The 69,172-nt window shown below is 57.7% G+C and overlaps 3 protein-coding genes across 5 annotated transcripts in view; 2 read left to right on the forward strand and 1 right to left on the reverse strand.

Moving 5' to 3' along the window:
- The first annotated feature begins 11,619 nt into the window (after positions 1 to 11,619).
- On the forward strand, positions 11,620 to 44,584 carry UNC93A (unc-93 homolog A). 3 transcript variants are annotated; one of them, XM_032338481.1, is made up of 10 exons: positions 11,620 to 11,731; positions 11,971 to 12,122; positions 12,858 to 13,211; positions 28,456 to 28,637; positions 29,616 to 29,845; positions 31,402 to 31,527; positions 32,956 to 33,167; positions 34,700 to 34,835; positions 35,828 to 35,959; positions 43,828 to 44,584. In XM_032338481.1, the coding sequence occupies exons 3-10, from the start codon at positions 13,077 to 13,079 to the stop codon at positions 44,091 to 44,093; spliced, it is 1,419 nt and encodes a 472-aa protein (XP_032194372.1). In that variant the 5' UTR covers positions 11,620 to 11,731; positions 11,971 to 12,122; positions 12,858 to 13,076; the 3' UTR covers positions 44,094 to 44,584. The 3 variants fall into 3 exon arrangements, with proteins under 3 accessions (XP_032194372.1, XP_032194371.1, XP_032194373.1); XM_032338480.1 differs by lacking the exons at positions 11,620 to 11,731; positions 11,971 to 12,122 and adding exons at positions 24,925 to 25,158; positions 31,780 to 31,920 and having other exon boundaries at positions 13,124 to 13,211; XM_032338482.1 differs by lacking the exons at positions 11,620 to 11,731; positions 11,971 to 12,122; positions 12,858 to 13,211 and adding an exon at positions 25,064 to 25,158.
- Positions 44,585 to 61,899: 17,315 nt separating this feature from the next.
- TTLL2 (tubulin tyrosine ligase like 2) lies at positions 61,900 to 63,504 on the forward strand. Its single transcript, XM_032338401.1, is given in 4 exon segments — positions 61,900 to 62,596; positions 62,599 to 63,192; positions 63,195 to 63,314; positions 63,317 to 63,504. Coding segments are annotated over 4 exon segments (1,599 nt in total).
- A 60-nt stretch (positions 63,505 to 63,564) lies between these two features.
- The window catches only part of LOC116587951, a 16,512-nt gene continuing 10,904 nt past the window's right edge, over positions 63,565 to 69,172 (reverse strand). Inside the window, exon 3 of the mRNA XM_032338487.1 lies at positions 63,565 to 66,300. Coding sequence (XP_032194378.1) covers positions 65,082 to 66,083 — 1,002 coding nt within the window. The 5' untranslated portion in view covers positions 66,084 to 66,300 and the 3' untranslated portion in view covers positions 63,565 to 65,081. The remainder of the gene's footprint in view (positions 66,301 to 69,172) is intronic.

Genomic DNA, 69,172 nt, shown 5'->3' on the forward strand with positions numbered 1-69,172 from the left:
GCGGGCCTCGTCCGCCGGGGGATCCCACGCACACAAGACAGCCAGAGCCACCTCTGTTCCGTCTGGAGGAGGGGCCCGGGGACACGAGAGTGCACCCCACTGGCCGCCGTCGTGCGGCCCCACGACGGGTGCTCCTTCCAGCTCTTGCTCAGGACCCATCAGGGGCCACGTGCAACCCTTGGCCACGCGGGGAGGCCTCCTACCGCACACGGAGGGTGCAGAGCCGAGGCCAGGACGCATCACCCGACCTCCCAGACTTAGGCCCGAGTTAGAGAGGCTCATGGAGGCTGTGGGAGCTCAGAGGGGAAGGGGCTCCTTCTGGTTTGGGCATCAGAGAGGACTTCACACAAAGAGGGGTCGGGGTGAACTGTGTCCCCAAGAAAGTCATGTGGCAGGCCGCCCCAGTTGCTCTGCAGGTGACCTTAGCTGCAGACATTGCCTAGGAAGGTGGGGTTGTACCCAGGAGGGCGCCGCCTCCTCTGATAGGGCTGGGGTCCTTGTAAGGAGAGGGCGGGGACACAGAGCGAGACAGCCTTGCAGTGACACGGGCCGGGACCGCGGAGACACGTGGTGCGGCACCACCAAGGGCTGCAGGCCCCACCGGGAGCCAAGAGAAAGGTCAGGAGCAGACGTCCGTCCCTCGAGCCTGGGCAGGAGCGCCCCACCCCCACCCGGCCCTCCGTCAGACTGCAGCCCCAGGGCCGGGAGGCGGCCGGTTTCCGTTGGGACGATAAGTCACCGGTCCTTGTGCAAGGTGACAGCCGCCCCGGGAAGGTTTCGGGGGTGGGGGGGTGCTCTGCAGGAGTCGCGAGGGGCTGGTGTCCGGGCTGTGTCCCCACACCAGCAGGACCGTGTCACCTGGGCTGCGGGTGACTCTAGTGCTGGCTGGGGCGGGCCGGGCACGGGGAGAAGGGACGCCCACGGGACGGGGCCGCGTGTGAGGCTGGGTGGGGTGCCGGACCTGAGGATGTCGATACCCCCCACCCCAGGATATTAATGCTCCCAGGACGGGGACGGAGTGTCTGCACGGGGCTGGCTAGAGTGACGCGTGCGCCTCCCAGAAACAGCAGACTCGGGCAGGGAGCAGGATGTCTGGGGGGCACCTGGGGGGAGGGGCAGGGAAGGCGGGTCCTGCACCAGCCAAGGCAAGACGGGACGAGGTCTGCGCGTCCCCCCCCAGGACAGAGGTGACGATGGCCAGGCGGTCAGATGAAAGCATGCTAAGTCTGTAAGGAGAAATTGTGTGTGTGTGTGTGTGTGTGTGTGTGAATGTCCGTGTGTGTCTACGTATCAATGTGTCTGTGTGTGTGTGTCTGTGTGTGTCTATGTACCAACGTGTCTATGTGTGTGTCCATGTGTGTGCCTATGTCTGCATTTCCTCCCCCTGCCTCCCCAGGGGTGATGTCCTTGTGGTCCAGGACAGTCTTCCCGTCACCGCTGGCCCTCTGGGCACCAGGGAAGCAGCAGTGATGCAACCCTTCCTGGCCAACGCGGGGAGCAGCACAGCCTGTGTGGTGAAGCAGCCCTGCCCTGTCCAGGGTTGAGTCAGGGTTACACTCCTGCCGGGCTTCCTTGTCAGGCCCACTGCGGGGAGGACTTGGTTCTGGTCTTTGCACCTGGTCTAGACTCTTCTTACGATTCAAAATCTCCCTGCCCATCCTGGTCAGGGGAGGACAGACTCGTTCTGCGTCTGCCTCTCAGCTGTCTTCAGCTCGGAACCCAACTATGCCCGAGGGCTGTGGGGGGGGTGGTCCCTCTGACCCCCTGAATCTCACCAGGCTCAGCTGAGGGCCGTGGGGGTGAGCCCTTTCCAGCCCCTGACGGCTACAGAAGGAGCCGCGGAGAAGTCTGTAGGAATGTGGCCCCATGGCCCATGTTTAATATGTCCCGAATGGCCACAGGGAGTGGGCCTGGCTTCTGGAAGGCACGGAAGTGTGCAGACTTGCCAGACCAGTCAGTTTCCCTGGGGTGACACCTGCCCTCCGGCAGAGCCAGCCAGCACTCCCGCACCAAGTGACAGGGACATGTGGCCCCTGTGAGGCTCAGGGTCCCACTGGGGCTCCTGCTCCCTGCTGGACACACGCCACACTCCCCGGAACCACGGGCTCGGGCACCCAAGAAGGCAGCTGCTTTCAATTTGGATCTGAGCTCAGTCCTCTGGGATCAGGGCACAGAGGACAAGGATAGACTCCGGGAACATCGGGGTCGGAGGAATTTAAGAATATTGTCAGCTGCAGGGAAGATAAGACCTTTTTTCTCAAAAGCTAAGTTTCCTCTGACTCTCAGGAAGGAGACACTGCTGACAAATCCCTACTCCGCGTGGGGCCGCGCAGGGCGCCTGGGGGCCGTTTGCTCCAGAACACCCAGATGGGGTTGTGACTAGTGCCCCCCAGGCTGAGACCCTTCCCGAAAACTATCTTTCGGGCATAATACACAGACACAATGCCCAGAACGTGTTGTACTGTCTGGTCTCGTGATTTCGTTGCTAACGTTCTGCTCTACGTGCACGACCGTGCTGGGCTGTGGGCGTCCAGGAATCAGAAAACCTTCGCTTCTTGATTCTGTCCTTGGTGTGACCCTAACAACATGTCCAAGATTTATAGCATGTCTGCGGAAAATATTTGCACAGCTGGGCTCAGGCCGGGCATTCTACAAAACAGCAGGGGCTGAAGCATTTACTTAGCACCACCTGTATGCCCACAAGGGGCAGGAGAGCCAAGGAGAAAAAGGAGACTGTTTGAAAGAGCTCCCAAGACCCTGGCCTGAGGTGAGACCCCCGAGTCTCCTGGCTGAATCTGGGAAAACAGGACCACAGGAAACACCTCCAAGACATTACTGGATAATGAACCATTTTTTGTGAAGTAGCAGCATGAAGTGCGTTCTCAGAGAAGTCCACGAAAGCAAAGGTGTCGTGAGCTCAAGGAAGCATTTGCTGTGGGTGAACCCAGCGCCCGTCTCTTCAGCTCCCGCCACGGCCCTTGCTGGCCACCTGCTAGTTTGTGTTCCGCAAACCCAAGCTCACCTTGGAAGCTACCGTGTGTCCCATGTTCAGAAGCAGGAAGCCAGGTTCCACCACCAGCAGACGAGCCTCCTGGCTGGAGACCAGCCTCCTGGCCACCTGCCTCACGCCGGGCGGACGTGACCTCTCACACGTGTGTAGGGGACGGAGCGGGCTGGGTACAGACTCGTACTTGTTTATCAGAATAAAGGCTTTGTGCTTACGCAGAAGATGCTAAGGGGTGGCCAGCACATCCTCACAGCCCCTCAGAGGTGGCCGCGGGCACTCTCACCTCTCAGGGACACATGCTTTTCAAAGCTCCACTCAACTCCCTCCTGTGTCTCTTAAGCCGGCCCGGGGAGCTCCTCCAGGTTTGGTCCTGCTGTTTGGGACCACCATCACTCCGGTCTCGCGGAGATCCAAGAAAGCCTGACGCACGCTTGGTTTCGGGGGCCTGGGGCAGCTCCGCTGCGGGGCCGCCAGCTGGGCTCACAGGAGCTCGCGGTGAACACAGGTGAAGGTGCAGAGTGCCTGGGTGTCTGGATGGCCAGACCCGGAGTGTGTGGGACCACCCAGGCCTCAGCCTCTTTGTAGCAGGTGCATGGGGCTGGTGGGCCTCCTGTGCCGACGGTGAGTCTGAACCCCAAGTTCAGAGCTGGAGCTTGCAGGGGACATCGGTACCAGAGGTTCCCCAGAGAGGGACAGACGATGTCACCCTGAAAATGCTTGTTTGGCACAAGGTTTATTTTGAGAACCAGCAGACGCAGGCGAAGCTCTGAAACAGAGAAGTTTCCCTTTCATAGGGACAAGTGGATCCGTAAAGGACACCTCCGTCTGGGGGGGTCTCCCTCCTGCGTGGGGAGGAGGGGTGACTCAGCCACGAGGGAATCTGGTCAGTGCAGAAGCCACGGCCTTGCCGCGCCAACGGTGCTCCTGGCCCCACCTGCCACTGCTGTCCCCACCCGCCCTCCTCCTCAGCCGAAGACAAGTCAAGCTGCCAGGAGCCCCTTTCCCTGGGGGCCTCCCGGACGCGCATGTCAATAAGCTGACGTTTGTTTTCCTTGTAAACGTGTCTCTGGCTACAGGGTGTCCAGCTCAGCGCGCAGAAGCGCCGGAGAATTATTTCCTCCTCCCTGCAGGGGCGACTGAGCGAACCGTGAGCTCATTCTGTGCCGTAACTGGGAAACGTGTAGGAGGGGCAGTCGCCCGGCCCCTCCCCGATTCACCAGGCATCTGCCAGAGGTGGGGAGCTTGCGAGCGACGTGAGGAAGACACAAGGTAAACCGAGGCAGGGAGCCATTTCAGGAGTTGATGTGAGCAGCGCTGCTTTCCCCTGGGCGGCAACAACGCGAGTGCGAGAGCCGGGGGAGGAGCCGTACAGAGCCAAGGCCAAGGAAGGGAACGTCCGCCTGGCCCGGCGCACAGCCTGGCCGCTGATTCCGAGGGGTCGGCCCTCGCTGGGACACCTCGGCCTTGTGCGTTTCAGGCCCAGATCTTGTCTCGGTTCCTGGGCTCAGCCTCGCGGCCTCCCTGGTGCGATACGTGAGCAGCCCCTGCCCCGTGTCATCCTTCACCCGCGAGGGGCAGGCTGCGACTTTGGCGTCGGCACCACTCGGGGGCACATCCCCGGCGAGCGGCCCACGGTCCCCTGCAAGACTCGTGGCGGCGGACGCCAGGTCCGGGACGCACTGCCCGGGCTGCCGCTGGTTTCCGCTTCTCCACGTGCACGAGACCCGGGGCTGTCCTGCCGGCGGCCGGGACCACGCGCCGCAGACCGGGGAGTGAGGACACGGTGCACACGAGGCCGCGGCCATGGCCGAGGACAGTAAAGGCCAAGACCCGGTGTCAAGTAAGCAGGAGGACGTGCCTGAAGGGGCGTCAGCCCGGTTTCGCCAAGTGGCTCGTCTGTGCGTTCGTAGCGGCGCGGATCGGCGACAGCAGGACCGACTCGCTCTGCAACAGACTGGCTCAGCCAACACGTGCGCCAGAGCAACCCGTGACCCGAGGCCGCGTCGCAAGGGAGCCGCGCCCTGGCGGACACGCAGCGATGGGACCGACTTAGGGAGCGTTGTCGTCCCTGCATCAGGGGACACAGAAATCAAAGCACAAAAAGGCAAAAGTCAGAATAAAGGCCTCACACGGTGGGGGGGAGGGGTGAAGGTCGGGATCTGCGACCTTGGCAGAGCCACGACCAGGAGACGCCGTCTGCTTCGTGATCTCTCCGGTCAGTTTTAAGTTGAGGCCTGCAGCTGCGGTGAGTTCCCGGCCTCTCTAGGGCCCCTTCTAAGTGACACAGGTGGACCCTGGTGCGGCTGTCCCCAGGGTGGTGAGCCGGGCCTGGAGTGGCCCCTGCAGGGGGTCAAGGTCAGTCCTGTTCCAGGTCCGTGGGCTAATCCGAAAGTCATCCGAGACATGTTCCTGTCGGTGCCGCCACGAGCCCTTGTGAAGACGAGGGACCAGAGCATCAGAGCAAAGCAGTTCCTGCAAACAACAAAGGGCTGCGGTCACAGACCCGACCCGACGACGGCTCGTTTGACCAGGGAATGTCCTCCGTGCGGCAGTCAGCAATTTAGGGTCAGACGCGGACAAGGAGGGTATCGACAAAGTTCTGTGAAGTTCAGGCAATTCCTGGACACCTACCCTGGTAACGAGCTTTTGCACACACATGACCTGAGATGGGTCACATCAGTCACCTCCTGTGCGAGGACGCTTCCCACGCAGCGCATGGGCCACGTGAGCTTAGCTCGACGCCTCCTCAGCCACAGACCTTCGGGGAGACCTCCACGTTAGCCTGAGGTCAGCGAGACTCCGTTTAGAGCTCAATTGGGGGAAACTGTCAAAATGCCAGAAAATTTGAACATTTGGTCAAACAGGATCACGGATCAGTAGGAAATAATGCTTAACGATCTAGAGAACCAGCCCGAAAGTAGGAACTGAAAACGCTTCATCATCTGCAGGACAGACGCTCTGCTGAAGGCAAACACAGGAGGCCGCACGGTCATCAGACTCGACTCCTTCGGTGAGCGGACCCGTCAGCCCCCACGGTCGAAGGCTCCACGAGGACAAGAACGGGACAGTCTGCTGAGACACACAATCCTGCATTCCACGCAGATTACCGAGAAAGCAAAGAAAAACTTACCATGGCCTCTTATCAAGAACAGGCCAATCGGCCAACAAAACTGCCCTTTTAACAGGAGAAAAACAAATTCTCATCTTGTACCAATGTACGTTGACAGCCAAGTCTTTGACCTCAGCCAGCCTGGCCACGGACAAATTTCCTTTTCTACAACGTCTTTATCTCCATTCAGGTTTCGCTCATCATTCTGGAACAACTAGTCATTCTACCTTAGGACAAAACGACTCCCTTTTCTCCTTAACAACAGCCAAAACCAACCTGTCCTTCACACCTGTCTTCCCACAATAAACATGTCCACTTTCCTTAGACAGTGGTTTCCTTTCAGCTGTGTTATTTCTGGTGGATTTTAAATCCATGCAGTGATTTGAAGTTTTAACCCTTAAAAGCCCTCATTTTAGTAAAGGCCAAGAAAAACTCGTGGACTCTGTTACACCAGCATTCTGAGGACGGGCAAATTTGTAAGTACATCTCACAATTTCCACAAGTATATTCTTCCTCGTGGTAAATATTTCAACGTGGCACAAAAATGCTTACAAGGCTCAATTATCTTCAATTCCTCTTCAATAAGAAGCCAAAAATAGATGATCTACATTTCAGTATTTTATCTTATTTGGAAAAGATCAAGGTATTTAATAACCATATCATTTAATTCACTCAAAATTTAAGATTTCAAGTTACAAAAAAGATTTTGGGAAACATCTTTAAGTAGATAAACCATAAAACATAATTATTCTTGAAAAGTGTATTTATAAACCTTTATCTTACATCGACTTAATTTACTTGCTCTTAATGATTATATCTAGATTATTCATGAAAATTTTGTGAAACATGACGATACTCTCCGTCATCTTAATTTCTTTCCTGACAAGACGTAGCGTGAGCTCGCTTGACTTTCAGTGAACTCAGGTAGAATAAAAGTTGTACATCACAGCGTTTTGATTTTGATAACACGGAAGACACGCCTATTTTAATTAAAGCAACAAAACACAAAGAAGCCTTTATCTACCAAAGATTATCCTAGATCACAGATACCTGAGAAACATCTGGGTGACTTTCCATATTTGTAAAGAATACTTAATTTTTGTAAAAACTTCTTTTTCATCAAGTCCAAAGGAAGTCACACCAGACAAGGGGGCTTTGCCCGAGCCAGGGCTCCCGGGAAATGGCGGTTATCAGAAGCCGGTCGGCGGCTCGAGCCTTCACACTGAGGCTATCCACAGCCCAGGGGGGACCTCATAACCATGTGGGGGATGCCGTGAGCCAGAAAAGGAGAGGCTTTAAGCTAAGGGCACGTCCGAGCGCTCTGCCGCAGACCGCAGGAGCCGGGGTGCCCGCGCCCTCCGTGGGCTGGGCCTCGCAGAACCGACGCCAGAAAGCATTGGGCCGGAAGGAAAGCACGTGCGAGGCGAGCCTTGAGCCGACAAGGGCTTCTGCGTGGTCAGATGCTCAGGAAACCTGCCTTCGGGGTGGAGCACAGACCACGAGCCTCGGTCTACCGGCTAAAACCCCACACAGTGACCTCTCCAGCTTCCATTTTTAATTCCTTCAGAAATGGTTTTCATTTTGGAAAGTCATGGTGTTATCCAGTTTTCGCTGGCCAGAGAGCACGCTCCCCGTGCAAACGCCGCTTCCCTCGAGCCATGAGTCACCGACCGTGAATCTCTTCGGAGCAGTCGAGCTCTCCAGAGGGGAAGGGCCGCCGGCCAGCTGCGGGGCTCCGGGCAGACCCCGTACGGTCGCCGCACCTGGGCTGCCTCGTCGGCTGGCCGGGAAACGGCTCACAGCGTCGCCACGAGGACGGCCTTAGGTGAGATGTGTACACTGCCCGGCCTGCCAGTCGCCGTGGGAAAGCTTGCCTGGACTTAGCGGCGAGACAAAGCATCGATCCCGTGTCCTTTGCTCGGAACCCCAGGCCTGGGCCCGAGCCTCCGGGTGGTTCTAGAGGAGTCTGCTCCGTGGTTGGTTTTCTCCTGCCTGCGCCCGACCGTACGGCTCCACAGGGACAGTAAGCTCCCTCGCTGAGACAGGAGACGGACTGCTCACGAGTTATTTTGTCCGCGGTAACGCAAAACGAATTCTGTTCAACATGTATAAGGAGTAACCCCAGGCGCTACTTTCCTATTAGATATTTTAACCAATTTTGCACCTACTAGAAAAAGTACTTCAACATTCTTGATTCTGTTTCTGTACGTGTATTTGTGCTGGACACACACACACACACACACACGGCTGACCCTTGAACAACACAAGTCCTGCACGAATCCGCTGTTTTTTCAATACAGTACAGTGCTGTAAATATAGTTCCTCTTTTTTATGATTTTCTTAATGTTTTCTTCTAACTTTGCTGTAAGAAAAAGTATCCTATTTTGTATGAAATGTGTGAATCGACGGCTCATGTGATTGGCAAGGCTTCTGGTCAACAGCAGGCTATTAGGAAAGTTTTTGGGGGGTCAAAATTTACACCCACATTTCCTCCGGGGCAGAGAATTGGTGCCCCAAACCCACAGAATCCAGGGGCCGGCCGGGTGTGCTCTGCTCTTCCGACTCTCTCTCGGACTAGCTGCGCCAACCGTCTGCTTCTCTCACGGCTTAATGGTGCGAAAAAAATCTGGGATGTGTGTCTGTTGAACTTGCATGAGTCATGATTTTACCTTTCTGAAAATTATACTCTAACAATGCCCGGTGATGAGCGTGAGTACTGCCGAGCCGTGGGTCCCACACATGGGGAGCAGCGGGGCCGTGCCCCAGACCTGAGTCATCAAGCCGGGCAGGTCGTGGCGGGAGGAGGCCGTGAGGGAGGTGACTGTGGGAGGGGGAGGCCGTGACGGGAGAAGGCAGCAGGGCCTTCCAGGCAGACTCAGCCAGAGGCTGACGTGAGGCTCCTGCCCGGGAAGAGCCCCGATGAAGGTGCCTCAGACAGGCCTCCTGCGCTGGGGACGCCCGTGCCGCCCACTCAGATCACAGCAGGAAACAGCACCCCGGCTTCGGAGCCCCCACTGAGTAAAGCACTCCTCGCGCCCTGTCCTCTGAGCTCAGGGCCCTGGTCGGGGGTGGGGTGGGAACTCGGTGGCTCGGGGAACTGCCAGGGACAGGCGGGGCTGCTTCCACGTGTCCCTCAGCAGCCCAGTGCCCGTGGCCCTAACCCGGCAGGCCTGCCCCGGCTCCCCCTCCGTGCGGCACGGGGTGACATCTGGGGCGCGCGTCCTGAAGAAGAAGTGGTCGGAGGGTGGGGGGCGGTCCCACCCGCTCGCACACAGTGACGAGGAGGCCACACTGCCCTGCGTCCTCTGCCGCTGGGAACAACTTCCGGAAGCCGGGCCGGCGGGGCCTTCTTTGGGGTTGAAGCGTCTTTCTGTCTGATTCTCTAGAGAACGGGGAGCGTCCGGGTTGGTACGGCGTGAGCACATAGTCCCAATGGGACGGGCCACGCACCCGGCACTGAGGATTCAAACCTTAGAAGAAAAACGGGACTTGGGGGCCCATTATAATTTTGTCTGAGGCAAGGTTATTTTGCCAATAAGTTTATGTCGCATTAGTACTGCTTGGAAACGTACGGCAGCCCTGAAACGTGACTCCGGACTCAGGACCGCCGGTGGCCGCGTGACGAGGGAGGAGAGAACTTCTGTGATGAGCTGATCCTCCCACGGAGACCCTCGGGTGACCAAAGAGACACCTGCCAGCAGGGAAGACGTCCCGCCGGTCTCAACGGAGAGGCCGTAATTAGTTCTCCTGAAGCCCATTCGCAGGGGAAGCCAGGGGGGTCTGTCCTGAGCCCTGGGACCCTGCGTGCTCTCCCCGGGGGGTGGGGCTCGGTCCCAGCCACAGGGATGGGCTCACGCCAGGAGAGGACTCCCTAAACACCCTGCCACACCCATGGGTGCATCAGACCAGCAGTGGAAAGCTGCCCAAGCCCGGCCCCATCTGCCTCTTTCTGTCCCAAGACTTCTGCTTCGGACTTCTGCTTCGGACTTCTGCTTCTGCTTTGGAACTGCCAGACAGAGTAGAGCAGTGGCTGAGTCAAGTAACTGGTCTCATCCAGGCCCATCAAAGGGCCCTCACCTTGACCTCACTGTGGCAATGACAGAAGGCAACACAGACTTAGCTGCGACGGCCCAGTTCAGGGCACCAGTGAGCTCCGGGCCTGCGTGCTGTCCCTAGCAAACCCAGCCACTCTCCAGAAACTTCTACTGAAGCTCGTCACTGCCCTGGAGAACATCCCCAGTGGAGCCCCAGGAGGCTGCTTAGCGACCCATCCCAGCCACCAGAGCCGCGTGCGCACAGCTAGATCAGAAGGCGGTGCGTGTCCCTGACCGGGAGCTGGAGTGAGTGCCCGTGTAGGACAATACAAGGCAAAGGACTTCATTCTGAGGACGAGGCAATGGGAGATGCGGCAGCAGAGCCGGCCTCCAACACGTGCTCCCTCAACACTAGGGAACACAGAGGCAGGCGCATTAGGGACAGAGGTGGGGTGGACGGGGACACGTCAATGGTCAAGCCAGGCCGGGCAGCTAACACTCCAGAAAGTGTGCATTTTCCCAGCATGGTCTGTGGTGAGGGGGGATGCGTGGGAAGGCCCAGGGTCCCCTGTTGGAGGGGCATGCGGGAGCAGGGGCGGTCCTGGCCCCGTGGGTGGGCCTGTTGTCTGCCGCGTGCGGTGCGCGGCCTCCGGCGTGGCCTCATGAGGCTCGTCCACCTCCGCGTCTGTGGGGAGCCGAAGCCGGGCTGCTGCCCCTCATGGCGGAGCCCTCCGGCCCCGGCACACCTCCTGATACTCCGTTCTGAGGAGATCGGCATCCTAGCTCAGAGAGAAGGCTTAACCATGGTCCCGGGAGCAAACCGTTCACCTTCGGGTGATGATCACAGCCAGACGCCAGCCCTCCATGTCCTGGGAAGGAGCCATTCGATTCCGTCCAGTCTTTCCTTGGGACCCAAAGGAAAGCATGCTGGGGAGCGGGGTCCCCGTCAGGCAGCAGACAGGCCGGGAGACAGGCTGTGCCCTGCTGGCTGCGGTAGGGCTGTCCGTGGGCACATCTGAGTCGGCTTCGGACAGGCGTCCCACAGCGCGGCGTCCACACCAGAGCAGCCTCAGCTGTCGGCTGGTCAGGGGACGACCCCAGCTGGTTCCAGGGGCTCAGACAGCTCCTGGCTCCGCTGCTCAGCATGATGGGGACAGCTGGCCAGCCGCATCTGCCTCAGCACAGGTGCCACAGGGTCACCCATGAGTGTGATAGGGTCGCAAGAACATGCGGACTGGGGCCCACTCCCGGGCTAAGGACACCTGGAGGCAGCTCGGTGCGGAGGTTCTTGGCTTCCAGCCGCTGGGCTTCCTGCCTTGGGAATGTGGGTGCGTGGCCCCCATGGCCGAACCCAGGCCCACAAGGGCCAAGCTGCCCCACAGGCGAGAGCTGTCAGCACAGAACCTTACTCACCTGTGAGTCACAATCCCTCCCAGTTCTCAAAACACATCATCAGCCTGATTTCCCTCCCCCGGACCCAGGAGCCAAAGCGCACTTCTCCACCCCATGACAGCCCGAGGTCCGCGGCCTGTCCCCAGCACAAAGGGCCGGGAGGTCCTTCTGGACTGAACAGCACCAGCGGTACGTGGTCCCAGCCGGGGAGTGGCGAGCCCTCGGGGGCAGAGAACACCGTCCAGTCCTGCCGGCCGCCGCTGAGGGCCAGCCCCCGCCTGGGCCTCGGGCTGGGGGAGGGGGCATGTGTCTCTGCCGCCCGTGTGGAGCAGGACTCCGGGAACGGGAGCAGAACGTGGGGAGACCCCTGCACCGCTGGCCTCCGGGCTGCTTCCGGGGGCCCAACCGCACGTCTCGCTTCTTTCCAGCTCAGCACAGACAGGCCGGGCCACAGGGAGCTGCTGAGCTCGCGTGGATCCAGCCCCAGGCTAAGCGACCCCAGTGGCGCTGCTTCCAGGAACACTAACCCCATTGCAAAGGACCGCCTGCGGGGTGGCCGCGGGCCGGGGCGGGAGAGAGCGTGAGGCTCCCCCGGGGGCGCGGGAAGCCGGGCGCAGGAGGCAGACACTGGGGGCCTGTTTGCATTCACTTCGCAAACCCCTGGCTCTGGGCTCAGGGGGGCCGGGGAACGTTCAAGAGAAGAAAGAGGGCAACAGGTTAATGGTTAACTCAGGGCCTAAAAATAATGAGGAGTTTAGTTTAAGGCTCAGAGTTCTTCCTAACAAGGTTCTTTAGATAAATCCATTTTCCTTTAAAAACCATTACTGTTTATAGAATTAAATGCTTTTTCTAAAACCAGGGGACTAGAATACAGGTGCATCGAACAGAGGACAGATGCCCTGACTTCCACACTTCTGTCGTCCAGGGAAGGGCTTGCTGTCAGGCTGCCTGTGGACTCCCTGTGTGTGCGTGTGTGCACGTGAGTGTGTACTTGTGTTCACATATGCCCGTATGTGCGTGATTTTTGTTTTTTTTCACTTCTTCATGTTTTTATTAAGTATAATTGACACACAGTGTTGTCAGTTTCTGGTCTACAACAGAGCGAGCGAACACCTCTGCAGGCCACCCAGGGCCCGTCCCCCCGTGTGCGCCCCGAGTCCCGTTCCTTCCCGCCCCTCCCACGCCCCTCCCCCACAGTGACCGGTGTGTTCTCAGTTAAGAGTGTGCTTTTAAAATTTGTTTCTTTTTTCTTGATTTGTTGATCTGTTTTGTTTCTTAAATTCTACAAGATTATTATTATTTTTTTTAAATTAAGATGAGCTTCTGCCGTTTTGGTGCAAAAAGTAAGACCTCAGTAGCAGCGTTTCTAAAATGTTGTCAGCCACACCAGGCTCTCTCCCCGGCCGCCTCTCCACATCTCGCCGGCAAACCTCTCGCAGAGAGAGTCAAGTAGCTCCCAGATGAGCAGCCGCCCGGGGCTGGTCATCTGCAAACAGGTTGTACCACTTGCCGAAGCGAAGGAGGCATTGTGTGAATGATTTCCCAACGCTCTGAGAATTCAGTCATTCTCCTCGCCACCAAAAGCCAAGCAGGAAAGTGTCGGCGTCCTCCGAGACCTAGGAGGACATGTGCCACGGTAAGAACGGGAACTCAGGAGGCGCAGAACCAGGTAAAGCCCTCGCTGCTGTTCGGTCCGGGCGGATGTCACGCAGACTTCATGGGCGTCTGTGTGTCGTGGGATCAAAGGCCCACAGTTGTCTTTGGAGGTTCACCAAGGTCATTTACAGCCCTGCTGCTCTGCCCCTGTAGACTGGATAAGGGACTGAGAACTAACCAGAACATTCCGGTGTCATCACCACTTTGCCCTCATCGGAGGAACGTGGGCAAGCATGCGTTTGGTGCTTGGCTGTCCCCATGGCGGGTCCCGGTTTCTCAGCCGCTCCTAGGGCTCATGGGACCTGTTCAAGCAGAGGGACACGGGCTTTGGTCTGCTGGGCTCACAAGATGCGGGGCTGAAACGTTCCCTGTCTGTGGGGCGCAGACTGGCCAGGCTGAGCACCCGGGAGCTGGGTCGCTGCCCGAGTGGCGGGCTCTGTCACCATTGTGGAGGTGTGGGGCGCCGGCCAACGGCCTCACCCTCCAGTCCGGTCTATCACATCACCTGCTGGCTTTGGGTGATGTGGCAGTGTGTACCCCACCTGCACTGGTGTGATTTCTTGACCTGCTTCATGGTTTACTCCCTGTCTCCTTCAGTGGTGGGAAACCTCGGTGGGAACAGGGGCTCTTGCTGACCACTGGGGCAGTGGCCTCAGCACCCAGAGCCGTCTCTGGCCCAGGGCAGGCCCGGACAAGTAGCCTGACTGCAGCAGAAGGCGGCTGGGCTGTGCAGGCCACCGGAGGGCGAGGGACTGTGCACTTGGAAAAGCAAAGGAGTGTGTGAGCACGCGTGTGTGTTAGACAGGGAACCTCTGTCGTGCCCCCATATATGCACGTATGGCGTGAGGACTGTCCCCTCTCCGACTCCTTCATGTCGCCACGTAGGCTGGGCACACGACGGGCACCCAAGGGCTCAGCGAAGCCTGCCCGGCTCTGTGTCTCTGGGACAAAATGAGGGGGTGTGGCCTTTGCTGAGGCTGTGGCTGGGGGCGGGAGGGCGGGAGTCCTAAAGCCCTGCTGAGGATGTGGGCTGTGGGCGGGCGCCGCCGGTGGCCCAGCTGGACACACACGAGGGACCCGGGGGTGGGAAGACTCTGGTCTCTTGGATAAGGATGGGAAGGAGCTGAACAGGCCTTCTCTGTGGGGAGGACAGGATCCGGAAGGACCCCCCCCCCCCGCCCCCAGGAGGCTGCGGCCAGCTGGGTCCTCACACCCCCCACCCTCTCCCGCCGGCCAGCCGGCCAGCCTGCCTTCAGCGGCTTTGAAGACTTGCTCGGAGACGAACCGAATGTTTTCTGAGGCCAGAGTGGGGAGGGTATCAATTGGTCTTACTTTAAAAAAGAAAAAAAGCACCAAAGACATTTATTTCCGAAGTGTAAGAATTGCACACGTAAGCGATAGTTGGCTCCAATAGTTGGCTCCTTTCTCACCAGTGCGTTGCTCGTCTTTGACAGCAGAAAGTATGACTAATGAGTAGGACAAATATGAATTTGTTCGGTGCAAACGTATCAGGTCTAAATGTCAAGAAAATTGATGTTAATTTGCTTATATAAGTAACTTCTTCAAAAGAGCAAAGCGCTGATGAGACTTCCAGGAGCGGAGAGCTTCTCCGCAGGAGATCACGGACGGGAAATGAGGTCCCGCAGGACTCACACCCCTGAGGGGTCAGGGAGCTCAGGGTCGGCGAAGCGGTGACATCGAGTGGCTGGTAAAATCCACCGCCCTCAACCCCGAGAGTTTCTAGAACCTTCGTTCTCAGCCGGGTGCCAGACGGGGACTTTCACTGAATACCCAGTAAGGGATCATGAGGGACCAAGAAGATCCACAAACCATTTTGTTCCTCCCGGTGAAGAAGTGTGCGTGTGAATTGTAGGGAATGAAGTGATTATTGGTGTTTTGAGCTGTTTACACCTAAGTCTTCAGCCATCCGAGGCGCTCTCCAGCACAGGGTCCACAGCACCCGTTATGGGCTGCTAATAATGCTGACATGGCTGACCGGTCAGAACAGCTCTTGGGTTTCTGGAATCCCTCACTCTCGTCCCCGTCCCAACCATGTAGCTGCAGGAATGTATAAATTAGCGGAGGCCGGGGCCGTCTGATTATGAGGGAAGTATCGTGGCATCAGCTGAATCAGCTTGTCCTCGTCACAGGAGCAGCTCAGGCACGGTCCCAGGGGACATCTCCTAAGACACAGTTTGGGAGAGTCCCATCACTAGGGTGGCAACAGAGGTTGTCCCTGACTTGGCTCCCTCTCGCAAGAACCACAGCCAATACCTGGTAGAGAAAGAATACCCTGAGAGGATTCTAGAACACCGGCGTGAGGCTGAAGCACCAGCCCCACCTCAGAGACCAGGACGGATTGCGTGTGCCGGGGAAGGGAAGCCACCACACGGCCACATGGCCACACGGCCACAGGGCACCACACTGCCCCTCCCCCAGGTCAACAAAGCCCCATGCCGAGAGGTCTCCCCGAGCCTCTGGTTCATCCACTGGGAAAAGGGAACCTGGGGTAACAACGAGGCTCCCCAGCATTGTGGGTCCTTTTGTGGGATACCTGAATCTGCTTTCACATGGTGGGGATTATGGGGGAAAAGTGCAGGGCTTGACCACTGGGACCGTGACTGTGAGGGAGAAGTGGGGGAGGGGCTTGCCACAGCAGCCCTGGGACCTCGGCAGACCAAGTTCATATCTGCAGCGCTCAAGTAGTAATCCCCACAAGAGGTTTTGTTCACCAGCAAAACCAGGCCCGGGGTCCAATCTGACTGGGGAACTTAGTGGGCCACAGACCTGCCTGACTTGGCTCCTCAGACAAGGAGTTCTGCCGGCCCTAGAGCCCAGCTTGCCCGCGCCCAGGCAAGGTGCTGAGCCACAGCCCTGTGGAGAGCGCTTCCAGCCCCGTTTGAGCAGAAGGGCTGGCAGCGAATCCCGGAAGCTGTGCGGCCTGGCATGTTCCAGCCAAGAGCCAGGGGGGCTGAGCCGATGCCACCCAGAGCAATGCCAGTACCAAGCAGGGACGCTTCTTCTGCTTCACACAAGCAGGGAGATGAACACATGCCCAAGTCCCAGGGGCGCTCCCGGCCCCTCCCAGCTGCAGAGCTTGCTTGGGAAATTGAGAGGAGCTTTTCCCCTCCTTTCCAGGCACAGGGGCTGAGACATAGCCTCACCTGGGGTGCAGAGTGTCTTCTAGCCCAGCTGGCCAGAGGGCTTGGTGACAGCTCCTGGCAGCTGTGTGACCCAGCAGTGCTAGAGTGGAGAGAAGGGCAGGCACAGCTGACAGTTTTGACAGTTTGCAGAGAAAAGCTAGTGGCCCTGTTCTTCCAGGGAACTGGGCTGTGGGTTGGCCTGAGTTAAGACAAGAAAAAAAGAACTTTACCAGCTTTAGAGCCGCTTCCCCTGCTGTTCCTGGCCATCCCTGTCCATCTAACTCACAGCCCAGATCATCACTGAACATAGCCCTCAGCCTGTAAACAACCTAATCGAAGCACATGGGAAGCTGCATAGCCCATGCAGTAGTGCTACATACAGGGGCACCTGAACAGAGAGCCCAGACTGACTTCCCCCTCTGCAGAGCAAAAGCAGGGGCCTCCCCTGACCAGGGACTTCGGCTTATTTCAGGCCCCCAAACCATGAGCTATACAGGCTCTGGTAATGTGCCAAGGCAGGGAAACTAATTCATAGTCCTATGTAGTACTGAATGTAGTACCCAGTCCTGACCATCTAGGAAACCTGACCAGCAAATCCAGCCAATGGCTCCAGCTGTGGAGCCCATCCTACATCCTCATCTGGGGAGGGAACCAAACCAGCAGTCCTAATCAACTGTTCTCAGCCAATGGCACAATCCCAATTCCCATCCACAGTGCTAGAAAAGATGCCTTGCCAAAAATAAACCATAATATCAGGGCCCATCTGCCCAAGGACATGACCATCAGACACACACAGAAACCCAAACGGAGGTGACTGGTGAAGAGCTGTCATGCCAAAGCCAAACTGTAACATGTAAGAGGAGACGCACAGATACCAATGAAGTGAACAAAGGGTCACAAAGAACCAGGTACATATGACACTACCAAAGGCAACTAATAAAGCTCCAGTAACTGACCCTGAAGAAATGAAGATCTATGCACTGTCAGAGAGAGAACTGAGAACAATCCTCTTCAGGAAGTTGAGTGGTATATACGAAAACAGACAACGGGGCACCTGGGTGGCTTGGTTGGTTAAGCCTCTCAGGTCATTATCCCAGAGTCCCAGATTGAATCCCGAATTGGGCTTCCAGCTCCACAGGGAGTCTGCTTCTCCCTCTGACCTTCTCCCCTCACATGCTCTCTCTCTCTGTCTCTCAAAAAAATAAAATCTTTTAAAAAAATTTAAAAAAAAAACAGACAACTAAACAAAATTGTGAAAACAATGCATGAACAAAACAAGTTCAGCAAGGAATAGCAACCATCAAAACAAGCGAACAAATGAAATCCAGGAGTCACAGAAATGCAATAACTGAACTGATGAATTCAGTAGCATGTTTTAAAAGTAGAATCAACCATGGAGAATAAAGAATCAGTAACCTGGAAGACAGGATGTTAGAAATTATTCAGTCAGAGGAGCAAAAAGAAAAAAGAATGAAAGAGTGAAGGAAGACTACGGGAATCACAAAACACAATGGAAAGAAACAATATTCACATTATGGAAGTTAAAAAAGGACAAGAGAAAGACCAAGGAACAGAAAGCATATTTAAAGTAATACTGTCTGAGAACTTCCCACACCTAGGCAGAGAAAAGGACATCCAGATCCATGAGGTCCAAAGGACCGCAAATATGTTGAACCTAATTAGGGCTATACTGAGACACACTGTAACTAAATTATCAACAATCAAAGATAATAATAATAGTAAATTTAAGAGCAGCAAAAGAAAAGATATAAATAACATACAAAGGAAATCCCATGAGACTAGAAATGAATTTCTCAACAGAAACTTTTCTGGCCAGGAGAAAATGGAATGACATACACAAAATATTGAAATAACTGTCAACCAAGAATTCTACACCCAGTGAAGCCATCCTTTAGAAACGAAGGAGGAATAAAAACTTCAGTAAACAAACAAAAGCAAGAGGAGTTCATTACCACTAGACCTGCCTTACAAGAAATGTTAAAGGGATTCTCTGAGTGAAGGAAAGGAATGCGTATTAACATCAATTAACAACGATCAGACCTCACTGGCAATGGTAACTATATAGCCATGGTTAGATTCTGCAATATGGTAATAGTGTGCATAATTCACTTGCAACTATAGTTTAAAAGTAATAAAAAGGAAGTATTAAAAATAACTATAACTACAATAGTCTTTTATTAATTATACAATATAAAAGTGTAAATTACAATAGCAATAAGCTCAAATGTGAAGGGGAGGAGAAGTAAAAGTGTAAAGTTTATGAATTTTACTGGAGTTGAGTTATTTTCAGTTTAAAATAAGATGTTTCCAATTTAAAATATTTTATGTCAGCTTATGATGACCACAGGGGTAAATCCTATAGTAACTGTACAAAAGAACATGATAAAGAAGCCAAAGCAGACTGATGCCAAAAGACATGAAAATACATGAAAAAGACAGCAGGATAAGAAAGAACCACCAATCTATAAAACAACCAGAAAACAACAACAAAAAAAATGGCAATAGTAAATTCTTACTTATCAGTAATTACTTTAAACATGAAGGGATTAAATTCTTCAATTAAAAGACATAGAATGGCTGGGTGGATTAAAAAAAACAACAGAAGATCTAACAATATATCATCTAGAAGAGATTCACTTTAGCTTTAAAGACACACATAGAGAGTGAAGGGATGGAAAATCATGTTTTAAGCAAACGACAACAACAACAAAAAGAGGGGTGGCTACACCTACACTGGACAAAACAGACTTTAAACTAAAAATGGTAAAAAAAAAAAAAAAAGAGAGAGAGACAAAGAAGATTATTAAATGGTGATAAAAGGGCCAGTACATTAAAAAAAAGATATAACAATTGTAATAATTTCTGCACTCAACATTAGAGTGCCTAAATACATAGAGCAAAAACTAACAGAGCTAAAAGAAGAAATCAACAGGAATACAATAATAGTGGGGGACTTCAATACACTATTCTCAACAATGGAGAGATCATGCAGAGAATCAAGATGGGAACAATGGATTTGAACAACATTATAGACCAAATGGTCCTAATAGACAGGTGCAGAGCATTCTATCCAACAACAGAATACATTCTTCTCAGGTGCCCATGGATCATTTTCTAGGATAAATGATAAGTTAGACCATAAAAGAACTCTTGGCAAATTCTAAAGAGTTGAAATTATATCAAATATCTTCTCTGACTACAATGTTATGAACCCAGAAATCAATAACAAAAGGAAAACTGGGAAATTTATGAACACATGAAAATTATACAATCAATGGATCAAAGAAGAAATTAAAGGAAAAACAAAAGTTTTTTGAGACAAACAAAATTGGAAACAGCATATCAGAACTTGTGGGGTGTGGGAAAAACAATTCTAAGAGGGAAGTTCATTGCAATAAATGCCTATATTAAGAAGCAAGAAAGATCCCAAATAAGTAACCAAATCTTATGCTTTAAGGCACAAACTGAACACTAAGTTAGAAGAAAGGAAATAATAAAGATTAGAGCAGAAATAAATGAAAAAGAGAATAGAAAAAACAGTAAAAAAGATTAACCAAAGTAAGACTTGGTTCTCTGAAATGATAAAATTTATCTAACCAAATTAAAAAGAAAAAGGATGCAGATCAACTAAATTATAAATGGAAAAGGAGACATTACAATGGATACTACAGAAATTCAAAGGGTCATAAGGGGCTGTGAAAAGCAACTATATGTCCACAAACTGGAAATCCTAATAAAAATGGAAAACTTTTTAGAAATCTATAAATTACTAAGACTGAATATGGAAGAAATTAAAAAGTATGAACAGACAAATTCTAGTAAGGGGACTGGCTCAATAATAGAAAAAAAATCTCCCCATACAGAAAAGCCCAAGACCAGATGGCTTTATCAGTGAATTTTACCAAAATTCAAAGAAGAATTAATACAAATTCTTCCCAAGCTCTTCCAAAAAGTCAAGGACGGGGGCCATCCTCAAACCCATTTTATGAGGTCAGCATTATCTTGATACCAAATTCAAAAAAGAACACTACCAAATGAACAAATAAACAAACAAATGAAAAACTACAGGACAATATCCCTGATGAATCGATCAATGCAAAAATTTTCCACAAAATACTAACAAACCAAATTCAGCCGCACATTAAAAGGACCATTCACCATGAACAAATAGGATTTACCATTTGGAATATGAGGATGGAGAGTTTGACATATATAAATGAATCATTATGATACATCACATTAATAGAATGAAAGAAAAGAATTATAATCATTTCAATAGAAGCAGAAGAAGCATCTGACAAAATTCAACATTTATTCTCAATCAAAGCTCTTAACAAATTAGGCATAGAAAATACACATCTCAACATAATAAAGGCCATATATGATGAGCCCATAACTAATATCATGCTCAGTGGTGAAAGGTTGAAAATTTTCCTCCATGACCAGGAAGAAGAGAATGGTGCACACCTCACTGCTTCCATTCAGCAATGTACTAGAAGTCCTAGCCAAAGCAATCAGGCAAGAAAAAGAAATAAAAGGTCAGAATTAAAAAGGAAGAAGTAAAATTTTCTCTATTTTCAAATGGCATTATCTTATATCCAGAAAATCCTAAAGGTTCAACCAAGAAATCATTAGGTCTGATCAATGAATTCAGTGAAGTTTCAGGATACAAGATCAATATATGAAAATAAGTGGCATTTCTATACACCAACAAGTTCTCAGAGAAGGAAATAATTGAAATCGATCCCACTTACAATACCATGAAAAACAATAAAATGTTTAGGAATAAGTTTAAGGAGGTGAAAGATCTGTACTCTGAAAACTACAAGACATTGATGAAAGACATCAAAGAAGACACAATTGGAAATGGAAAAGTGTCCCATGTTCATTGATTGGAAGAACTAATATTGTATAAATGTCAGTACTACTATAAGCTGTGTATAGATTTAAGGCAATCCCTGTCAAGATTCCAAAGGCATTTTTTACAGAAATAGGGAAAAAAATCTCTTAAAATGTATATGGAACCACAAAGACGCCCAAAAGCCAAAGAAATCCTAAGAATGAAGCAAAAAGCATCACACTTCCTCATTTCATGCTATACCGTAAAACAGTAGTCATCAAAAGAGTATGGTACCAGCATAAAATCCAGAATAAACCAATGGAACAGAAGTGAGAGTCCAGAAATAAACCCAAGCATTATAAAGTTAATTAGTGTTTGATAAGGGAGCCAAGAGTACTCAATGGAGAGAAGACAGTCTTTTTAATATACAGTGCTAGTATACTTGGATATTCACATGTAAAAGAATGAAACTGGGCCCATATATATTCTACACACAAAAATGAACTCAAAATCGATTAAAGACTTAAATATAAGACCTGCCACCATGAAACTCCTAGAAGAAAACACGGTAATAAAGCTGCTTGACATGAGTCTTGGCGGTGATGTCTGGGTGTGACGCCTATAGCACAAGCAACAAAATCAAAAGTAAATGAGCAGGACTACATCAAACTAAAAAGCTCTGTACAGGAAAAAAAAAAAGACATCAACAAACTGAAAAGAGAACCTATAGAAGGGGAAAAATATTTGCAAACCATAATCTGATAAGGGATTAATATCCAATATATACAAAGAAGGCATACAAATCAATAGCAAAAACAAACAAAGCAAAAACAAAAAAGAATTTTAAAATCTGCAAAGGACCTGAATAGCCATTTCTCCAAAGAAGATACACCAAAAGCCAACAGGTACACGAAAAAAATGAACAATATCTCGAATCATCATGAGATATCACCTTACACCTGTTAGAATGGTCACCATCGAAAAAGACAAGAGATAGCGAAAGCTGGCAAGTATGTCAAGAAAAGGATCCCCATGCACTGTTGGTAGGAATGTAAATCGGTGCCGCCGCTGTGAAACACTGCATGCAGGTTCCTCAAAAAGTTAAAAATAGAACTACAGTATGATCTGGCAACCTCACTTCTGGGTGCGTATCCAAAGAAAACGAAAACACCAACTCACAGCAGCATTCCTTACAACAGCCAAGACGTGGGAACTACCTAAGTGGCCGTTAATGAATGAATGGGCAGGTAATCCGTGCAGGGAGATACAAGGGAACATGTTTCAGCTGTAAAAAACACGGAACTTGTGACAACACGGTGGACTCCGAAGGCATTATGGTTAGTGAAATAAGACACAGGAAGACACAGACTGTATGATCTCTCGTACATGCAGAATCTTAAAAAATAAATTTAAAAACTTAAAAACCAAACTCATAGGGAAAAAACGGGGACTTACGGTTACCAGAGACAGAGGGTGATGGGAAAATGGAGGAAGGTGCTCAAAAGGCACAAACTTGTGGTTTCAAGATTAGTGATTCCTAGAGACAGGAGGTAGAGCGTGACCGGTACCGCTGACGCTGCTGTGTGCATGTCTGGGAAATACAGGGAAGTTTTTAAATCCTTACAATTCATCACAAGAAATTTTTTTTTCTCTTCCCTTTCTTTCCTTTTTACTGTATGTATATGAGAAGGTGGTGGGTAGCCAAGCCTACTGTGCTAATTATTTTACAATGGCGGTAGATCAGACCACCATCCTGCACACCTCAAACTTACACGGGGATGTATGGGAATGATTTCCCATTAAAACTGGGCGGGGGAGTGTTTTGTTCTGCTAGAGAGCGAGGGCAGACTGTAAGATACGGTTCATTTAGAAAGTCACTACGCTGAGGGATAAAAGGGAAGACGTGGGAGGGAAAGTGGGAGCAGACAGGATGGAAGCAGGAATTCCCACGCGAACTCCTGACGCCAGCAGGACAGCTAGAGGGACAGGGACGGACGTGGCTCGCAAAGACAGGAGGACAGAGAAGCTTCACGGCGTAAGCACGGAGCTAGAACGGTAGCTCCCCGAGCTGCTCCCCGGAGTCTGTGAGCAAGTCCCAGAAGGTGGTTCTGGCGTGTTTGAGCAGTAGGCAACGGAAGCAACCTCGCTGCGTCTGCGAAGATCAGTGCAAGTCACTGGGAGGAGTGACAGGCCAGAACTGAGTGAGCGAGACCGTTGCTGAAAACAAGACACAAGCCAGCGTGCATTAGTCAGTAAGACTGGTGTGGAAAAGTGCGTGTTGTGCTAGGTATTAGATTTCTTTAAAAACTGTCCCGAGTGGTATTTTCTCTGGAAGCGAAAATGTCATCCTAGCCCATTAACGCTTCCGGGTGATGACGACGCGCTGCGGCCACTCCGGGGCTCTCACAGTTATCAGCTTCCTGACCGTTTGCGACTCTCCTTTTCCAAGAGGAAAGTGGGTTTGGGAAGCGGAGTGATCCCCGCGAGACTCGGGCAGAGAAGTGACAGGGCTGGGATCTGGACCCACAGGTCCCGTCTGTTTCCGCGTTAGCGTCTTTTACTGGATGAGGCTCCCTGCACGTCTGTGTCGAGCGTGGCAATCCACGTCTTGTCTGCGTGGAACCCTTCTTTTCCTACAAGTGTTATTTTCACAAGAGTAAATGGCGCTGCTAGGGTCCCGTCATGCTCTCCGAATGGAACGGCACGCTCGCGTGCACGGTGTTGCCAGTCACCTACCTGTGTCAGGTCAGCCGATACCGTAAGGCTTTTCTTACCGACCCAAACTAAATAAAAATGGCTGATTTCACAGCACTTTGGAGTCAGTCTACAAACATCAAGTTCATGAACAACTGAATGAACTAACAGCTGAATGGACAATTGGATGAAAAATGATTTTGCTTCTTAGCTGCGAGATACGGGTTACGTTGTTTGAAATCAGCTGGGGGCTGCCCAGTACGGCAGACACGGCGACAGGTCGCTATTTAAATTTAAATTAATTAAAATTAAGTGCAGCCATGAGTTCAGCCCCTCAGTTGCACTAGCCACGTTTCAAGGGCTCAGTGGCCCCATGAAGCCTGTGGCTGCCCTGGACAGTGCAGGAAGTTCTCCTGGACAGCACGCCTCTCTTCCAAAACCCCAAATCTGTGACCTGTTCAGAAGCTCAGCTCCCCGCCTGGTCACGTCTGGGAGTCCCAGTGACAGCCGCCACAGCTTGCCCTTGGGACAACATAAAAGGACGCATGTAAGGTCCTTCGCACACTGTAAGGCTCTATGCTCAGGAGGTGTTGTGCTCTTGTTCCTTTAACTCTGGCAGTGCGGTAAAATCATGTAGAGTCTGACACAGCCGGACTGGGGCCCTCGGGTCTCACGGTCACCTTAAGTCTTTCTCAGAACCGAGCCGTGTATCTCGAAGCCCGCATTCATACTTTGTTCTTTACGACAGAAACACATCCATATTCTGCACCGCGGATGATTTCTTTAATGCGGAAGGTACCGGCTCACACACACACACACACACACACACACACACACACACGACAGTCATTCTGTTACTGTAAGGACTCGATCGAGAAATTAAGAGGGGGGACTGCAGGCGCGCACGGGCAGTGAACGTCCTAATCTCCCGCCCTGCTAGGAAGTGGTTACCGCAGAGATGACGCGTGACCAACACCCCCCGCGGCGCTCCCCGGCCTCTGCGGTAACTAAGTCCATTGACTCACCAGGACCTCGCTGACCTGCACGCCTCGCGCAGAGGACAGAGAGAGGGAGCAGGACTTCTGGGTACAGACGGCGTCCCCGCGCCCGGCCGGCGGCTTTCAGGGACGACGCGTGTGCGTGCCCACGGATGGTTGACACCGTGAATCGGCCCGATGGAGAGAAGCCTGAGGAATGTCCTCGTGGTGTCGTTTGGGTTTCTGCTTCTCTTCACAGCCTACGGCGGCCTGCAGAGCCTACAGGTAAGGACACTTGTGAGCACACTTGCGAGCGAGCGTCTGTCTCTTGGCCTCCAAGAAGCCCCACGGCCACGGAGGACGGGAACCGAGCATTTCTCCTTCACCCCTCGCTCCCACACCCTCTCCGGCGGCCGTTCCCGTGTGCAGGCGAGCACGGCCCCCTCCCCCACCCCGGCCGGGCCGCAGGGCGGGGAGTGTGAGCTCGACCCTTGGACGGGGGTGTGGGTCTTGGGTGAGTGATGAGATAAGACATTCTTTGCCTTTGGATCGTTAAAGGGAGAGACGCAGGATGAGTCTTTGCGAATTCTCCGGTTTCACGACTTTGGCTTTGTGGCTGGGGTAGTAACGGGAATATTCAGGTTTCACTAAACTCTAGATTCTAAGCCTGGTTAGGCAATATGGTGAATTTAGACAAAGTTTGGACAAATTGGTCTCTGTAAGTCTGTCCCCCACAGCACTCTTTCCCCCTCGGGCCTCTCTAACAGCTGCGGCAGGGGCCGTGTGTGCCGGAGTAGTTTGGCTGTACGTTTCCCCAGATGGGTGTTCTGTTTTGTCTTGTTTTTTGAAGTGTAGTTGGCATAGTGGCCGCGGTGCAGGGAGAGTGGATGGCCCCGCCCCTCGCACACCCAAGTCCTCCTCGGTCTGCCTGTGATCACGGTCCGTGCTGAGGAGGCCCCCTCTTCCTGGGAAGAGCAGAGATGTTAGGGGACCAGACCTCCAGCTCTGGCGTGGGGCAGTCCGCCCTGCCACCTCTCTGCCTTCTGTCCAGCCCTAACCCACCATATTTCCTCACGTGCTAATCTTGAATACGTGACCATGGTTTAAGGGGGACCATTGTCTCCACCAGTCTGAGTGGCCTACATAAAAGAATGAGATGACACGGACAGACGTGACCTTAGGCATGGCCGTGTCCCCGCGATGCTGGAGGCTCCTGCCTGTCCCTGTCATTTCCTTCAGCTCTCATCTGGTCACTTTCATTCTCAGGCCCCCGGGGGTGGCACGGATGGTCCCAGGCATCCTCAGGGCCCCAGCCCCACTCCGAACTCCCACCGGGACCCCGGCACACACCCACACAGCCTCCCCCTGCAGCAGCTGTGGCCTCTCCCTCCTGTGCCTAATGGTCACCTGCAAGTCACTGGGCTCTCCCCTTGGATGTCACCCCCTTCGCCCCTTTCCCTGCTCCCTGGGACTGAACTCTGGAAGGGGCACACCTGTGGGTTCCCCCGATGCTGTGGCAGGCCCCGCAGCACGCCCGTGAGTCCACGACGCCGGCAGGACGGTCACTGCTCCATGACCTCGTCCCCCTGACTGAGACAGTGCTCCACACACAGGAGGCCGTCGATGGCTAACCCAGGGCATGAAGTCGGCGCTGCATCTCATCTCCAGCTTGCCTCCTGCCCCAGGCTCTCCGTGGCCTGAAGATCCGACCCCACTCCCCAGGCCGCAGCCGGCACTGCTCCCGCCGCAGTCCGGCAGGCTTCCCGGACTCGTCTCCTCAGAGGAGATTCACGGCTCTGGACAAAGCAGCGCAATGTTCCCTGCTGCCTCTCAGCCCAGCACGAGCCCCGGGCAGCTCCTCTCCCGCACCCCTGCCTCCCGCACCCCTCCCCATCCCCCGGACCCGCTCACCCTCCCCATCCCATACAGTCTTCACGCCTTCTCGACGGTCTTCCTGCTGCCCTGGGCTAGCGCCCCTTGCAGGACCCGATTGCAATGGTCCGTTGGCTGGTGTCCCTGACCCCCGTCAGCTCCTGTCCACCGTGCACTCCTGGAAGGGCAGGGCTGTGTAATTCCCTTTGGTTTCACTAGAGCAGGGCACGGAGCCTCTCCTGGCAAGTGTTTAAGGATGTATTTGCTGAGTGACTTGAGTGAAAGTCCTACTTGCATATGCGAGTGGGTCTTGCCTAATGCAGATCTCACAGGCACACACTCCTCCCACAGTATTCCGGATTATTCCACACGCCCTGCTCTGCGGACACTTGCGGACACAGGGATCTCAACACTGGAATTCACGTAGAAAAGAAGGTTGCTTTTAAAATTTGATTCCTACTTTGGCTACTGAAATCTGTCTTCCTTTTCAGTGGTTTGCAGTCAGATTTGACTGTTTGTGACCGAGATACCTTTGCTGATTGTAGCAGCACAGTGTGTGGACGAGAAATTCCAGGGCACAGAAAGGCTGAGTGCTTCTTTCTCGTGAGCATCTGGGGAGCCGAGCTCAGTGGCACTGGATTTCCTACGTTTGTATTAAGGAAGCAAAAGTCTCAGGCTGAACCAATTCCCCTACTCCACACAAGCAGGAATTTCCCGATAACCCCCACTTCAGAGCAGAGCACTCAATTTCCATCTTCCAGCCAGATTTCAGAATTTTCGTGGCACTAGCTGTGGTTATGCTCCGTTTCAGTTAATCCACAAATACTATTATGTCCCTGCTTTGAGCAAGGCATCGGGAGAGATCCAGAAAGAGCAGAACATTTCCCGTGTTCAGGGACCATTGTCAGCGGGGGTGACATCGCGGGTCCCCAGGTGGTGTGGGCTAGAGGTCAGGTGACATTCCGGCGCAGGATCAAAGCGGAGGTCTCTGCGGATGGCACTAGCCAGGGGCCCTTGGAGACCCTTGATCTGCCCTTGAAGAACAGGAGCCCTTTGGAAAGTGAGAACGAGGAAGGTCCCAGCACGTTCAGGGGTTGGCAGGAAAGGAAGAGAGAATCTCAGAGTGGCGGGTGCTGTGCCAAGTCAGAGCTCAGCCCAAGGGTGCGGGGCCACAGTGGACGGAATGACAGTGAGGGAGTGCCGGTGGCTGCACCTGCCCAGTGCAGGGTCCCTTGTCACAGGACATCGTCATGTCGGGGGTAGGGGGTGGCGTGGCAGCCAGGAAGGAACGTGAGGAGTCCGCACGGTCAAGTACCCGCTTCCTGACCGTCGGTCGGGCCACGCACATGAGTCTACGAGGAGACAATGTCCCCTTCCTTATCTCTTCCATGGGGAAAGTAGCCCGCATTTCTCAGCCCTAAAGGGGAGGAGTGCAAAGCTGTCCTCCAGATAAAGCAGATGCCACAGAAGGCGTGAGGCCGTCTGCCCCACCACACCCCAGCTGTGGCCTGCGCTTCCCCCTCCCCAGTCTCTAGCCGCAGCTCACTCTCTGCTGGGACCGTGCTGCTCCCCCCGCGCCGGACCTGTCCGCGGGGAGGGGCCGCCGGCCAGGGAAAGCCTGTGCTGGTGGTCTCGGGAACCCATGCTGACCGAGAGCGCTCTCCCTTTGGCCGCCGGCCCCTCTGACCAGGGCGGTTTTGCCCCCCGCAGAGCAGCCTGCACAGCGAGGAAGGCCTGGGCGTGACGGCGCTCGGCTCGCTCTACGGCGGCGCGCTTCTGTCCTCCACGTGCCTCCCGCCGCTCCTGATTAAGAAGTTCGGCTGCAAGTGGACCATCGTCCTCTCCATGTGCTGCTACGTGGCCTTCTCCCTGGGCAACTTCTACGCCAGCTGGTACAGCCGCACGCCTCCCGCACGCCTCCCGCCCGGCTTCGGGGTCAGGCTTCAGGGTCAGCGGCTCGAGAGCCCTCCGCTGGCACCTGCCCGAGGATGCCCGTTGCCTCCCCTGTAACATGAGCGCCACGTCCTGACCTTCCTCTCTGCTTCTGGACAGGAGAACGTGGTGGCTTTTTCCCATTTCTCTCCCTTCGAGATGTCTCTGTCCCTTGGGTGGGGCCCATCTCCGCCCCCCAGTACCCAGCCCTGACCTCCCCTCAGATCTGTTGTGGGCCTGGAGCTCCCCTCCCTGCCAGGGCACTTCTGTGTCCCCAGCGATGAGAGCTGGACCCTGGCGTTCAGGGTGAATTTCAGGGGATTTAGCAGAATGTGACCGGTGGACCCAAACCATACCCTCCCCGCATCACAGAAAGTGGACGCAGCAGGGCTGGAGCTGGGGCAGGGGCCCGGCCTGGGCTCCGCCTACTCCCTGACGGAGGGGGTCCTCCGGGACCAAGCTCTAGGAGCACTGGCCCCACGCGCTAATTCCCAAGAGCACACCCGTCAAGCATCTCTTCGGAGAGATGGCCACTATCATCCAGGACATGACGATTCCAGGGACCTCAGTCTTCTGTCTCATCCTGCCATAGAGGTTCCATACGGAGCCTTCAGTGAAGAGGGTAAACCAGCCAATCAGCCAGTCAGGGATTCAAAAAATCAGTCGTTTTCGACATTAGCTGTTAGAGACTCCGCCTTACTTGTAATCCAGCTCATTGGTAGTTGCTTTCAAACGCAAGGAAGTTCCCTGGCAGTGAATTTCTCTCTTGCAAATGAACCTGAACCAGAAAGAGCAGTGGGTCTGGTCATTTCTCTGCGGGCGAAGGATGGTGAACCCACTGATCCGGCTACTCCACAAGCACGACGAAGCTTAGTGAGGACGAGGCAGGGGTCTCCTTCTCCGCAGAGGCAGGGACGCTGTCTGCTTTTATCTCACAGGTACACCTTGATCCCCACCTCCATAGTGCTGGGTCTCGGCGCAGCCCCACTGTGGTCCGCCCAGTGCACGTACCTCACCATCATGGGAAACACGCAAGCAGAGAAGGTGGGGACAGTCGGCCGAGACGTGGTGAACCAGTATTTCGGCATCTTCTTTCTCATATTCCAGTCGTCCGGCGTGTGGGGCAACCTGATCTCATCCCTGGTGTTTGGCCAGACGCCCACGCAAGGTAAAAGGTCGCGGGGCTCAGTGACGGCCCCCGAGCGCCCCCCATCCCGCTCACACGCGCCTTTATTCCACGACAAGGGCAGGTGCACCACCCGACATGGGGCTCGACCCCTGGGCCCCAGCCTCTCCTGTGCCCAGCTCTTCTCCAGGACGGTCTGCGCAGCTCTGGGGGTCGGTCTTGTCCACAGGTTCTCCAGCCTTGCTGGCCCTGCCTTCCCGGAGGCAGGGGGAACGCTTGCAGAACAGTGCCCCGGGGAAATGGAGGCCACTGCCCCTGGAACTGGGGTTCACAGAGTCATCACCGTCCTTTCAGACCGAGAACAGGCTCAACTGATTTCCTGTCCCACTAAACTGCTCGACTGTCCAGTGTCTCAATGTCCCACTAAGACCAGTTGTCCCTTGACTGGTTCAACATTTGACGGCTGATGACTCACGTCTTTACCTGACCTTGGCCAGACAGGACTATAATGTGTGTATTTGTGTAATATCTGCACCCATTGATGTCTGAGGATTTAAACCGAGGGCCGAGGAAATAAATCTCACCAATTCTCACCGGCAAACCTAATTCATGGGCCGGGGTGAGGGTCAGTCCTGAGTCCTGACTCTTACCGGGACTGCGCCTCTCTCTCCGGCCTGGTCCTCCCGGGACTGCGCCGTCCCCTATAAAGTCCCACCTTCGCAAAACTCCAAAATCCTCCTCCTGTTTCTCACATGGTGTCATCAGTTGCTAAGTGTGTCGGAAGAAGGGAACCCTTTGGGTGGATCAGGCCCGTCTTTACTCATTATTGATGACCTTGACAGACCCTGACAGGGCCTGGGATTAAGCTTCAGTCTCTAACACACGACTGGTGCAAAATGGAGTGAACGTCTTTACTTTTAAAGACACCAGACAAGCGAGCTTCATTCCCCAAGAGGTCTCCGGACCCGGACTCCGAGGAGTGAGGCATCCCCAGCGCCCCCGAGGCTTCTCAGCCTCCCCCCTGCGCCGGCTCAGTCTCCGTGCTGCGGATCTCAGCAGCCAGGTTCTGTGTGAGGAGGTTTCTGCTACGACAAACGTTCTGTCTTGCATGGCGTCTCCCCGCTCTCTCCAGAGACTCTGATGGGGTCAGAGACGCGCGGAAGGTGCACGTTTTGTTCTTCTAGCAGATAGGGAACGTAACACTCAGAAGAGGCGGGCATCGACCTGCCCAAGGTCACGGAATGGCCACGGATGAATCTCAGGCCCAGCATTTCCGTCCAACACCTGCTCTCACGTCAGTGTCCCTACTCCTCCTTGGTTAGGTTGGGAACGTTGAGCATTTTCATTATGTGCAGAAAGTCACACAAGCAGGCAGCCGTTACGGCACATGTGTCTCTGTAAAATCACGCACACAGATGCGTGCCCAGAAGCAAGCGTGTTTGGAGGTATGTAGTCAGACAAGCCCCTGACTTTGACCTATCGTGACTCTCGGCTACAGGGTGTCCGGGCTCCTGTTAGCTCTGTGCTTCCTTACTCGGGCCCCTTGTCCTATCGGTTCCCTGTGTTCTCATGTCACCTTTTTGCTTCCGACGGCACAGAGGCCATCCCCGAGGAGCAGCTCCTGTCCTGTGGGGCCAGTGACTGCCTGATGGCCACGGCGTCCACCAACAGCACGCAGCGTCCCTCGCAGACCCTCATCTACACGCTGCTCGGCATCTACACAGGTATGTGCTCACCGCGGGCGGTGTCCCTGCGGAAAAAGAGTGTCTTCCCAAAGTACAAATATTCCTGCAAAACGAGTTCAGCTGGGTCGTTCGGTGTTCTTCAGATGGAGTCAAAGACAGCGGAATGGGGCGGTCTTACAGTTCCCTACCACGACAGGATCATTTTTCTTTTGCAAAGTTCAGTACAGTAGCCAGTAGCCACAGGTGTTTATCTGCGGTTTTGTTGACCAAGTTAGAAACCTTGTTCCAAAGTCACAGGGACAAGGACGGCAGCTCTCGAGGACCAGCTCCGGCCCCGGGAACGCGCGCTCTGCACCCCCGGCCCCTGTGCGACGTTCCCCTCCTCCGTGCGCCTCCACCGGCTCTGCCCACACCTCCGGAGAGGGCTGGTTTGTAAGCACAGCGGGCTTGGGAACGCCCGGCCGGCACGTTGTGGCCGGACACACGGTCCCATCAGGCCAGTGAGAAGAAGCAAACAGAAAAAAATACTTCAGGTCCCTTTAGAGCGGACGGGTCTAAGCTATTGGACTGGAAATCGTGGCTGAAACCCGTTCCGAAGGGTTTTCACCGCCTTTCAGAGAAACGGGGAAGGCATCCGGCTCTTGGAAGGACCCTCGGCTCCCGGAGCACGGAGTGTCATTGGTGTTGCACGAGAGGAGAAACCGGGACAGGCAACGCTGCCACAAAGCCAGGAAGGACCGAGGAGGCTTCTGGGGAAAAAGGAGGAAGCACTAGCCCTCGACCCACATAACACCGGGTGCGCCGTGCAGAGAGCGGGGCCGCCACGCCTGTGGGATTCGGTGGGCGCAGGTGTCCCTCCGGGGCAGACGGTTGTCAGCCCATTCACGTGGCTCAGAACGCACCCCGGTGAGAGGGAAAGCCCCCGTCCCTCCTCCTCACTGCTCCCCCCACAGACCACCCCCGTGGCCGGTAGTTCCTGGACAGAGTGGCATTGTGACCTCCCCGTCAGGCCCGTCCTCTCTGAACGCAGCGGCCCGGCACGGGGGCTCTCGCCCAGCTGCCCCCTGCGCAGACTCCCCACCGCAGCGGGTAAACGCGGCGCTGCCTCTCACTGGCACGTATGCGGCACCCCGGGCGCTCGGGTCGTCAGTTCCCCTGCCGAGGCTTGTGGGGGACCGTCACGCTCGGCAAACAATAGCCGCGGAGGACCCGCAGTCCCGAGAGGGGAGGACTGCCCGTCCCTGGGAGTCACCTGCGGGGGAGGAGGAGGGAACCGTGGCGGTGAGGGCCGCAGAGGACCCCGGCCTCGCGGGGTGTGCGGCGCAGGCCAGAGGCCCAGCTCAGGCTTGGCAGCTTCCTTTCCCTTAAACCAGGATCTGAACCCAGTGCCCCAAAGGAGAGAGAAGGAGTGGCTGGGAGACGCCGGCTCCTGGGAGCACCCAGACCTGCCCTCTGTCTCCCCTCCAGGCAGCGGCGTCCTGGCGGTCCTGCTCGTAGCCGTGTTTCTCGAACCCACCAAGGACGCTCAGCAGAAAGACAAAGGAGAGAAGAAATTACCTTTCTGGTTCACCCTGCTGTCGACCTTCAGGCTCCTTCGAGACAAGCGCCTTCGTCTGCTGGTGCTGCTGCCGGTGTACAGCGGGTTCGAGCAAGCCTTCCTCACGGGCGACTACACCAGGGTACGCAAGAGCCCGTCAGGACGTGCACCCCAGCACCCGCGTGTCTCAGGGCCCCCTGCCCGTGGGCTGAGTGGGGAACGCGGCCTCTGGGGCCGGAGAGCAGGTTCAGGGGTCAGGAGCTCAGCATCCAGTCTCTTCCCGGTCCCCCCAGAGCTTGGCCTTGACTCCGGGGCCTGGCTCTCACTGGAGATGTGTCTTCAGGGCAAGGGCCCACGCGCTCCGGGAGCCGTCGCGTGGAACGTGTCCTGTGCCAGGCCGTCCTGCCTGCTGTGTGCGCAGGGAAGGCCTCTTTGGGGGCAAGCCAGCAGAGACACTGTCCCCGGGGCTCCCCACCCGTGTGGTGTCCTGTCCTGAAGACGGTCATGGGGTGCCGTGGGAGGGATGCGTCAGACGGGGATAGTACAGAACAGAGACGCCTTCTCCCGAAAGTGCCGGTTGGGGGCCGGGGAGCCGAGGGGCCGAGAGCCGGGAGCAAGGCCACTCCTTGAGGGTTGCCGTTCCTTGACCAGAAAACCTCTCTTGCTCCCTGCCCTCCTCAGCTCACCCCCACGTAGACGAGCCGATGTGCCAAGCTAGCCAGATGCCCAGTTAAATCCGAATTTCCGGTGAATCCCAGCTCTTTCAGGACACGTACACTCTGAGGATGCGTGCGTCCTGGGTTCTCTCTGGCACCCCCTGCTCCAGGGACAGTCTTGATGGAGAGTCTTGGAGTTCCAAAGACTGAGGACAAAAATGACAAAACAGCCCTTTGGCACTTGGCCACGGCCCTCCCGTGGGCCTTGCTGTTGGCCATGCGGCATGTGACTCGGCCACGGCCCCACTGTCCCAAAGCGGCAGAGCTTCTGTCCAGCCCGCTCGCTTGGGCGCCTGTCCTGATTCTGCCTGGGGACGGTGGGTCCAGGCGCTGTCCCGGGTCCAGGCCGGGGTCGCTCAGTACCCCCCGTCCGGGGCAGGAGCGCTCCCAACCTCGCGTCTGCAGAGTCCTTTCGGTCCTTCACATCCGCTGCTTTTCTATCGGGATTTTATTTGCGGAGCAGTTTCCGGGGCCCAGCACGGAAGAAGCCGAGGGCCCCACCGGCCCCAGACAGGCCTAGCCTCCCCACTAACAGTGTCCTGCCCCAGAGGGGACATTTGTTCCCACCCGTGAACCTGCCGTGATGCGTCTTCATCGCCGACGTCAGGGGGCACTCCTGGTGCTTGTGTTCCCTGGGTATGGACACGTGTGTAAGGACACGCGTCCACCATCCCGGTGTCACACGGGGAGGCTCTGCTGCCCCGAGAGTCCTCTGTGCTCCCCCGTTGGTCCTGCCCAGCGCTGTCAGCCCGCAGTGAGCGGAGCAGGAGCTGCCCAGATCCTCACGCAGCTCACAGGACCTCCGTGACATGGCGAAGGACGTGTGGGGACGACCGGGTGCAGGGCCCGTCCTCGCTCGTTCCCACCCGGTTTGGGCATGTTGTCCTCCCCTGGCCGCCTCGAGGCCTAGACGAAGGTCCCACGCGGCCACGTAACGTGCCCCGTGCTTCCCCCGCAGTCCTACACCACCTGCGCCCTCGGGATCCAGTTCGTCGGGTACGTGATGATCTGCTTCTCGGCCACCAACGCACTGTGCTCCCTGCTGTACGGAAGGCTCTCCCAGCACACGGGCAGGATCGCGCTCTACGCGCTGGGTAGGCGGACCCGTGGCCCCTGGCGGGCGGGAGCGGCAGCGGGCAGGCGGGCGGAAGGGCACGCGCGGCTCGGCGAGGGGTGCGGGCTGAGCGTGCGCGGCCCTGCGGGAGGCTTCCCGTCCTCGCTGTCAGGACAAGACTGCGCCCTAAGCGCACCTCACCCTCTGGTCTCTTGGGAAGGGAAGATTCACAGCAGCGTGGATAACCAGGGCACTGCCGAGACCACGACCAGGCCACCCAGTCCAGGTCTCACGTGGCTGTGGCGGGGACACGGCAAGGAGGCCACAAGCACTAGTCGGCGCCCACCAGGGGCCACGTCATCCGACTGGGTTTCTCCGTTTCATCCTTCCGGTCGCCCTGGGGAGGGGACACTGCCCACTTTACAGATGAGCGAACTCAGGAACAGAGCAGGTAGTGAGCTGCCCCGGAGCACACAGCCACGGCGAACACGGCAGGCGTCTCCCTTTGACCCGTCGTCCTAGACGCTCCAGTGTCCACAGGAATCACGAGGCCAGAACTCAACGACACGGGTGTCAAGTCAGGAGGAACGAGCCTGGGGGACTCTGCCCACCTCTCCGCTCACATCCGCGCCTGCTGGGGAGCCCAGCGCCGTCCCGCGCCCCCAGCACTCACCGCGAGTCCAGGGGTCAACGACCCCCCCCTTCTGTCACTCTGGGGTCTCCGCGTCTGGAGCACAAGGAGACCCCCTGCACGGTCCAGGGGCTCGTGGCCCAGCCCTGCTGATGGGGTCGGGGCGAAGGTGGGCAGAGCGGCCCCCCCACCCAGTGGGCGGCGACGAGGGGCTGTGAAGGGCACTCCTGGTCTGCCGGCACGCTCAGGGTCAGCGTCCAGGGGCGGAGGGCGGTTGGGAGCGTTTCCGGGAACGTTACTCACACGTAGAAGCAAACAAGAGGCTTCTTGAGCGTCGCCTGGTCCACGCCTCCCGGGGGCTGCGCTCACTTCCGGCCGGTTTCCGCCCTCTGCGCCCGCAGGTGCGGTGACCCACCTGTCCTGCAGCATCGCCCTCTTGCTGTGGAGACCTGACCCCCGCCAGCTGGCCGTGTTCTTCGTGTTTTCTGGGCTTTGGGGCGTGGCCGACGCCGTCTGGCAGACACAGAACAATGGTGAGTCTCCCCCAGGGGTCTGTACCTGGGCCAGCATGGGGGACACGTGGCAGGCGGGGGACCCGCCCTCCCAGGGCCCCCGGGGGGGTGCACCTACGCGAGCCTAGAGCAGGAGGCAAACGGGAACCAAGGGTGCTCTGGGCGCCGGCCTGGACTAGAGCATCTATTCAGGCCCAGGACGTGAAAGGAAATGACCCACGGGACAGCTTTCTTCCCTAAGAATGGCCCCCTCGTGGCTCTCTGTCTGGAGAGCGTCCCTGCGCAGTGACACGGCAGTGCCGGGTGCTGGAGCCATGGGGCTGGAGAGGCCTCCAGGCACCCTCGGCCCCGACGGGGAGAAAGCTGAGCGGGAGACTGGCTGGTCACTCTGACAGCAGCCAAGAGGGGCGCTGGGACCGGGTCGCAGTCTTCTGGGGAACTGAGGCCGGTCGGTGCGGCTGGTCTGGAGGTCAGGCCGGAGTCAGGGGAACTGAGGCCGGTCGGTGCGGCTGGTCTGGAGGTCAGGCCGGAGTCAGGGGAACTGAGGCCGGTCGGTGCGGCTGGTCTGGAGGTCAGGCCGGAGTCAGGGGAACTGAGGCCGGTCGGTGCGGCTGGTCTGGAGGTCAGGCCGGAGTCAGGGGAACTGAGGCCGGTCGGTGCGGCTGGTCTGGAGGTCAGGCCGGAGTCAGGGGAACTGAGGCCGGTCGGTGCGGCTGGTCTGGAGGTCAGGCCCGAGTCAGGGGAACTGAGGCCGGTCGGTGCGGCTTGTCTGGAGGTCAGGCCCGAGTCAGGGGAACTGAGGCCGGTCGGTGCGGCTTGTCTGGAGGTCAGGCCCGAGTCAGGGGAACTGAGGCCGGTCGGTGCGGCTGGTCTGGAGGTCAGGCCCGAGTCAGGGGAACTGAGGCCGGTTGGTGCGGCTGGTCTGGAGGTCAGGCCGGAGTCAGGGCCCGGCTGACTGTCCTGGGGCCGGGCTGCAGGTGAGAGGCCGGGGAGCCGCGAGGGGCTGCAAGTCTGAGACGGTGACACAGTCTGGGTCGCCAGAGGCCACTTCCCGGCTCGTGGAGGCGTCTTCTCCTCTGGCTGCTCCTCACTTGGCGGGAGGGACGCGGAGCTCTCCGGAGGCTGCTCACAAGGACACAAATCCAACGCATAAGGGCTCCCCCTTGAGACCTCGGCATCGCCCCCAGAGGCCACACCTCCTAACACGGACACCTTGGGGTTAGGGTTTACCCTCTGGATTTGGGGGTACAAGTGTTCTGGCCATAGCAGATGGGACACGCTGAGGGGACAGCTGGGCCAGGTGCTGGGGGTGAGACGGAGAGGCTGGGGGCCGGTTGGGGGCCGGACGGGGGCCCGGGCTGCCTGGGGAGGGGCCTTGATTTGCTCCGTGTTGGGGCAAGTAGCAGAAAGGGTCCAGGTGGGAAACGGCAAGTCAGCCCCTTCGGGGTATGGGGGGACCGGGAGCTGCTGCGTTCACTTGGGGAAGACACACAGAGCAGCATCGAGGGGGCCGTGGCGCGGAGCAGGAGGAGAGGGGAAGCGGGTCGAACAGGAAGGGACAGGGCCAGCTCGGGGGCGGGGGGTGCGTGTGGCCTCGAACGCAGCGTCCCCAGGATGGGGTATGAGGGGCGGAGAAGCAGAGCAGACAGAGGACGGTGCTGGGGACGCAGCTCTAAGACGTGGCTGTGCATAGGGCTCACCGCTCAGGCTCTGGGCGGGGAGCTGTGCGCGGAGGGCCACCTGCGGGAGGGACGTCACGGTCACCACACAGTGCAGGACAGCGGCGGCGGGTCCGGGCACACAGTGAGTCTAGCGGGACACTGGGAAGGCCCGGCGGCCATCGGAGCAGGGGCTGATGTGGGCGGCAGCAGCCGTGTGGTTGGGGTGTCTGGGGGCCCCTGCGTCAGCCGCGGGTCGTGCTCCCTGTGGAGAGATGAGCTGCGACTGAGGGGTGTGGGAGACGCCACGGGGAGAGGCGGGGCGCAGGGGTGCGGCAGCATGCGTGTAGGGCCGGTGACCGAGGGCTTCCATTCTGGGAGGGACTGAAAGTAACAGCCGCGTTTCCCACAGGCCTGTCTCCAGCCTGGACGGGCAGCCGGTGCCGGGCCCCAGTACTTGGCTCCGAAGAGAGCCTCTTCCCCTAGTGACATGACTGCGGCCCCGAGCCGGGAAATGCGTGGGGGCTGGAAAGTGGGTCAGGCGGGTCCACAGACAACACAAGGCCGGGCCTGGCTGCTGCCCCTGCCTCCAGGGAGGAGCACACAGGACCTCGGTCACCGTGGCCTCGTGTCCCCGCGGTGGCCCCTTCCTGGCCAGCTGCGTTGTGGCCGGCTCACAGAACAGCTGGAAAAACGTCTTCGCACAAATCCGGTGCTGCCGGAGTCAGGGGTCCAGACTACTCGGCCTCCCGACGGCCCCGCAGGTGCAGGTGTCTTTGCTAAACTCCGGAAGCCGCTGACAAGCGCGTGTGCGACTCCAGGCCGTGATGGGACACGGTTGCCGCAGGGACGGGCACGGTCACAGGCTGGGCTGGAGGGTCCCTGCAGAGACGTGCTGATTCCGTGAGGAATGGGAGACAGAAACACCCTCACTTTTTGGGCAGCCCAGAGCTGCGAGCCGGGACAGGCCACGTCCCCCGGGAGCACCAGGAGAGAACGTCTCTGGGCCTCGGCGTGCAGGTGTGAGAGCCGCAGGGCGTTCCCGAGCGCACACGCCGTCCTGCCTCCCACAGGGTTAGGCGAACTTTTCAAGCGTTTACACATTACAAGTCAGGCAGGGGACGGGGGAGGGGGTCCCAGAACACCGCAGGCATAATCCTCTAGATGTTCCCGACAACTGCCGTGAAAATGCTTGGCTTGCTTTCTCCCGGAGACGCAGGATGATGACGCTTTTCACCGTCCTTTTCTTGCCGGGGACGGAGAGCCTGGCAGGCCGAGCCTTGTCACGGTTGTGCAGACGGGGCTCGGTGAGGCCCGGCGAGGCCTGGGACGGTCCAGCACAGCGGGTGGCCTGGAGCCAGACTCCCTGGAATAGAGCACAGACGTGAAAGGAATTATTTAGATCTCTTCGTGCAGACAAAAAGTCATTTTTTTCAAGGACACATCGGCTATTGGGGAAACTGTTCTTGTCGTTGCGTGAGGATTCCTCCCGGAGTCTGAGCTCCCAGGCCTCTCGAAGCAACGGCGCTTTCCTCCCAGAGTCCCGCGTGCTGACCGCGCCGGGCTCCCCGAGCCCCCGCCGCAGGGCAGGTCCTAGTGAGCGCCCTCTGCCACGCCCCGACGAGAGCGCGCTCCTGGTGTTGCTTTCCTAAGGAGCAGGTTGGTTTCTCCTCTTAGTCTCCTCAAACGTGTGTGTCTGGTCTGGGAGAGGCGAGACCTGCGCTTTCCTAATTCTTGAGACTGAACACGGTTCCATGCAACGCAGCCCTCCTCTCCGCCACGCTTCTCCGTGTAAACCCGGACTCAGAAGCCGACCCGAGGCCCGAGCGACCCGCCCTCCTTCCCGGGGCAGGTTGTGCAACCGCGGCTCCGCGTTCCCACCGGGCTCCGGGCGCCTGCAGCCTTCGGGCCGCCGATCTGGGCCGCGGACTCCTGTGTCTTCACGTGCTCCGACAGTTCAGCAAAGACGGCACCGTTGCCGTAGCAACCCCTCCCACCGCGGCCCGGTGTTTGTGATTCAGAATTTCTGGTCTAAAAATACGCTTCTGCCGTGTAAGCGGCCAGAGGGCCGTCTGGGTTGATTAACACAGAAAACGTGCCTCTGTTACAGGCTCAGGTCACCGGCCCGTCTTCTCCAAGCAAACAGGATGGCCCGATGGCGCGTCCGCACCCTCACACGCGGTCAGAGGTCAGCCTCTGGTCACTCCCACCCATGCCTTCCTGGGGAGGACGAGGCAGGAGCAAGGTTTTTTTTCTTTTAAATAAGCTTTTTATTTTAGAATAATTTGAGTTTACAGAAAAGTCGCAAAGACTGTACGGAATGTCCCCATGACCACTTTCTTAGTTTCCCTGACGCTGATACCTTACAGAACAGCGGCACATTTGTCAGAACCGCTGCTGGCAGGCGGCCCAGCTCAGCTGCAGACTTCATTTGGCTTTCTCCAGTTTTCCCTCTTCGCGTGTCCCCGGGACCCACCCACTGTCCCTCCCAGGGTCCCCCCCCAGGGTCCCCATCGCACTGAGTCACCACATCTCCTTGGTCTGCTCTGTGACAGTTTCTTTCCTTGCCGTCTGTGACCTCGAGCCCTCCACAGAGTGCCGGTCCGGTACCGTGGTGCGTCCGGGGTTGGGGTCGTCTGATGCTTCTCGTGACCGGGCTGGGTGACGCTCTGGGGCGGGAAGGCCCAGAGGGACATGCTCTCTCGTCACACCCACCGCTCCACGGCAGTGCAGCCCGCACGACCTGCCAGACCCTCCCAGGCAGACCCGCGGCTCTTCCCCTGACTCGGCCGGTTCTGGGGAGGCAGTCACCAGGTCTAGCCCACAACCACGGGGGAGATAATTAGCCCCCACCTGTCGGGGGGGGGGGTCTGTGCAAAAACAGGTGCAATTGCTTCCTCGGGAAAACGTGTCCCGTGTCCCCAGGTTCTCTAGTGACTTACCCGACTCTGTCTGTATTGCAACGGGCTCTCGTATTTCGGTCCCAGTCTGGTGCTACGCTCCTTATTCTGTCGCTCTGAGTGTCCAGCTTTGGCCGCTGGGGTCTCTCCTGTTCGCACCGGTGAGCTTCTGACCGTCCATGTCTGCGTTGCTGCTTCCCTGCTTGCCGGTACTAAAACGCCCCCAGAGCCGTCTTTGGCGCCAGCACCACCATCCGCCGTTCCTCAAGGACCCGGGGCAACGGTGGCAGAGAGTGAGACCTGAGGACTGGGCATGCTCACTGCGCCTACATGACCAGGCTTCGGGGCCGCAGCGGGGGAGAAGGGTGCATGCGGGCTGGCGTCCACCTATGCACGTCTGCGCTTCTGGATCTGCCGGTACGTCAGCAAGGACGAGGGCACACCGGGTCCCCCAGGGTCCCCCACTCGGCTCCAGCACCCCGCCCCTCCCCCCCCCCCCCCCCCCCCCCCCCCCCCCCGCTGCGGTGGGACCGCCCTGTGTGACAGGAGCAGCCCGGCCGCTTGCTTGCTCAAACCTGGCCTACGGTGAAGTGATTCAGGATTGTTGAAACACGAGCTTCCCACCTTCCCTTCTCTCTGGAAGGGCTTTCCCTTCTGCTCGCTCTGACCCGAAGGGGCTGCTGGACTCTGACGCAGTCAACGCGCTGCTTTCTTTACGTTCAGAGTAAAGGGTCCAGATCGTGGGTAGTTTCCTGAGGAGCCGACTCGGTCATTTGCCCTCGTCACAATCTAAATTTAGTCTGGAACCCTAGACGGAACACATGACTTTGACGTTAGCATTGGTGCCTTGCTAGAACATTCACGGAACTGGGGTGTGTTTGCTCTGGTCTGCACCTGCTGAGGGCACCCAGGCCTGCTGGCCGCGGGACCCGAAGCGCCTGCCACCCGCAGCCGAGTGCGGCAAACGTGGACCCTCCACTCTGGCTTCTCCTTTCCGGATCCTGTTTTAAGTGTCCACCTCTAGGAATTCAGGCGGTCTTTGTTTCGTTTTACTCGAATCCCAGTGAGTGAACATCCCGGGTCGTACTGGCGTCAAGGGTACGACACAGCGATTCAACACTCCTCGACGTCACCAGTGTCCTGCGTCCCCCGCACTTGTTAACCCAGCCTCCCACACGTGTCCCCTCCGGTCACTGTCCACGTGCTCTACAGTTAAGAGGTCGTGTCGTGGTTTCTCTCTCGCTCTCTCTTTCTCTCTCTCATGTTGCCTTCGCTCGCTTGTTTTGCTTCCTAAATTCCGTGTACAGGTGACATCATATGTCGTGGGTCTTTCTCTGACTGACGTATTTCAGGTGACATTACACTCTCCAGCTCCGACCATGTGGTTGCAAATGGCAATATCTCGGGGAAGCCTGGGCGGCTCAGCCGGTGAACCACCCTACCCTTCATTTTGGCTCAGGTCATCATCTCAGGGTCATGAGATGGAGCCCCGCAGGGGGCTAGGCACTGGGTGTGGGGCCTGCTTGAGAGTCTCTCTCCCCATCCTCCCTGGCCCCTTCCCGCCCAAAAATGGTGAGGTTTCATTCCTTCCTGTGGCCGAGTAACATTCCGTTGTGTCTAAACACCCACGCCGTCTTCCCTGTGCAGCGGTCGCTGGACACTGGCCGCTCCTGTAACTGGGCTATTGTAAATAATGTTGCTATAGACGTAAGGGTGCATGTACCCTTAGTATTTCTGTATCTTTGGATAAATACCCAGTAGTGCAATTTCTGGGCCATAGGGCAGTTCTATTTTAACATCTAGAAGAACCTCCACCTGCTTTCCAGAGCGTCTGCGCCCGTCTGCATTCCCAGCAGCAGTGCAGGAGCGCTCGCTCTCCCCGTGTCCTCGCCAACGCCTGTGGGTTCCAGCATTGTTGATTGTAGCCGTCCTGACAGGAGTGAGGTGGTACCTCATCGTGGTTCTAATTGGCATTTCCTGGTGGTGGACATCTTTCCTGTACCTGCTGCCATCTGCACAAAGACAAGACACCTTTAAAATAAGCTTAGGTGTCACTAAATCCCAGATTCTGTTATTAGACCCTCGTGGCTGTGCTCTCGTGAGAACGGGCACGTCACAGTCTCGGACAGGAAGAGCCGCTTCTTCTGAGCCTTCCGAACGGCCTCTTGTTTTCCCAAGCGCATGAAGTCATTTATGATGTAATCTGACCTTGTGTCTCTCTGATGGCCTCGTCCTCCTGGTTCCTCCCATGGTAGGTGAACAGCCGAGTAACCGAATGCCAACAGGAACCTTCTCAGGGTTGACGTTTCCAGGCAGGATTGCAGGAGGCCTCGCTGCTGGCCTCACACCAGGGCCGGAGAGGCTTCTCTTCCCCACGTCCCTCCCCTGCGAAACGTGGGGCGGAGGAGATGGCAGAGGCAAGAACAGAAGAGAGCTGGCCAAGGAATGTGCACGGACGTCCGTGCGGCCTCCCTGCCACCACCGCCCATCCTGCAGGACGGGCACGTCTCCGCTGAGCGCTTTCAGCGTCCACGGCCACCCCACTCAGGTCTCACCCAGGAACCTCCACCACCTTCCCATCCTGCAAACTGGAACAGCCCTAATTTACCTTCCTCGGGAAGCACTTATCAGACTACGGTCTCCTGCTCGGGCTGTCCACAGAGCGCAGCGGGTGGGCAGCTTACACAGCAGACGTTTTGTTTCTTACAGTTCTGGAGGCTGGGGTCGGAGAGCCGGGTGCGGGCAGGCTGGCCTCTGCTGAGGCGTCTCCCCTCGGCATGTCACAGCGTCTTCTCCACGTGTCCCTGCATGGCCGTCCCTAGTGCACATCAGTGTCCTGACCCCGTCCCTAGAAGGACTAGTGTGGGATGAGAGGCCTCTCTAGTGACCTCGTTCACCTAAGTCACCTCCTTCTAGGACCTGGCTCTGAACACAGTCACGTTCTGAGGGCCTGGGCTTAGGGCTGCCCGTGTGTGTCTTTGCTTTTAGACTCCAGCAAAGGGCCATGCCTCACTGACCCAGGTCGGGCCTCTGAGCCCTACTTCACTCTCCCGCGTGCTCACCCACCGAGGGACAGGCTGGACGGGGCTCTCCCCAGGGCTCCCCCTGCACGAGTTCTGCATTTCTCTCATGTGCCCTGGTTCTTCACGGCTAAACACCGTCTCCAGACTTCCCTAATCTCCAACGTAACGCAATTCTGTCTTTTTGAGAAGGAGACGTTCCTGATGTTGTTGAGAGAATTGGGCAGCAGAAAAGCTGCCCCGTTTTCAGCAATAATGGGGAAAATCTTACAGGTTTCGCAGCCACGTGTTCATGCTGTGTCTCCCCACAGTGCTTTACGGCGTGCTGTTCGAGAAGGACAAGGAGGCTGCCTTTGCGAACTACCGCCTGTGGGAGGCCCTGGGCTTCACTGTCGCATTTGGGTACAGCAAGTTCCTGTGTGTCAGCACCAAGCTCTACATCCTCCTGGGCGTCCTGAGCCTGGCCATGGTGGCGTACGGGACCGTGGAGCATCTGGAGGCCCAGAGCCTGGCCAGGTCAGCTGCCGCAGAACAGAAACAGCCAGCGAAGGAGGCGGTTATGGAGACGGCCATGTGATGGGGACGCACGCCCACGTGCTCGGGGCTTCTAGATGATTCTTCCCAGCGGCGTCAGCGGTTTCCAGCCGTCCTGAGCACATCACATAGTTACCTGCTTCTGTATGGTTTTTTTTCTCTTCTGACAAGTTTGCAGCCCACCGTGTCTCCGGTGGGGATGGAGAGTGTGTGCGAAGGAATCCCTCAACGCCAGACGCAACGGAGACGTCGTCGGCCAGTGGCACCGGGCTTGGGTAGAGCCAGCAGCTCCCACCTGCTGTTGTGCCCACGGGTGCTGCTGTCCGTAAGAATCGGAAGATGTGACGACAGTGCGTGTGACACTATAATCGTACCCACGGGTAACCCGACGCGCAGGCAAGTCCGCAGACACCCCCAGGGTCAGTGAGCGACACAGCCAGACGAGAGTTACTGTGCCTCAAAGTTTACAGACTATGGGTTTCTAAATAAATGTAACTACAGTACAGACGTGTCTCCCACTCACTCGGGTACTTTTGTTCTGAGTCCTGGCGGCTCGCACGCACCGCGGGCGTCGGGTCGGGGAGCTAGGTGCTGGCGGTCACCACGCGGAGGCTGACGACGCGGTAGACCTGGCCCGTGGGTGCATCTAGCGCCTGCCGTGCCCCGTCCGTTCAGAGCCCGCGTCCGCCAAGCCTGCCCCCACCCTCGTGGTCTTTAACCCCCGCCAACGCTGCCTCTGCCGCCTCCTGAGGCGTCTTCCTTCTCCCTGAAGCTCAGCACGCCCGGCCCCTCTGACGGCGTCCCTGGGCTGTCCCCTTGCCCGTCACCCCGCGGTGCCGTCCGCCGTCCTCAGTCCCCGGAGGCGGTCCTCTGCACCTTCCCACACCCCCTGCTTCCCTGTGGACGGCGTCCCCCTGGCCCCAGCTCGCCCGTCAACCCCGCACACCGGCCCGCACTCCTCCGGGCCTTAACAAAGTGCTGTCACCTGTGTAAAACCCGTACACCCCCCAGCCCTTCAACGAGGCAAGTGCAGTCCAGTCCCGAGGTCCACGGGGGCTGCCGAGCTCCTCTCCGGACGCTTCGCTCCGAACCTTTGCTCACAGGCTTCCTTGACCCTGAGAACCTCCCAGCCCCCACACCCGTGCACCGGCTCAGGCGGGCCGACCTCACGGGCCAAGCAGCTTCCGTCCTGCCGTACCGTCCGTCTTAGCATCTCCCCAGCTGACCCTTGAGCTTCGCTGGGCTGCGATACCATGTTAACAGGCACCCGTGACTGTTTGTCGAGTGAAGAAAATCCATCAATAATTCAAGGAATCATTCACCCATTCCTGGGTCTCTCCGTGAAATTCCAGCCCCCCCGCCCCCCGCATTGAGTACGAGTTGAGCCCGTTTCCCTGGCCCGCGGCTCCCTCCAGAGGGCTCGCCTCCTCCCCGTGGCCTCGCGGACCCACCACCCACCTCAGCCCTCCTCCCTCCTCCCCCTCCGGGCCGGCCAGGCCTCCCCCTTGCGTCTCCGTCCGATGCGTTCCTGCCCTCCCGAGCCCACACGGAATTCCGTAACTTCCGGAGCCCTCCGTGGCTTCACGTTCTCTGAATCTCGTGTGTTTCCTCCCGCATCGCCTTTGTGTGCACGATCCTGACCGTCTCCGAACAGAGAGTTCCGGCCGCCTCACGAAAACGCAACACGCAGCAGGGGTTGCAGGACGGCCCGAGGGGTGGGTGGCAAGCGCGGCGTCTCCCGCGCGGAGGTCCGGGTTCTGTGCGTAGAGCATGTGTGGCTCCCGGACGCAGCCAGGATAAGACGGGCTGGTTCGGAACTCATCTCTGCTCACTCAGCTCAGGGTCTTTGAAAGTGAGACCCGTCACTTAAGGATCCCTCATTCCTTCCAGAGACGCCCTTGAAGATTATCCTAGACAGCAGGCCACACGCCCCTGACCCCGCTAGACGTCTGCTCACACGTAGATGGCACTGAGGAGTGTGCCCTGAGCCAAAGGCCCGCAGTAAGGCCCCATGGGCTGCGAGCTGCGCCGGGACGTGTCGGGCAAAGGGCTACAGACCTCCAGAGACACCTGTCCCAGCCAGTGTCCAGCGTCAGGGCCCAGACCCAGAGGGGACGCAAGCCATCCTGATAGTTTGTTGTTTTATCTTAGTTTTTTTTATTATTATTATCATTATTATTATTTTATTTATTTATTTAGGAAGGCGAGGGAAGTGTCCTCCGTGACTGGTGACACTGGCTGTTTCCTGACCAGGGGCGGCCATCGAGTGTCTGAGGGAGGAGGGTGGGCAGACCAGGCGTAGAAGGCAGAGGCCGGACCCTCGCCCCTGTTGCTGGGGGTGCCCCGCCCCTCCCTGCCCGAAGGGTCTCCCTGATCCGTCAGACCCTCGAGGATGAGAACGTGGGCAGAGGGACCTAGCTTTGAACTTCGGGCCCAAAGACCGCCCTGGTCCCAATACCAGGAGCCACCCCAGGACAGACTGTGAGAAGACGGGGCCGAATCTCCGAGCGTCCCCACAGCAGGGGCTGAACGATTTCTCTCGAGGCTAAGGGGTCGCCAGGGTGCCGGTGAGACGGCTGAGCCTGGATCCCGTCCGCTGCTGCGGATGCCGGGGGGGAAGCGTGCCAGACGACGCGGCTGCCCGGAGCCCAGGCCCCCTCGAGGGACGGGAGGCCCACAGGTCCGCCTGACGCAGACACGGCGGCGGCTCGCCGCGGAGGGTCTCAGCGGACAGCCCTTTCCCCTCTGCCCACAGCTGCTCGGCTGCGTCCCTGGCTCTCCCGGGACGATCGCCTACGGCATGAGGGCCTCCTCACTTCTCTGCTTTGAACTCGCTGGTGAGAAGCGTTTGAGAATGTGCCCCAGGACGCTGGTGCGGGGCCTGGACAGAGAGTCCCCCCGCCCCAGCTCTGGCCTCTGCCCGGCCGGCGGGTGAAGGGTGAGTGCCAGCGCCCAAGGTCACACCGGGACTTCCAGCTCCCCACGGGCCAGCGTGAAGGCTGGATTGTAGCACAAAGTAAGTGATGTCACCTTGCCTTTTGTGTTCCTTTCCCACGGTGAGACTCTTCCCGTGTCGTAAAGAGTCAGCACGGCAAAGTGTTGCTGTGAACGTCTGTGAGGGCCGTGCACGATGGGGCGTCCGTCCCCCGACCAAGGTTGAAATCCGGCACTTCCCAGCCTCCCAGGGCTTGACCCAACCGTCCTCACCCTCTCGGCGCGGCTCCCGGGGCCCAGCCGCTAAGCCGTGCCTACCCCCTCCGATCACTAACAAGGGCGAGGCTTACAAATCCTAGAGCGTGGAGACGTGTGTCACGATATGTTAAGACAAACTTCTGCAAACAGGAGAGATAGTGGAAAGAAAACGCTAAACGTAGAAATAACAAAGTTAAAAGCATCTAATGCAGAGAAACATGAGAGAGATCTAGGCAGTCCCTCCAGTTTGCAGAAACGAGCCCAAGTCTAGGGGCCGCCAAGCCAGGGCAGTAAGACACCCGCAGGTCACACCGTCATCATTCCCGGAGGACAGCAGCCTTGTCGGTGTTTTCAGAGAGAACCACCTTCCAGGCCCCAGATCAGAAAGGGACGTTCAGCCAAGAATGCGGGTGAGCACAGTCCGAGTGCGGACCAAGGGCCTTCGGAGGCCCTACCCTACCCCAGCCTCTACCCCGACCCCTGCCCCTACCTCTGCCCCTGCCCTGTCCCTGCCCCTACCCTTACCCCTGCTACTACACCACCCCTGCCCCTACCCACCCCTACCCCTGCCCCGACCTCTACTCCTACCCCTTCCCCTGTCCCTCCCTCTACACCTGCCCCTAACCCTGCCCCTGCCCCCTGCCCCTTCCCTGCCCCTGCCCTGCCCCTACCCTGCCCCTGCCCCTACCCTATGCCTGCCCCTACCCTACCTCTACCCTGACCCCTGCCCCACCCCTGCCCCTACCTCTACCTACCTCAGCCCTACACTACGTCTACCCCAACCCCTGCCCCTACCCCACCTCTGCCCCTACCTTAACTCTACCCCAACCCCTGCCCTTTCCCTACATCTACCCTGACCCCTGCCTTGACCCCTACCCCTGCCCCTCCCCTACCTCTGCCCCTCCCCTACCCCTACCCCTGGCTGGTGAGGGTCTGCTCCAGCCTGGGCTTCCTGTTCCTGTGTGACCGCAGCGAGTCTCACCTGCCGGAGAGAAGACACCAGGTGACGGCAAACGACAGCTGCGCGAGTGCCAGGGTGTTTGTTGCCCACTTCCGGCTTCACATCCAAAGCCAAGGATTCTTCTTCCTCCTGAACCCCTTTCCGGGCCCACGTCCGGGCCCCTCCACTGGCCCGACTGCAGATTTCTCCCAGAAGCCCCTGCCTTCCCTCCCCGGGCCACGTGACCGCTTGTCCCCGGCTCCTGCGGGCAGTGGGCATCCCAAGGTCCGGCCCACCCCGTGACCTTCCTGCTGCTGTGCCCCCCTCCCGTGAAGAGCCACCGTAGGCATCAGGCCCGCTGCTGGGGTCTCTTCTCGGACGCCTCTACGGCCCGGCTCTCAGCCCCGTCAGTCACCTGCTCTGTCGACGCTGCTACTGGGGAATCTTCCGACCCCCGTCTGTCCCCATGGTCTCTGTCGGCGGGTGACCCGACGGACCGCACCTCAGAGTGAGAGGGGGACACGCTGCCGTCCCTCCTTATCCACCAGCAATGGCTGTTCTCAATCAGGAGGAAGTCCCAATGCCCTCACCTGGCCTACAGGGCTCCCCACAGCTGGCCCCCCTCACCCTGGCCCCCCAGCCCGTCCGTTCCCCACACAGCGACATAAATGTCTCTCGCATCCCTGCGATGCGGCAGTTCCTGCTGGCTTTCCTGGAGTTCCTGTCCTCCGTCTGTCTGTCTGCCCGAGGGCTCAGGATTCAGCTTAGTGGTCCCTTCTTTGGGGACGTCCTGTAACACCGCCCAGTGCCCTGCGGACGGCAACCCGCCGGCCTCAGTCGCCCTCCCGACGGGTTCCCAGTGCCCTCTGTCCTCCCTTCCACACTGGAACCTAAGACGCCTGTCCCCTTATCCGTCCCCTCCCTGTGGGAGTGCGGGTGAGACGGTGGGCAGATCCCACAGCCGGAGGGTATCTGAGTCTGGCCCTCGGGCCCTTTCCCTCTCTCCCCTTCGTCGGTTCTACACTCCCACGGGCATTCCGTGCGCGTGGCCACACAACGCGGGAGAAGAACCCGCTGCCCAGTGAGCACAGAGAGTGGAGTTCCTGGGGCTCTCCCTTCCCCGTAGGAGCAGGGGACCACACAGTGCCCCCGTGTCGGGCAGGAGAGGACACGGTTGCCTTCCCAGCTGGCGTGGGCAGAGAAGGGCCTGTCACCTGGTCCGTGTCTCCTGGCCCTCGGAGCTCGCTGAGACCGTCTCTGGAGGGGCCGCCCGCCTTCCCGGGGACGGCGCTTTATGGACTGATTCCCTCCCAGCGACCGAGATCTGAGTGTGTTGATGGCCCTCGGCCTCTTCCCCAACCTCCTTACAAAATAGGACGAAACGACTGGAGGCTTCCCTCCAGGCTCGGGAAGGTGCAGCGCGTCATCTACACCTCAGCCGGGGAGCACAGTTGCCTGTTTCCCCTCAGCTGCTCTCCTGGAGTCCGAGGTGTCCGTATGGCGGGGTCGGGGGTCCTCTCCGTCCAGCGCCGGCCGCGACGGCGTGAGCTTCTTCCCTCCCGCCGTCATCACCTGCAGGTGCTCAGAGACCCAGCGGAGACCCACACGAGTGCCCCGGACAAGCTGCAGGGGCGCTGGGACCTGTCCACACGCGCAGCGAGCCCCCGAGCCGTGAGCGAAATTCTGAGCTGGTGTGACGCCCTTAAAGAAAAGCAGATTTGCATTCCCTGTGGGGCCCCAGACCGCGTTCCTTGCTCCGAGCACGTGAGGAATCCCAGGGCGACCCTTTCTCAGGTCTTCTCCTCCACCCCACGGCCCGTCCTGCTGCTGGCCCCCCGACCTCCCTGACCTCACACCCGGCACCCCACCTCCGCTGCATGCGTCTCTGGAGACGACAGGCCCCGTTGCTGCTGCCCCGGTGAACCCGGCCCGGGACTTCACCTGACCCACACAGCCTCCATTCTCGACCCCAACAAAGCCCAGGCAGGCCCGGTGTGCCCGGAACAGGTCTTGCCGCACGAGGAGCCTGTCCAGCCGACGAGAGCGTGTTTGCTCGTGCGCTCAGTGGGTGTCCAGCGTCGCTCTGGGCTCATACAGCAGGGCTGGCCGCGAGCTCCCGTCCTCAAGAAGTCTGTGCCAAGCAGAGGGCGTGCAGTAGCCGGGGGGAAAGTCTGCACGAGCAGCGGGGCCAGCGGACCGGCTCGGGACGACACCGGCGAAGGGACGTCTGGGTCGGGAGGAAGCGTCCTGCTTCTCCGAGAGGTGGGGTGGGGAGGGAAACGGGGGTGACCAGAGGAACACAGCCCAGCTGGGCAGAGGCGCAGCCCGGGGGCCGGCCAGGGCTGTAAGGTGGAAAGTTCAACTCAAGGCCAGGAAGCAGAGCAGGTCCCAGAAGCAGAGCAGGTCCCGGAGGGCCCGCGGGCCAATGAGACTCTGGGTTTTACTCTGAGCGATAAAACCCGCAAAACTGGGTGTGGGTGGCTGAAGCCATGGGAGCTGCTTCTGTCCCGGTCTGCAGGCTGGGAGCCCAAAGTCAAGGTGTGGGCAGGGCCGCTCTCCCCCTGACGGCCTTTGTGGGAACCCCTCCTGCCCCTACCAGCCCCTGGTGTTGCCTGCGGTCCTGCTTGTCCCATGGCTCGTGGCGCCCTCACTTGCCCCCGCCTCCGACACCACACGCCTGCTTCCTGGAGTCTGTGTCGTCACATACGTTGTCCTCTGCGTCTATCTCGGAGTCTTGCCGCCTCTTCTGATAAGGACAGCGGGTGTGCGGAGTGAGGGCCCACCCCACCCTGCCTGACCCCGTCTTAACTAATGACACTTGAAATGACCTTAGAATGTTCTGGGAAGGACATGAATTTGCCGGGGAGACTATTCACCCCAGCACAGACCCCACAAGAGACAGGAGTGACATGAGAACCCCTAGTTTTCAAAGGCCTCCTCTGGCTGCTGGCCGCGGAGACCTAGTCAGGGCAGCAGTAAGACAGAGAGTTAAAGCCACTGAACTAGAAAGTGCTGAATCGTTGGAGCGAGAGGACAGTGGCTGGCACCAGGGCGGTCCCGGGGCAGTGACAGGGGCTCAGACCAAGGACGTGCTCGCAAGGCAGAGTCTAGGAGATGTGGTAGAGAGAGGAGCAGAGCCCAGGAACACTCCAGAAGTTTGGAAGGGTCGGGTGGCCACTTTCTTAGGCTGGGGAGGTTGGCCAAGGAGCGGACCCGTGGGGCAGAAACCAGGAGCCTGGTGTGGGGTGTGTGAGACGCAGAGGCTGGACTCCGGGTCGGGAGCACCAGGGAGGGAGGGAAACGCGGACCTCAGCACCACGGAGAGGGGCCTCGAGTCAAGGCGCAGGAGGAGACCACCCGGGTGCGTGGGCCTCGGGCACGCAGAGTCCTGCGCTCGGGGTCCCCACACCCACCAGGCTTAGAGGTCAGGGCGACCCGGAGGAGCCTGTGGGACAAACAAGCGCCCCAAGAGAGCGACACAGCGGAGCTCAGTGACTGTCCAGAGACGGGTCAGCTCTGGTGCCGACTGCTAGGGCCAGAGCACAGCGAGGAACGGATCCCTGACTTGGCCCAGTGAGGTCACCTGTGTCTATGGCCAGAGCAGCTCCGTGGCGTCTGCGGGATGAAGACCGGGACCAGCGTCCCCAAGAGAGGAGAGGCGTGGAGACTCGGAGGACTGCCAGCCCTTCCCACAGGGTCTCCAGAAACGAGGCCGGGGCGGGGGCCCGAGGTGGGGCCTGGAGGCTCATCCACGGCTGAAATGTTGGGCCTTCGGGTCACTGTCCTTCAGCCTCCCTACGCGGTGATGGGGAAGGCAGGGGTCATCGGCAAGATTAAAGTCACGGGGCTGGTTCGATGAAGAAATGGGCAGAACTGGATTTCTCAACTCCTGGACGTTTTTCTACTAAAAGGGGAGCTGATGGCGGGAACCCCAGATGGCATTCTTTGGCTGAAATATAAGCACTTAATTTTGGGGGAACTTTCCACCGAATTGTGAAATAAAGACAGGAAATGTACAATTGTGCAATTACAGCTTGATAAGACTTCACAAACTGAAAACACCCATAAAACCCAGCCCCAGACGAGGAAACAGCACAGCCGTGCGCAGCCCCGTGGGGACCCAGCCCCTCCCTTCCTCTGGGGCAACAACTTCCAAAACTATAGATTCTCCTTTTGTACTTAATTCTATGTATTCCTCTCTTGGTTATGCTTTTATTGTTAAAGTATCATGTTTGTAAATGTCCTTCAAGAAGTACTGAGGAGATCACGGCAACCAATACAAACCCATTCTCAGTAAACATCCACTGTCCTTCCAGGGAGCAAGGTCTGGCGTCCTTGGTGGCTCCTAACTGGAGCGCGTCAAGGGCTCGGCCCCCGGTTGGGAAGGCTGCAGGGGCGGGGGAGGTTTCCAGGTTCCCGGAGCTCCTGCTGTTCCTCACGTGGCTCTCCCTTGGGCTTGGGAGTTGATAGAAGGAATTTTTTTTCCAATAGCCACCGGGGGTGTGACTTTTGGTCTCACTTGGTGGGTAGGACTTGGGGTATTAGAAAAAGGTAAAAGTTCTACTTTCAGGTTCAGTGTTTCCTTGGACGCCACCAAAGTTCTAGATTTAAACATCATAACCTAACGTCCTCTGGAGCCTGTCAGAGAAGGTAAGTGTGTCTTGGATGAAGAGCATTTGCCCTTGAAGTTGAGACCACATGGACGCCGTGAACAGCACACGCTCGTGAGCTCCAGAGCCACGGACCTCGAACCCCAAGGCTGTTGGCTTCCGCCTGGAGCAGAGGAGCGACAGGTCCTGGAGCGACGCCGTCGTGGCTTCATCCTCTGACCCCAAGCTCCGAGGCCTGTGTGGTCAGCTGCTAGGAGGCCCCCGAACCTCTCCGTGTCTGAGGGGGACAGGACCCCACGGGGGACGCGAGCCAATGGAGACCTGGGCCCCCGAGAAATTCAGAGGAACCACCCAGCGGAAGAACGTGGGGAAGAACGCTCATTTCGGATGAAACCAGCATTCGACGGAGGGACGCTCCGCGTTTGGATGAAGCTTCTCTGGGAAGCGCGGCCGCTGCTGCTGCACTGCCCGCGGGCCCTTGGAGTCTCTTCGGGTCTCGGCAGCCGCCCCCTCGCTCCGAGAGTTACCGGTGGTCTCCGAAGCTCGTGTGAACGTCTCCCGTCGAAGGGGAAGATTTTAAACTACTGAGCAAATTCAGAATTTGTAGATCTCTAAACTAGCTGATTTCGGCGAGACACCCTCCGCACTCCTGTCTGGATTGCCAACCCTGTCTCTGTTCCTCTCCCCAAATGATGGCCAAATGCCCCGTCATCGGGCGCAGGTGAAGACAGCTTGGGGACGGACTCCGTGACGCCGCTCCTACGTTACTGACCGGCGCCTGCGGCTATAGGGACCGGAAATAATTAGCCACAAATGAACATGTCGAACCAAAAGAGAAAAATGCCTCGTCGGCTGCAGACGATGAATTACTTTTGTCTTGGTGTGCTAATTGGGAAGTCTACAGCGTGGCTGACATCCCTGGTTGTTCTGTTGGGCAGTTTTACTTATCATGGGAGGGGTCTACTGGGGCTGCGAGTGGGTAGCAGGGTCTGGGCATCGAAGCATCAAATGCTGATCGACTGATCAGATGCCAGAGCCCGAGGGAGCCGAGTACACAGGTCCGTGGCCCGGCGCCTCCCTCGAATGCTGGGCAGATGTGTGGCGCATTGGTCCGGGGACAGAACAAATTCGCGGGGCGCAGCACACAGCCTCGCGGGAAGGATGGTGCCGACTCGGGTCTCAGGTGTAAAACTGGCTTAAGAAAACAGACATTCATTTTGCAAACTCAACTGCATCGGTGTGGAAATGATCTATTTTCAGATCCCACCAGGGAAAAACACTAGGAGATCCCAGGCAGCCCCTCAGAGGAGCCCACCCGCCTCTTCTGGTCCATCCGTCCACCGCCCCAAGCCCCTCTGTGTCCTCTGGTCTGCAGCTGACAGGGCCACGGAGGCCCAGGCTGAGTGTGGCCCCCGCAGAAGGAAGAAGGTGGAGGAGGTGCCGATGACGCCCGCAGCCCTGCCCCTGAGGCGCTGTGTGCCCCCTCTGTGAGGAGAGTGGGTTTGCATCACTGAGCGACCAGCCCGCGTCCTTCCTGCTCTGCCCTTGACCTGGGCACTGCCGCGGCTGAAGGCAGCCACAGACCCCCTTGGATCGCTCCTGCCTGCCTTCACCCCAAGCCAGGCTCGGGGACAAGTGCGTGGAAGTCACGCCCGGCACAGGAGGGGCCCCAGTGCATGCCTCCATCCCGGACCTACCCCTCCCGAGAGCTCAGGGGGCCCGGGCTGCCGGGACCGGCCCGCGTGCGCTCTGACCGCCAGGGCCCCTGTGCTCCGGACTTCGTAGGACTCGGGAGGAAAAGCCCTTCGCCCCCAGCTGGCTTGCATCATTTCAGCAGTCCAGAAAATACACAGACACGCACCTACTGTGTGCGTCTGCACCAAGAGGACAGACGGGGTCAGCACATTCTGCGACAGGTGGGTGAAGGCGGGAACTCAGCGGCTCCCCTCGGAGAGGGGGACATTCAGGCCCAGAACCCTGAGCTGCCTGTGTTTTCCCAGATCGGATGGACGTCGCAGCTTCAGGGCAGAGCAAGACGCCACCTGGAAGGCAGAAGGCTGCAGGGGACAGTTTTCCCTAAGGTGCATGTGAGGGGCGTGGGCCCCCGGGGAGGGGAGGAAGGGGGGCTTGAAGTAGGGACGCACAGAGGCCACAGCGAGCGGCTGGTGCCGGACCCCAGGCTCCCGACCCTCCTGTGCGGTGCTGGGACGTCGGGGCCGGGGTGCGCGTTCCGCGGAACAGAAGCTGCAGACTCGGGGGAAGCCTTGAACCGCACGCTAAGAAGTGCGGCCTCGACGCAGATGGGATATGTGGAGGCTGTCCAGTAGACAAAACGGACAGACAGACACCGGCTTCCCATTCGCGGTGTGCAAAGGGCCCGACGGAACCCCGCAAGTCCTGGGAAGGCGGGCCTGTTCCGCTCGCGTCCGTTCGTTCCCCGGGGTTGCAGTGGGGGCAGCGATCGGCGGGCGGGGGCACGGCGGAGTCAGACGCGGTCTTCCCTCGGGCACGGCGGAGTCAGACGCGGTCTTCCCTCGGGCACGGCGGAGTCAGACGCGGTCTTCCCTCGGGCACGGCGGTTTTCATGAGAAAACAGTCATCGGTGTGAAGGAACGGCGCGTGGGCGCCGACGGAGGATAATTAAAGTTCTGAGTTTAAGTTGATAACGTTTCCAGAACAAAACAAAAAAATGGTTGCAGGGGTCGGGCCGTCCTCCACCGTCCGGCTTTGCCGCCTGAAACCCCGCGGGGGCCCATGGCCGCTGCCTGTTCGGAGCTGACACAAACGGAGAGCTTTGCACGCGTGAACTGCTCGCTCGTGAGTGTGAGAACCGCCGCGCTGAGCCATCCTGTGTGCCGCGGGACGGCACGCGTTTCTGTACTTGCGGTAGGGCTGAAGGCAAGTTAAGGAAACCAGGTTTCCACGTGGGGCACATGAACTTCGAGGCATGTAGAGCAAATCCCCAGTAATGCCCTCGAAGGCCCGGGAGACGCTTCGGACACAGCGGTTGAGGTTCTGAGAGCAGGGACGGTTTGATAGAAATGGGTGCGGTTTCAGCCCCTCATCCTCTGTACGCGAACGAGGGATGCAGAACCCCTGGGGAACCCGCAGACCGAGGTTCTCTGCGTGGGCAGAATCTGGGTTTGCCCTTGCTGCGTCTGAGCTCAGGGTCTCCCAAGGAGGATCCTCTCCTCGACCCCCGAACAGTCCTCGTCTCCGTCCATGGACGACAGACACTGTGGCCCTCGGCCACCTGGTTCACGCCGCGGCTGGATCCCAGCGGGCTGCTGGTCCCGCAGGCAGTGAGTGAGCTGGAACAGGGGTGCGCAGACAGAGAACGGGCTCCGATTCCTTCTCGGGGTCCCTGGCTGGAAGGGCAAGTGCGGGAGCACTCGCTGGGAGGGGCCCCTCCCGCAGGACTCCCGTTCGGGGATCCGTCTTCCGGGGGAAGCAGCGCACCTGCAGTTCCCGCGGCGATGGCAACGCCGTGTGTGGCCGACTTCCCTGCCGCGGGATCCTGTGTGCCCGGGAGTGTCCCCACAGCGCAGGACAGAGCAAACTGGGACATGGAGGTCATCAAGTCCCATCGTTACAGTAACGAGCTCATCAGCCCTTTGGGAGCAGTCTCGGTGGCCACCGGCCGAGTCCCAGCCAAGGAAGACTCGAGGATGTGGCTTGCCCCAGGACGTGGGTCTCCGGCGGCGCGGCCCTGCTTCTCTGGGCTTTTACTTGCTCCCGGAGTCACACTCCCAGAGTCAGAGTGTGGTTCTGTTCTAGCACGTGGCCGTGACCTCCGTCCAGACCGGGCCTGGACCCTGGGAATGTTCCAGCAGCGTTCCCGGTCACAGACTGTCCCTCGCCTGAAGGAGGTGAAAGCTTGTGGCCTTTGTCCTGTCGGCCGGGGCTGCCCCTCCCTTTGGGGGTGGTTTCTAGTGGGGGATGACCTCATGGTGGAACGCCACGCGGGGACCCCCCGCCAGCAAGCCTCATTGACCGACGAGCTGCTTCCAGTGTCTGCGGGGGTGCGGCCGGGCACCTGCCGTGCGCCTCCCGCGTCCCGGCGCCCCCGCCGCGGGCCGCACCTCAAAGCTTGGCCCCCACCGGAGAGAGCACCTGGAAGTGCAGGCGATCACGACCGAATCAGCACGACTGTGTCTAGATGACGATCGCTTTGCAAGGAACTGGGAGAGTGTACACGCACACGTTACTAGTAACCATCGTTACCGGACACACTTCTGGCCAATCACGGGAGTCCGCGTGGCGGCCCCGGGAGGCTGAGAACTATATTCCAAATAAAGGGTTTCCACGCTGGGAGAGAGTGCTTACCGCCCGCTTTTCTGGATAAAGTCTGTGGTCCCTGCGAGCTCTTCTGACGGGAGCCCACCTACACCCAGGTTGAGAACCGCGGCCTTGGTGTGGCCGGGGCCTCCGCTTCCGTCCGGGACGAGCGGCAAATATTTAAAAATAACTAACATGTCACATTCTATTTCTCATGTCACGCGTGTGTGCTCACATGTGACACTTATATTGCGTGACGCGTTACTTTGCCTTAGCACAGTGAGCCCAATTCAATATCTTCATCATTTAGTGTAAGCACCCATCAGTATAAACGGATGCCTTTGAGAAATAGCCGGGCCTCTCTGCCAGCGCTAGCAAAGTGCCCGGCACCACCCTCATTACAGAAGTTATTTTATCTTTAATTAATTTCATTGTATTCGCTGTCATTCCAATTTCCCACCGGCACAGCTCGTATGTCACAGTTTACAAGCCCAGATGCCCAGATAACCATGTAGTGACTGATTTAAGCACTTGGAGAAAAGACGGGAAGGTCTAGAGTTTATTTGGTGCAATGTCAGGTTTGGTGATGTCTATTTTAATTGGGAATAGAATTTTCCACTGAACTTTGTGTTCAAGTCCAAGAAGCCCAAGTTATCCATAAACCTCTTGGCTTCGGACCTAGACAAAGGGGACGTTAAACTGTTATAAAAAGGGAGAGAAGATCTTGAGCAGAAAAGAGCAATGGAGTAGGAATCTGGTATCTGTATTCGGTGTTATTTGCGGCTGAAATGAAGGGAAAAGGGCGCTATCTCGTATTTCTCTAATCTACAGGAGAAAGGTAATCCCCGCGCGCTCTCCCCGGCCCCGGCCTGCACCGGTCTGCTGGTTCCTTCCTTTATTCCTCCAGTAGACATGGCGCCCAATGCGGGGATACCCTGGCCTCGTAAACTCCTACTTCAGTGGGTGAGGCGGACAGATGGCCTTGCCCCATCAACGCTGGCCTGCAGGCCCCGGAAGGGGGAGACTGCCCCCGAGACCCCAGGGCAGCGACAGACGCAGAGCGCAGACATGCAGACCCCATGCTCACCAGACTCGATAGGCCGCCGGCAGCCCCAGCAGGTGGGTGTGCGGAGAGCGTGGTGTGCAGACACCGTCCCCAGGGCTGCTGCCCACGTCCAAGCCTAGCCGGCAGCGGTTCCTCCGTGTGAACACGTGTGTGAGCACAGACACGGTCATTCGCGAACCATCACCCAGCACGACGCCCCCTTTCCTCACCGCGGGACAGGCACGTGATGCTGCTGCTCTGCGGTCGACCCAGTCTGACCCCCTCTGGACCTGAAGCCCCACCTCCAGGGCCCGGTCTCTCTCAGCCCTTTCGACGGTGGCGCACCCCAGCGGTGCTCTCGGGTGTTTCCTGCCTCTTCAGGGCCTCCCTGCTTCCGTCCAGGTCCACCCGGGCCCTGATCTTCTCGGGCATTCGGCTCCTCCTCCCAAAAAAGGTCCCGTGATATTTAATCCTACAAAATACATGAAGGACAGTGACCGCGGAGCCACCACGCAGCGGACAGACGTTAGTGTGGATCAGCCCGTGGCGGGGGCACCTCTAACCCTCGGCTGGGCTTTGAGGCTCCGCCCACCTCCCCTCTCTTCCCCCTTCACCTGCCCTCCGCCCGTCACCTCCCCACTCTGCTCCCCCACCTCCTCCCTCCTGCCCCTCCCTTCCCCCCTCACCTCTGCCTCCCCCCTCACTGCTTCTCCCCCTGCTCCCTGCTCAGCTCTGCTTTCAGCAGCAGGAGACCAGCCTTTGGGCCCCATAAGGGGAAGACGTGTGCACTTCCTGGTGCTCCTCTGTCCCTGGACCACATGGCCACGCAGGCTGGCGAGAGCAGACCTGTGGCCGGGCCCGCCGTGGCCATGATCGCTGTCACCTCGTCACCTGCCTCCCTCCTAGAGGACTTCCTCTCCCGTAGCTCAGACCGAGGAAGAACATGGCAATGACGAAAACCTCCGTGGACAGTTCCCTCTTACCCGTGAGGAAGACAATGTCTTCCGCGATGAGACGAGGCTGTGACTGCTGGCTCGGCCGTCCCGCTCCAGAAAGGGGCGCAGGCTGGGTGGCCCCAGCGCCTGCAAGCCACAAAGGTTTGTCCCGGGTTCCTCCCGCAGGCAGGCTTGGCCCTGCAGGCAAGCGTCACGGCCACACCTGGACTCACAGGAACATCTTCCCTTCCCTTAAAATGGGCACTTTCTCCTTTATACCTACGGGCAGCCAGAGCCGGGGGACGGGCGTGTGCCCCGGGCTGCCGCGTATGGTCCCCGACAGTGTGCCTTGCCCCGGGGAGGCTCCGACGCTGGCTCTTCCCCACGCGGCCCTCACACCTGTGTCCACCCCTCGCGGTGGCCGCCTCCGGCCACGGGCACAGACTGACCCTGTCCTCCCGGGGCGGGCTTCTGACGGGGTCCCGACCCGCTTGCTGTCGCTCTGCCTACGCCCCCCACCCCCAGTGCGTTTCCAGTCAGCACCATCTGGTCCTATCGGGACCTGTAAGTCTGAAAGGCGCAGAGCGAAAGAGATTTCAGGGGCTACAGATGAACTTTTATTCAGTGGAGAAAACATTTCATGCTGCATCTGGTCTCTCGACGACATTTTAGCAGGAAGACGGACACTTAGCAAAGGGACCCAGGGCCAGCGGCAGCATGAGTAGCCCAGAGTCCCATTAGGCCGCGTCCTTCACCGCGTCCCGCGCCTCGTGAGAGGATGACTGAGTGGCCTTCTGGGTTCCATGGTGAGGGGAACCCAAGTTTGCAGACCGGCCTCAGGAGCCGAACTTCCCGGTCTGCCCGGGGCCTGGACCTGCGGAGCGGGAGAAGGCCAGGCTCCCAGCCCCGGTGCTGCTCCCCCTGAAACAAGGCTGTAGCCGGAACAGCCGCTGGTCTCTAGTGACGGGCTCGTCTCCCGCTGCGGGGTGGAGCGCGCCAGGAGCGGGCTGTGCGCTGTCGGTTTGCCGACTCTGTGTTTCCCGCACCGCTCCGGTGAGACAGCAGCGGACCGGACTCTCACGAGGGTTTCCTGACCAAAGTGGCTTGGGAAAGATGGCTTGTTTCTCGGAGCTGGAAAGAGAAGAAACACGTTCAACTGCGTTTCATCCACCTTGAATATTTTGACTCTGGGTCTCCTCCCCCTGCAACACACACACATTCTCTCGGCTATAATACCTCTTAATGTCACTGAACTTAATGTCATTGAACGTACCGCGCGCACACACACGCACACACACGCACACACACTCTCTCGGCTATAATACCTCTTAATGTCACTGAACTTAATGTCATTGAACGTACCGCGCGCACACGCACACACACACACACACACACGCACACGCACGCACACGCACACACACACTCTCGGCTATAATACCTCTTAATGTCATTGAACGTAGTTTGAAACGTGCGGTAAACAGCGAAGACTGACTTTCTCCATCGCCACCCGGATCTGCAGTTCCGTGCGCTCCTCCGGTCACAGCGGGACCAGCACTGGCCGGGGGCGTGTTCAGCTGCTGGCGTTGCTTGTGTCACGCCCCTTCGGACACAATTTTGGAGCTGCCGCCCCAGCCTGTCAGCTGTGTCAGGACCAGACGCGACGGTTGGCTTCAGACTCGGAAACAAGGTTGCGGGGGACGACGTGTCGCCTTCATTCCTTGACTCTTCCCACTTGCGAGTCTGGAGAAGGGGGCGGGTGAGCAAGCAGGACGGCCTCCTTCTGTCCCTCCGGCCCTGCCTCCCTCCGACCCTGCGGCCCTGCTTCCCGCCCACTTCCGCTCCGGTCAGACCAGCCTCACGGAAAATACGGTACAAAAGTTTATTTACTGATTGATCAAAATCTCTCCGACACCACAGAATTTCCACTGAATGATATATTCCACCTTAGATGACGAAATAGGCATGAAGAGCCCTAACATTGTGGGAGAAACAAGTCAAATGGCCTGAACTCGGAATTTCTGATGAGCACATTGTTTAGGACTTTGGAAGACGCGACGTCTCCCCCAAGAAGCTTCGACTTTATTACTTTTTTCCCTCTAGGTCATAAGGGAACATGCCCCATCATCAGTTTGATTTTCTCAAAAACGATCTTATTTTCTGTCTTAAAAAGCTCAGAAAAATGTCGAATATGCCCTTTCTGTGTATGTTGCAAACTGTGAGGCACAATCTTCAATCCCTGTTTGTGCAGAATGAGTCTCTAAAATGTCAGATTTTTCTTAACTATTTTTCTTGCAAGTTACCTCGTGTTTGAGTGAACCTCCAGCCACTGGGGCTACCGGGCAGGTGCTGGTGGCCGTCACAGGTGTGTGGTCACAGCTCCTTGAGCTTCTCAGGCCAGTAGGACCCCTGCCAGCCATGTTAACGCCAGCGTCTCGTGTGTTTCTTGCACATTCAAATTCATCTAACTATAGAGAACTTGACATTTGCTTTCTCTAGAGAATGTTCCTGTTTTAGGCCAAGAGGACCCACTGCGCCTCCAGGACCAGAGCAGGGCGGCCCTCAGGAGTAGCGGCGGTCGGAGCTGCCCACACTCGGAACAGGTCTCTATGAGGACGAAGTAGGCAGGTGATGTCTGGACAGACGGAACACAGGGAGGACAGGTCTGTTTTCACAGGGGTAGCCGAGATCGGGCATCCGGTGAGACTGTCTGGTGTGTGGGAAAGGCACAGACCCAACGGTGGGCCGTGGGACATAGAGTCTTTTATGGGAAAGTCCCCTACAGGGCGCCCCCCTGCCCACCTGCTAACGTGGTTCTGATTCTCGATTTCTAGAAAAGGACACCGTACTTCATGGCAGAGGACAGAGCTCCAGGGCCCGCCGGGAAGCCGCTGGTGTTTCGCGTTGACGACAGCACCCCAGAAGCGGTGCCGAGCGTCCTGCTGGAGCGGGGGTGGGACAAGTTTGAGCAGGGAGGGCAGGACGTGGAAGACCGGAGCCTGTACCGGAGCGCCCCCTCCTTCCGCGTGGCCGAGCACGCCGACAACGAACCCTGGCAACGTCTCAACCACCACCCGGGCACCACCCGGCTCACCAGGAACGACCACCTGGCCAGACACCTGAGGCACATGAAGAAGACGTACGGCGCGGCCCTGGACGAGTTCGTCCCCCTGGCGTTCGTGATGCCCAACGACTACAGCAAGTTCGTGGCCGAGTACTTCAGGGAGAAGCCGGGGGCGGGCGGCGCGCGGAGCTGCTGGATCTGCAAGCCGGCGGAGCGCTCCCGCGGGAGGGGCATCCTCCTCTTCAGGGACATCAAAGACTTAGTCTTCGACGACACCTACGTCGTGCAGAAATACATCTGCAACCCTCTGCTCGTGGGCAGGTACAAATGCGACCTCCGCATCTACGCGTGTGTCACCGGCTTTCAGCCTCTGACCATTTACATCTACCAGGAGGGGTCAGTGCGGTTCGCCATGGAGAAGGTCGACCTCGGGAACCTGCGGAACAGCCATGCGCATCTGACCAACAGCAGCATCAGTAAGTGCGGGCCTCGTACGTGAAGGTCAAGGAAGTGGTTGGCCACGGCAGCATGTGGACCTTCAGCAGGTTCTTCTCTTACCTCCGCAGCTGGGACGTGGACGACCTGCTCCTGCGGCAGAAGATCAACCACGTGGTGATTCTCACGGTGCTCGCCATCGCGCCCTCGGTGCCCGTCGCGGCCAACTGCTTCGAGCTCTTTGGCTTTGATATTTTGGTCGATGACAACTTGAAACCATGGCTTCTGGAGGTCAACTTCAGCCCCGCCCTGTCCATAGACTGCTCGGCGGACGCATCCGTGAAGAGGAAACTTATCCATGACACCATCGAGCTGACTTACTTACGCAGTCTAAGAAACCAGAGGGCAGAACCGCGTGACGGTGCCAAGGGGAGACGCAGCGTCTCCCTCGCCAAGCTGCACGCGGGCGGACTCAGCAAGCCTGGCAGCGTGCGCTCCTCTGAGTCCCTCTTACAGCGGACGGGTAGAACTTTGAAGGATGAATCTGCCGTGAAGAAAGCCCTAAAAATAGGCCCTGAAAATAAACATGCGTCCCAGCCGAGGGAAATGGCGAGCCGGAAGAAGGACCTGCTTCTGTCCACAAAAGAACCCCCAGGACCAAGCCAGAGCTAACGCGGAGACACTCGACCTCTCATAAGACGCTCCTTCTGTTCATGTCGCTCAGTCAGTCGTGCGTGGGCAAGACCGGCGTCTCCCCGTGCGCCCCCTCGCACAGCAGCAGGTGCCGGGTCTCCAAGCAGGGAATTTCGTGCTCATTTTTCCTTTCAATGAAGCGACTTTCGGAGCATCTAGGGACGGATTAAATGTCAGAAGCATAATCCAAGAGCTCCAGAAACTCATGAAGAGCAGCATCCCCACGTGGTGCACATGGAAGCAAAAAGAAGGTGACGGGCTTTGAGGGAAACCAGGGACCCTTCACGGGGACATCAATGACTCAGCCCTGGACCTTCGTGCTCGGCACATCGACCACCTCCCTGGGGCCCCGGTGGGGGGGGGGGTGTAAATAGGAGGTCTCGGCAAAGTCAGACACATGCGGGTGGTGATTAAATTATGTGATATGACGGGTTTATTTGGTCCGGTTTCTTGGGAGAAGACAACCCTGCCTCTTGCCTGCACTTGGAAACGCGTCACCTCAATTACACTATGCACTTGAGTAAACATGGAAACAAGATTATTACAATATTTTTTAAGGACTCTTATGGGAAAACAGTACCATAAAAGGGTCAAGCCTTAACTTTCTTGTTTTTTAACACACCATTCTTTGTTCAAAATTGTTTTGTCAACTTAATGATGAAACAGTCGTCTGGGGTGAGGCCAATTGCTGAAAATCTCCCCCCAGAATACCCAAACAACTCTGTCATTCCTCAGTCCCGGGCCCTAACTAGACACTGTGCCACGTAGCTTCCCACTGAGGACACCCATTGACCACACCCAGAAGGTGGCCGCCTCTCGGTTGGTCCCCTCGCTGAGCGGTCACCATCCTGCATGCGTCCCAGACACGCCACGTTACCACTCCTGCTTCAGAAGAAAGCAGTGACGAGTCCTAAGACACAACATTGCAGCATTGACTTGAAAACTTTATGCCGAGTGGAGACAATCCAGACTCCAGAGGCCGCATGTCGTAGCCTTTCCTTTACAGGGAACGCCGCGGGTCGGTGACCCACAGACGCAGAACACGGACCGGTGTTTGCAGGGCCCTGGGGGGTGGGCAAGGGAGCGACTGCGAGTGCACAGGGGATTTCCTTTCGGGAGACAAGAATGTTCTGGAGATGGTCATGCAACACGGAGTGCCGAGGTCACTCGTGGTAGGTTTCACGTTAAGCTCGTGTTACCACAATCACAGGTAAGAGCAGAACGAGCTAAGTCGGGCTGGCTGGAACTAGAGACCGGGAACACGGGACGCGGCGGGTAACAGAACGCGGGAGGTACCAGCATAGGATTACGAGCTGGAATCACACCTTCGGCGCCCCTCCGTGGCTAACGAAATTCGAGCGCTTGACCTCAGTGGTTCAGAAAAAAGGGGAGAGAGAATTCAGCAGTCTTGACACACGGCCCACATGCTCATTGTGTCCGTGGCCCGACTCCCGGCGTGACAGCACTTAACGTGCTCCCAGCCTCGGTCCAGGAAGGGCTGAAGGGAACGGGGGGAGCATGAGTGAACCACGATTGTTCGGATCTTTCGTAGGAGATTCCACTTCCAGTATTTGGCAAGAACGGGTTCTTTCTGCAAATGGTGAGGCGTGCTCCACGACCAGACCAGGAGGCTGGCATCACTGGAAAACCTCCGTGTCTTCGAATACTCTCCCTTCACCACGAGCCAGGCGTTACGGCCCCGCTCGGGGGACGAGCGCAGCAGAGAGGCACGAGGCGTGTGCTGTTAAGGAAAGATGGTTTTACTGGAGCATTTGAAGTTTTACAGCAAGAGCCTTGGGCCATCTGTCGGGAAAAACATGCAAAGTCTGGGAAGTGTCTCTCTTAAATGGCAAAAGGTGAGTCAATTAAGCCAAAATCACGGTGAGTTAATGTAAGCTTCAAACACACCAGGAACCCGCACGGGCGCGGAATTCGCTTGCCGGGACGCAGCTGTGGGAGGGACGTGGAGGGCCACACAAGCGCAGTCTTCTCGGGCAGAAAGGTCCAAACTCCAGAGACCAGAGACTTCCAGGAGACGTGGGAGCTCTTCAAGGAAACCCCCGGACTTGCGTTTGGGGAAAAGGAACAGGCTGCGTTCCTCAACATTTCCCTAAGTACAGCTGAAGACTCGGCACAAACAGACCAACGTAAGGGGTCGCCGAGGGGATGAGAAGGCAGTGCCGCCCGGGTCCCAAGAAAAACAGTGTTGGGTTTTCTGGCTTTGGGGATTTGGGTGTTTTGAGTTTGTTTGTTTGTTTGTTTGTTGGCCTCATACCCACGGAGGGGCTGAGGGGCTGACAAGGCACACGGACACGGAGAACCCAGCCTCCTCTCCGAGCGAAGGACCCGGCACGCAGATGGGATCACGAGCCCTGAGAACACGCCCAGGGAGCGGGACCCTCCTGCCGCTGAAGGGGAGGGTCTTGCGTCATTTCCAAACTGGGTCCGATCTCCCCTGGACTCCGGGTTGGACGAAACCAACAGCAGGGCCACAGGAAGCCAGGATGAGCATCTTCGGGAAGGAATGGGGAAGGACGCGTGGTCCAGAGACACTGGGGTCACCCTGGGCCGCAAGGCTTGTGGGTGTGGGGGGGGACGCCCCCCCAGTGGGTGGAGCCTGAGCCCGAAAGTGCGGGGTGGCAGAGGCAGGTGGGCGGCAGGTGCACAGTGGCCCACGGGCAGGAGGCAGACCCAGCGGGGCACAGCCAGGCTGCAGCGGCCACCCTCGTGGGCATGCAGGGGTCCGGCGGACACAGGCGGGAGGAGGGCAGCCCCCCGCGCAGTGTCTTCCAAACCTGCCCTTCGAGACCCCTCCCATCTGTTGCGCGGACTCACCCTGTCCATCTGCAGATGTGTGCGATGACGGCACGGCCCTCCCGGGGGAGGCTCGGCCTGGGCATCTCCGCGCCCCTGCAGGGTGCACCCGTCAGGAAGGGGCGGTGGGAGGTAAGCCACATCCCCGCGTCCTGTGCCGAGATGCTGATGTGCCCAAGCAGGCTGCCGTCTGCAGTCACTGTCCAGTCCAGTCCAGTCCCCTCTGGGGCTAGTGTCTACGGGGCCTCTGCGGGGGGACGATGCATTAGACGGGGTGGCGGAGGGGTGGAGGAGGGTTACTGGCTCAGGCGGGAAGGGACGGGCCGCTGCGTTCCCTGCTGGACGCCACCGTCCCCTGGCTCGGCTGTGACATCTCATCTCAGCATCAGAGGCGAAAGAGAGACCTTCTCTCTCTCTCTGAAAACTCCAGGGACAACCCTGGTCCACGTTGCCCACGATGACAGTGCAGGCCTAGGTCACATGGGTATCCTTAATCCCAAAGAATGGGGGTTCAGATTCACCCCTGCGGGCTCCCAGAGCCCCCGGAGAGCAGGAGGAAGACTTTCCTTGAGGAAAGTAGGAGGTACAGGTCTCGGAAGAAGGGGTGCTCGGCAGACGCAGGCACGGTTTGCCGTGAAAATGGACGGGGGTCGTCCCTGAGGCCTCGATGCCACCTGAGGCCACAGGCGGATACTGGAAGTTGGGCAGCATCTGCCGCGGCAGAAAGTTACAGACGCACCGGCCTAGGATTCCACCCTCGGTCCAGACACGACGGGAGCAAGACCAGCAGCGGCTGGCAGCACCGGCGAGGGCTCCACAGTGGTCACTGCCCGCCTGGAACGTTCTGGACACTCCCACCTCGTGGGCTCTCCACCACGTTTACCCACAACCACTCCCCGAGGACGGCACTGGGCTTCAGGACCCTTGTCCCCTCAGAGGAGGAGTGTGAGTGCGTGGGGAGCTCGGAGCTGGGCCTTCCCAGCCACCGGCCTGTCGGGAAGGGTGCCTGTCGGCCCCGGGCAGCCGTGCAGGACTGATCAGTGCCTTATGGGGGTGAGTGGACATTCCCGAGACCCGCACAGTCACCTCCTGTCCCACTTATGAGCTAGAAAACTGCAAGGGAGTCTGGTGGTGAGGGTCCTGGGCAGTGGGGCTGGCCCGGAGTTGGGGGGGAGCTGGCTCTGTGCACCGCCACAGTCGCTGGCCACGGGGGTCACAGCCATGGGGCCTGGCCACGGGGCCCCTGGCTATGGTGCGCTGCTGCCTTGCAGAAGCACAGAAGGGCTCCGAAGCCCACACAAGCAGACGGCACCCAGGTTGAACAAGCAAAGGGCGCCCGAGCTTTCCAAGGGCAGACAGGAGAGGTCGGGGGCCGGCCTGTGCGGTGGAGGGAACGCAGGGGTGATGAGGGGCGTGTCCCCCTCCTCCTCCCCCGCGCAGCGTCCCAGAATAGAGCACGACTCACTAGCAAGAAAGTTAAGTTCCAAAATAACTCAAATATTATTGTCATTAAAATCTGACTTGGGGTCGGTTTGGTGACTGTTCTGTCGTCAAGCCTGTACTTCCTGCCAAAGCTGGGCCCCGTCAAGGCTGACGGGGGCTTCTCTCAGGTTCGTGAAGAGGTTTCTGTTTTATTTTGTTTTTCCAAGCATGTTCACGCAGGTCTCTGCTGACTGACGTCCGGAGAGCCGGAAGGCGCCCAGGCGGCAGCACAGACCCAGGCCCCCGGTGCTCCCGGGCGGGGCTCCCAGGCCGCGTGAGGCCACCTCCCTCAGCCGGGGGCTGCGACCCGACATTCCCACCAGAACTTTCAGTATCTGTGCTGCCTCTAATTTAACCAAACCCCTCCCTGTCCGTTTTTCTTTAAAAAATAAATAAATGTATAAATCCAAACCAGGAAACAAATTTGCCGCGATCGCATTCTAATCGCAGTGCTGGTGCCTCGTTTTTCATTCGTCGTGTCTCGGGCCCGGAAACGCGCAGCGTCGGCAGACGGCACGGTTCGGGGGGACCTGCCTGGCGTCTTCAGGTGCTGAGGGGAGTGTCTCAGGAGGGGGTGTTCTTGTTCCTGAGAGCGCTGGGGTGACGTGAGCCGAGCAGAGAAGGACGTTACCATGTGGGGTCACGGGTGTGCGGAACATCAGCAACAGCGTGGAGGACCACAGGGGACAGGAGGGGAGACGGAGGGGAAGAAGTCAGAGAGGGAGACGACCCACGAGAGGCTCCTAATCGTAGGGAACAGATTCAGGGGGGCTGGGAGGGAGGGTTGGGGGATGGGGCAGCTGGGGGCGCGCGTTCAGGAGGCGCACGATGAGCACGGGGTGTCCTACAAACCGAAGAGTCACTGAACCTCACATCTGAACCTGACGCTGCGCCATATGCTGGCTAATTGAATTAAACTTTAAGAATGAAAGATTGCACTAAAAATAAACTCCGTGGGGCACATCCCGTGGAGAAAGTCGCCGGGAGAGGAGACAGGTTCGGGGCGATGGGTCTGTGCAGGGCTGCAAGTGACAAGGCTCCCTGACGTCCAGGTGTGCGTGAGCCCGTGGCAGGCCGAGGGCTGTTTCAGCTGTGCTGTGTGTCGTCGAGTCCCGGGCTGTCACGAGGGGGCGGTGGGCTCTGGGCGGGACCCGCTGCCCGGAAGACAGCACCCAGCGTCCTGCCAGCACACGGCGCGGTCGGCAGAAACCCAGCTGCCAGGGGCAGGGACCCCCCAGAGCTGCTCACTAGAGGCAGGTGACCACCAAGCGAGGGACAGAACTAAGGACATTTTCGCTTCCTAAATTCACCCCACGTCATCGGAAACGTTCGCACAGAGAGAACGCTGCTGGGTGGTATCCGCGGGAGGCAGCGGTGTCCCCCAGAGACGTCTGCACCCTAATCCGGGGGCCTGTGCGGATGTCACTCATGCAGCAAACGGCTGGTAACGGGAGCAGGGTCAGGGAGACGTGACGATTCTGCGTCACTGGCTCTGGGGGCAGAGGAAGGGCACCGCGGCCCAGGACGGGCGGGCGGTAGCAGCTGGCGGAAAGAAGGGAGCGGGTCCCCCCCAAGAGCCCCCAGCTGCGACGCGGCCCTGCCAGCCCACCTCAGAATCCTGACTTCCCAACTAGAAG

The sequence above is a fragment of the Mustela erminea genome, chromosome 4 (assembly GCF_009829155.1).
Source record: "Mustela erminea isolate mMusErm1 chromosome 4, mMusErm1.Pri, whole genome shotgun sequence".
In the NCBI taxonomy this organism is placed as follows: domain Eukaryota; kingdom Metazoa; phylum Chordata; class Mammalia; order Carnivora; family Mustelidae; genus Mustela; species Mustela erminea.

What these genes read in the sequence shown, in the direction of transcription:
- UNC93A (XM_032338480.1), top strand. Translation starts at nt 25,072, where the DNA reads ATGGAGAGAAGCCTGAGGAATGTCCTCGTGGTGTCGTTTGGGTTTCTG. An exon ending in CCTCCGGAGAGGGCTGGTTT is followed by an intron (nt 31,921 to 32,955) that starts GTAAGCACAGCG and finishes TCTCCCCTCCAG; the next exon opens with GCAGCGGCGTCCTGGCGGTC. An exon ending in GATCGCGCTCTACGCGCTGG is followed by an intron (nt 34,836 to 35,827) that starts GTAGGCGGACCC and finishes CTGCGCCCGCAG; the next exon opens with GTGCGGTGACCCACCTGTCC.